Here is a 72,089-nt window from a genome sequence, read left to right on the forward strand (position 1 = left end):
CCTTGGTGGACAAACACGCTGCTGTGTGAGTGACAGCTAGGCTGCAAATGAATGGGAGAAACCTGCATAAAAGGCAAGCTCTTTTGCTTGAAAGGTACAGTCGACCACTGGACGAAGGAATCCGAAGAAGAACTTGGAAGAGACGCTTCCTACAACTCCTGGACCGTTGGCTTGTACGGTGAAGCCCTGCTGCAGTGCTGAAGCTCCGAATTGTCCTCGACTAGAGAAGCCCTGCAAAAGAGGACTTCTCCCCTTGGGTTGGTGGGACCAATCGACCCCAAGACAACCTAATCTGGAAATCCTCTTGGAGCTGGCTGTACTTCCATTGCAGCTGCAAGAACCGATTGCCAGGGAGAGGAACACCAGAATCGAATGAGTCTAAGTTTACCCGAGCTCCAGGGAGATCCTCCGGACTCTCATGAAGCAGGACTGACTAAGCCTGAGCCACCTCAAAAGAGTGCTGGGCCCGAGATGCGAGGAATGTCCATAAAGGTTTCCGAGAACTGTGGTGGTGCTATTCGCGAGAAGCTGAAACCTGCAAAGTGCAGCTGATCTGAAGTTTGCCCATTGCTGCCGCCGACCTTCAATTCGTAGTGCAGTAGTCCCCTGATGTTCTCCCTCTTGTCCCTTCTATTGGTTGCTTTTTGCAGAGTCACTTGCAGCTTTTTTCCCTCACAAGCCTCCCAGCTTCTAGAACTTGTGTAGCTGGGAAACGGTTGTTTACTTTGCATTGGGTGGTTCAAAAGTACTTACCTGCTTAAGAATATGTGTTGACCATTGTTTTATTCCCATAACCATTTTCGTTTGACACCAAACTCAGTATTGCTCTTAATGTACCAGTGATAAATAACTAGGACACTGTGGACATTAATATAAGTCACCTCAGGGTGTAGGAAGTGTCTGTGTGCCATCCCAAATGGGTATCTACTGATTTATTGAAACAGAGCGTTTAATTTTTTAAATTTTTGTGTTACAGATATTGCTCCCACGTTAATAATAAGTGTTTAATCAAGAAACCTTGAGTGTAAGTGTTTATTTGACACGGGTCACTGTGAAACTTTGTTGCAGCCCTGCAGCTCGCATTGATCCCTCTGGAGATATGCCTGGCTGCTCAGTCACTCTACAAACTTGTGAAGTACATGCTTATACCAAAGGTTGGGTTAACAATTGTCAAGAGGACAAGGCTGGTACAGTCTCCCACAGGGTACTGCATACAATATTGCTTCACCCATATCAACTGAGATAGCGATAACTGGACGTGCTGGGCACTAGAAGGTGGGGGAAAAATATTTTTAAAAACAAGTGCAAAGAAAAGTTCTTGAAAGACTAGAGTGGTCTTTCAATGAGAATACCACAAGATTGTACGAAAAGCGTCATCACGTGTACGGAAGGGGCACAAACTCTGGAAGATCACTGTGCATATCAAGTCGTTCATACTATTTGCATGGCAAAGAACCTCGACAAGTTGGCACACAAGATTTACTGGCAAAATGTATTTAAAGCAGATTTTAATTTCATTGCACTCCAACATCTTAGCTCACAATTTCGTTATAAAACATTATAAAAGTGGCAAAATGACAGTGGGAGAAAAACGTGCAGAAATAAAAGGAGGTAGCAATCTCGTTCGAGGAAAGAGCTAAAATAGAGGAAGCTCCCTGAATTTTTAAAGTGACCCTTTTGGAAAGCTCCAGATGTAAAGGCGATGGGAGGACAGAGACAAAGGCATCTTAGAACAGAAAGTGACAATTATCACTGGGGGATAATGACGGCATGGTTACATTTCCAGATTTAGTACTGAAAACTAAAGATTTAGTTAGAGGGAATCACAAGGCTCCTTGTCAAGAGGGTGAGAAGATGGGGTGGTGTCAACAAAACTCCATAAAAATCCAATTCTTTCCACTTAAAACCAGATAACACCCCTCTACCCCAGGTCAAACAGCCGTTTCTTGGGTTGTCAGTTCATTTAGTGGGTCTTTGTTCTCCTAAGATGGAGAACAGTAACGCTCCATTCCCTGCTCCATGCAGCTGCGTACAGATGGGAGGGCATGGTCGCAAACCACAGCAGAAGGGGACAATAGTTCTTGGCAGCATTGAGGTTACTTTTTCCATTGGTTTGTTCCAAGACTTTGGGAATGGCATCCTTTGAAAAGAGCAGGACACGTCCCAGAATTACTCATTTTTCGACTGCACAGCTCAGCCTCCCATTCGGATGCTCTGGATCAGCTGGAATATCGCTGCAGAAGTGAAGGAGTCAAAACATTAGACAGGCAAAAAGGGCAATACAAGATCTACTTGTGTGAGGCAATTTTTATATTCCAAGGCCATTGGAATAACGTAATCAATGTGATCAGGTAAATCAAATCAATGCACTCTGGCTCAGTGGTGGTGGGTTAAATATTTAAGGAGAGATGTCATTATTTTCCCTAAATTGCTATGTTAACATGGGGCATTTTAGAGCATACATGTACAAAATGTGGTAGCAAAGAAAAAAACGATGCCATCTCAACAGTATATACCAGCATTATACTGTAAAACACATGTTCATTCTGCCTGTGCCACATACATGCAGGCATTGTCCTACAAGACAAATGTTAATGGTGCCAGCCTGTGCTTAATAGTATGTATGCAGGAGATTTATAATGCCCAAACCTAACTGTGAAGCAACTGAGCACTGTATAAATGGGGCGTACTCTGGAGTTACAAATCGGGTGCGTGGGTCGCAGGAACTAGGTTGGGCTGGGGCAGGGGGAGGAGCAAGAGGGGCAGAAGCTCCAGAGTGTGAGAAAAGGGTTTAATGGAGCCATCAATGATTAGCAAGGTGTTCTTTGACGAGAAGGGCTCTCAGATACTGGCTGAATTGTAGGATTGATAGTATATGCCGTAGTAAATATCAAGCCTTTCTAGAGCACTTGTCCAGCACATTTTGCCAGTATAAAAGCATGTTTTCATGGTGCCTGCAGTTCCTAGCCACTGCCACTAGCTCTTCAGATAGGAATCAACAGATCTCCCAGAGTCCTGCATCCTAAACATGCCATGACTCTGTGATGGTGTCTCATCCAAGTAGGTTGCTCGGCCAACTTGCTGCAAAGCACACTTTCCTCCATATGGTGCCTTTGGTAATCCAGTCAGTATTCCCAATCAGCCATGCAAGTGTGGGGAAAGTGAACACCCCTAGCCTCCTGGTTAGGGAGAATTCTCAGTTCTGTGCCAATTCCCAGAGATCCCCAGCTCTTTTGCTGGATTTTAGGACTTTACCCTGGATTAAGAGAGCCCTTTTTCCTCACTCATGTGTTTTGACCTGATTTGGTTTACAGGTTCCCTTTGTTTTTGGAGTCTGATAAACTCCATAGGCATCTACTTTTTGTATGGTGACACACAGCACCTTCAGTGCAGTGTCAGAGAAATTCTTTAGATTTCTCATAAGGTATAAATACATTTTCTTGTGTGAACTACTGCTCCCAAGAATAGTAAAGTGAAATTGACTTTACTTACCTTCCGGCACAAACCATTTTATGTGGAGTGCTGGGGGGTTACTTAGTAGACCCTTATCCTACCTACTCATGAAATATTTCTAGGTTACCCTCACTACTTTAAATGGTTGGTGGCAGTGGTTTAATTTTCCTACCATTGTGCTTTTCTACCGCAGGCTGAATCTTCAGTTTGTGAGGCCTTTCTTGGGTTTTACTCTGCGTGCCAAGCCAGGTTTGAGCCATTTGTTCGGTTTGCTTTGGCGGGCTTCAGTACTGAAACCCGCCTCAGCTCCAGTGTGTCTGGAAAGGCAGGAAGTGAGGGAGGTTTTCGACACTCTGGTCCTTAGGAATGCCTGAATGCATCCAGTCCTGATTGGCTGGCTGGCTGTCCTTTCAAGACAGCCACCCTGCTGTTCGGGTGACAGCTAGGCTGTGCATGAATCGGAGAAACCTGCTTAAAAGGCGAGGGTTTTGGGACTGAAGATCGAGTCAACCACTGGGTAGAACAACCTAAGAAACCGTGAACAAAGCTTGCTGCATCCTCCTGGACCTCTGAATTGCCTGGTGAAGCCCTGCTGCTCTGCTGAAACTCCTTTTTCTTACCGACAAGAGAAGCTTTGGAAGGGAAGATTTCTTCACTTGGGTTAGTGGGACAAACTAACCCCGAGACGAACTCCACTGAACACCTTCGCCGACCGGCTGTACTTCTTTGCTGCTGCAGGAACCGAGTGCCAGGGGTTGTGAAATTTGTAGGCTAGTGCAATGTCTGTGATCCGGCCAGAAGCTCAAGGAGTCTCCCAAGGACCCTCCAGAAGCAGGACAACAAGATCTCGAGTCCACACACCAGAGTGCAGGACTCAGGGAGTGAAGGAAGCCCACCAGTATCCAAGTTCCGCGGTGGTGCAGATTACCAAGTGCTGAAACCGCAAAGTGCCGCTGATTTGAAAAGAGCCCGTAGCTGACGCTGACCTCCGAATTGCTGCCGCATGAGCTCTCCAGACGTCCTCCCTTTTGTCCCAATGACGGAGGACCAGGAACCCAGGATCTGCATCGCTGCAACCAGACAGAAGCAAGCGAGACCACTCTTCTAACCAAAGGTACTGTTCCGACTTGGGGTACTTAGTCAGTGTCGTTAGCTTTGCTCTTCTCAGTTGAGACTTGCAGCAGCTACTTTGCTAGAGTTGTTCAGCTCTACCCTTCACAAGTGTAACAGCTTGTGACCCTACAGTGATTTTGCTTCAACAAACTATAGCTTTGTGCAAGACTATGTTATCTAAGAAGTGCATCCGCTCAATAGACTGTGCTCCAATTGACTTTGGCTGTCCTGGCTCCCGGCAGACTCTTCTAGTCCATTTGACTTTGACATTTACTGCCCCTCAGAGATAATAACTTCGTTTTTAACTATTATTGCTGGGAAAGGTTTTTTCTAGACATCATTGCACAGATAGGGATCAACAAACTTCTTGCCCTGTGAGCATATATTTTTTCATACGAAAAGAAAGTCTGATAGTTTTTCAGCCTATTTTATATTAGTGTATTTCAAAACAACCCATACACTAATATAAAAAAGTAGTGAAGCTTAGGAATCAAGGTGCGATATATACACACATCATTGTGATCCTTAAAGAACTATTATAATAATACTCACCCGTGGTGTTCCTACTTGTGTTGTTTTAACATATTGTATATGTCTTATGCACCATGATCATTTTTATGATTGTTTTATGAAATGTATTAATTCATATACAATAACATTTTGTGATATTTAATGCCAATTGATGTGGGAAGAGTGTTTAGATGACACCCAATAGACTATCAGACTTAAGATTTAAGGGCTCACATGCTCCGAGAACCTGTTTCACCTTTTTCCTTCCCTTAAGCTTCCCTTTCTATCAACCTCAGAATCTACAAAGTGTACTAGTGATACATAAATGCCATTGCGGTCCTAGTTAGTGAAGTCACCTCGGGTGTAGGAAGTGTGTAGACCGCATCTCTAACGAGCATCTACTAGCTTTGTATTGATTCTGGAAAAGAATATTTGATTGTTACATACATTGCCCTTTTTAAAGAATGCTTATTTAAAAATTGCTGTTAAATAACTATAACTAAAACCTTGTATAAGTGTTACTTGGCTACTTTTATTTGTGGATTTCATTGCTACAGCTCACATTTACCCCTCTTGAGATAGACCTGGCTGCTCAGTGACACCATCAACTTGTGTAGTAGTCCTATAACAAAGATGGGATACCAAGAGGACAGGTGTTGTGTGGTCTCCCCCAGAGTTACTACATCAATTCTTGTCTAACACTCCCATAGGCCATAAGGCAAGTATGGACCAGGGTACTGCAGGATTGTGGAATACCAATTATGCCACAATGCCAGCCGGCTAAAATGCGCTCAGATTAGCTGCCTGCCGAAAAAGAGGAAGCATTACAATCTTACTGGGCCAGGTCATCGGGCTCTTACATAATGGATTGCTGTGCCTGGCCCATTTAATTTTTTTTATAATTTATACAATTTCTATTGCCAATCAGGGACTGATCGGCCACACCACATGCTGCACGCCTCAAGTAGAAATCCTTGCCATATAGATAAATATATCAAATATGAGATCTTTGTTCAAATAAAGAAAGTAGGTTTATGGAGCAGACAATCCAATCCATTATGAGAGGAGAGATGGCTGGGGACAGGTTTAGCCGTCCCTGGGCCAGGTACACACCAGAGGTCACTAGCCATTTGCTGCGAGGTACAAGCCAAGGTCCACCTGGCAGAGGTTTATTAGGAGTTGCAAAGAGGGCTCCTAACTGAAAACTGCTTTAAGAACCACCACGGTTTTAGTAGAAGACACCACCACAAGCCAAACACTGCCCGTTACAACAGTTCTAAACTTTCACTGCCCATGCTCTCAAATAGACCCACCTGAACCACAAACCACGAAGACGAACAGAGCCACCAGCCAGGGACCAACAGGAGCTTTTTCCTCTGGAAGTGGTTTCTGAAAGAAAAAGGGGATGCACAAATGAGAAAACATGGCTGTTTATACCAACGGTCCCCCAGCTCAGGTACACTCGACACAAAGTCATCAAATACACCCTTGTCCTTTGCAGGTAGAAAGCCAGGTCTGAGTGGGAAGTGTTGCAAGCCTCATAACACTGCCTGTCATTGCTTTCTTATGTGCACATGGATATGCATGGTGATGTCTTTTCAGTTGCCGCCGAACAGGGTTCCTGCCGCAGTAATTTTCTCTCCCTATATCTGGAGCAGTTTTGGGGATTTGCAGGTGAAAGTTATTGGGCTTATTGTGGGATTGTGCAAACAGGCTGTAGATTGCGTTAGGGAAACTGGCTATGTACTTCAGAGTACTGAACTGTGAATATACCTTTTAAAAGGGTGTCTATTGTGAACGTGCAACAGCAAGATGGAATTTTATTTCAAGTATATAAACCGGCAAAAAAGTATAATTGCCCAACAGCCAAGGTTCCAGATTCCAGATAAGGCGAGTACCAGGCCTTTTTACGCATGAAATTCTTGTAAATACGCTAGCTTTATTATTTTCCTGAGTACATTTACACACAGGTTTAGAGCAGAGGGCAGTGCAAAGGTCAGGTTACTTGACAAAAACCAGAAGGCTTCTTGTGATTTTTATCTACATGGATGTAATTGCAAGCCACCTCTGAGACAGAATGTATTTCTCCGAAGCCTTTCAAAAATAATAAACTGCACACTGATAAAACAAATGGTTTCTTTCCATTCAACTTCAGAAGCACACTACATGTTTTCCTAGAATTTTAGGATTGTATAATAACTAAGTTGCAATTGAGAATTATTTTTTTCTTTTTTAAACAAGTTATGCTGTTTTTCCAGTGAAAGCAAACCAGTATTGCACAATTGTATTTTCAGAGTTCTGGTGCTGTGTGCATAATCATGCAGAGGCAGATCACTTTTACAGTTCTAATTTAATTTAAAGTCTAATTATAAAAAACAGTGTAAAATGATGACTGCACAGTCTAGTTTACATTGATTCAACCTTGCAGTCAATGGGGTACATTACTATGAATGGTCAGTGGCAGCAGAGTTTTTGCTCAAGGGTGAGTAATTGTCATCACACTGATCACAGGTATTCTAGCATCTCAAATCTTCAAGACTACAAATAAAACATCCAAAACCTGACTCTCAAGAAAGTGCAAGTGCTGTTCAAAAACAAACAAATGAAAGTTGCACTGGTAGTTGAAATAGAAACGCAGCAAAACCTGTCCCTGTGATAATCCAGATAGGTATTTAACTTTATGTAGCGCTTCATAAATGGTTCGTCATACATCTAGGTACTGTGATCATTATACCTCAGTCGATACTCGGTTAACCAACCTCTGAAGGATGTTAGCCAATAAGATAGCTCATCCGGTTGAGCACTTGTTGCTGCAATCTCTGCGTGATCTGTGGGTTGCGGGTTCGAATTCCGGAAAGTCCAACTCAGCCTTTCATCCTTTCGAGGTTGATGAAGGAGTACCGACTTTGGTGGTAATGGTGATAAATATGTTCTATGGACAGCGCTTTGCCAAAAGAGCTCTATAAATAACCATTTGACTACTAGATTAGATATAGAATATAGCATGGAGCCCTTGCCTCTCTGCACTGTTGCATCATAACATTGGTATACCATTAGGTAATAGCTCCAAGAAATAAGGACTTTCATTAAACATCAAAAGACAATTCTGCTATTGAATCTCAAAACACAATACAAATTCATGTATGCTTTACTATATAATTGGCTAGGTTTTTGTGATTTCAACATTTAAACATATACAGGAGAGATAAAATGGCCAGAAATAATGAAAGGTGCATTCTGTCACAATGCAGAAAGCTGCCGCATAGTAATGATTACCATACAGTTTTCCACACATCGGCTGGATGTTGCATACATTTTACTCTCTTGCGAAGGAGAAAAGCCATTTTTACTCTCTTAAAATCACATTGACTCTCAAAGTTTAAAAATAGAGAGTAAAATACTCCCACCTCAAAATCTTATTTGGAGCACTGCCAACAGCATACTGGGATACTGCAGTGCATCAAACTGGAAAAAGAAAGGGATTCTAACATTTCGACTCCACTGGGCTAGAGAAAACTGGGAGCACATTAGGGCTGCCAAACTCAGAATACTGGGATTGTACAAACTCTTTTTCAAAAAGGGAATATCATACAATGCTCAAACTGAGATTTGACACATTCTGTATATGATGGGATTATGAAAGATTGTATTCTGTAACAGTAAAAAGGGCCCACTGGGACGCTATAAACCATTTCAACACTGGCAATATACTGGAATTCTACAAAGAAGGAACATACCGGGATTGGGCAACTGTGAATATGCTGTAATTGTCAAATAAGTACTGTACCATACATACCAATACATAATGTAAAATAGGTATGTCTGTAATGGCCGTTTGTCATTGCGGTTCTCCATTGCTTTCCATAGGACACCACTACACCTGGTTAATGCAGGTCTCATTCCTCACGTAAAGATCCCCCTTAAATATTTTCTCAATTCAAACAAATACAATGGCATTGTAAAATTGAAAGATTGTATTACTGGGAAAGTGATTTGCAATAGACCATCTGTGATGTAGAGTGCTGGAAGTACACTTGAAATCGTCAAACTGAAGAGTGCTCTGGTGTTGTGCAAAATGAATGACCAGACCTTGAGTTTCCCGGCAGCCCAATCTGGGTGTATATGCAAACTGAATTTTGGATGTGAATACACTGCAATAAAAAAGTTGAGTACGCTGCATTTGTGCAAACGGGGAATATATGCCCAGCGTGATAAACAGAAATCCAGACATGGATGGCCAATGCTTACCTTAAAAAACAACCCCTTCCAGGCTGAATTCCTATTGTGGGCCAACAACACCGAACAACCCGGCTCTCTGCAATGAACCTTAGGGGCTTCACACCCCAGCTGGCCACCTGCTTTAAGTCCCTTGGGTTTGACATAGACACCTCTCCTTCCAACAGCACATAGCAAGGAAGACACAAACGGTTTGTAACTAACCTGCTCTCCTGTGGAAGCCCTTCATCCCTGGAAGCAAGGTCATATCTGCTGTTCAAGTGTTAGTCCTCTCCCACCTGGTAGGGGGGCAATGCCTTTTTGGAAGGACTTCAGGAGAATACCCTGGCACCTCTGAAATGCCTGTTGCATGCTGCAGCATGACTCAAAGGACCCTGCAAATCCACTACATCACCAGACCTCAGCCAACTGCAATGGCTCCTGCTGCAAGCGCATATCTTCAAATCCTGCTGCATCATCTACAAGGCTGCCACACAGGGATCCTAAGCGATCTCACTGAGAAATACGGCATCTACTTAGGAATTTGATGCACTAGAAGTAGGGATATGAGCAGACAAACTCCACTGGTACAGGAAGGAAAGAACCAGAAGACAGGACTTCTCCATCTACACCCAAGACTCGGGAAACTCCTCCCCATCAACATCTCTCGCCCCTCGCTTTTACATTTCAGGAAGGAGCTCAAGACCCTCCTCTTCAAGGAATGGCTCTTTCCCAAGACCTAGGGCCACACACCCGCAACTCCCCATCTTGCACGAGATTGGGTGATCTGGTCTAGGGCTGGGCGATATATTGAGTTTTGGAGATATATTATCCATTTTCAAAATCAATATAGAATGAGACAATATTGTTAACATCGAGATATAAGAAATGCATTACTTACCGTAAGTGATGATTGTATCTGCTTAGATTCACATGCTGGGCATAGTCTGACATCCAGTGGTCACTGCGGAGTATTGCATTTTGTTTTTCGTAGTCGAAAACGGGACGTCGACATAGGCGTGTCTGTAATACTATCCCTATAGTGACGTGCAGTGTACCCAAAATCCCTCATGCGTCGAGGCCCCTCTGTTTGTATTTTTTCTGCCCTGAGGGAGCCTTCTTAGACGCGAGTGAGTACAGAAAAGAGAGAAAGTAATAAGATGTCTATGTTCCTTCCATCCGAGCGGGGAGAAAGGGTGGGCGCATGTGAATCTAAGCCATGGGTCCACAACATACGGCCCGCCATGCTCTTTTGACCAGCCCGCGAGGCACAAAGACTTTCCTAAAGGAGGGCGGCCCGCAAGCAGCATCGGCCGCCCACCATTAGGAAAGTCTTTGTTGTCTTCCGGCCCGGACAAAACACTGGCCGTCATTGGCTCAGCACATCCGCACCACGTCGCTCCTACGAGCCACGTAGTGCATGTGTGCTGCACCAACGGAGGGCCAGCACTACGGCTGGTGTGGCCAGTAAGGCTTGATGCCGGAAAGGCATTTCAGTCCTGCTTGCCACGCCAGCCGTAGTACGATTCCACTTACCTCGCCAGCGTTCCAGCTTACCTGCCTTCCAGCACGTCTCCGGTAAGTGGTCTGTATGTTTGTGTATCGGGTATGTTCTGCTGTATGTTTGTGTTGTGTATGTTGAGATGGGGGATGGGGGTGTGTCGGGCGTATCGGATGTGTATGAATGTTTGTTTTTGAATGTCGTGTTGTGTATTTTGAGATGCATGTATGGGCGCATGCTTCAGTTTGTGTGCTGAGTTGGGGGGTTTGGGTCTGTATGGGTGCATGTTTGAGAGAGTGTGTGCTGAGTTGGGGGGGTTTGGGTCTGTATGGGTGCATGTTTGAGAGTGTGTGTGCGCCGATTTGGGGGGTTCGGGTCTGTATGGGTGCATGGTGTATGCTTGAGAGTGTGCCGAGTTGGAGGTGGGGGTTCGGGTCTGTATGGGTGCATGTTTGAGTGGGTGTGCTGAGGTGGGTAGGTTCGGGTCTGTATGGGTTCAAGGTGTATGCTTGAGAGTGTGTGCCGAGTTGGGGGGTACGGGTCTGTATGGGTCCATGTTTGAGAGTGTGTGTGCTGAGTTGGGGGGGTGGGAGGGTTCGGGTCTGTATGGGTTCATGGTGTATGCTTGAGAGTGTGTGCCGAGTTGGGGGGGGTTCAGGTCTGTATGGGCTCATGGTGTATGCTTGAGAGTGTGCCGAGTTGGGGGGTGGGAGGGTTCGGGTCTGTATGGGTTCATGGTGTAGGCTTGAGAGTGTGCTGAGTTGGGGGGTTCAGGTCTGTATGGGTGCATGGTGTATGCTTGAGAGTGTGTGTGCTGAGTTGGGGGGTTCGGGTGCGCATTAATGTTTGTTTTTGTAATGTTGCGTTGTGTATGTTGAGAAGCATGTATGGGTGGCATGCTTCAGAGTTTGTGTGCCGAGTTGGGGGTTTGGGTCTGTATGGGTGCATGTTTGAGAGTGTGTGTGCCGAGTTGGGGGGTGGGGGAGTTCAGTTCTGTATGGTTGCATGTTTGAGAGTGTGTGCGCCGAGTTGGGGTGTGGGGGGTTCGGGTCTGTATGGGTGCATGGTGTATGCTTGAGAGTGTGCTGAGTTGGGGGGTGGGGGTTCGGGTCTGTATGGGTTCATGGTGTATGCTTGAGAGTGTGTGCTGAGTTGGGGGGTGGGGGGTTCGGGTCTGTATGGGTGCATGGTGTATGCTTGAGAGTGTGTGCCGAGTTGGGGGGTGGGGGGTTCGGGTCTGTATGGGTGCATGGTGTATGCTTGAGAGTGTGTGCCGAGTTGGGGGGTGGGGGGTTCGGGTCTGTATGGGTGCATGGTGTATGCTTGAGAGTGTGTGCTGAATTGGGGGTGGGGGGTTCGGGTCTGTATGGGTGCATGTGTGAGAGTGTGTGTGCCGAGTTGAGGGGTGGGGGTTCGGGTCTGTATGGGTTCATGGTGTATGCTTGAGAGTGTGTGCTGAGTTGGGGGGTGGGGGGTTCGGGTCTGTATGGGTGCATGGTGTATGCTTGAGAGTGTGTGCTGAGTTGGGGGGTGGGGGTTCGGGTCTGTATGGGTGCATGTTTGAGAATGTGCTGAGTTGAGGGGGTGGGGGTTCGGGCCTGTATGGGGGCATGGTGTATGCGCCGAGTTGGGGGGCTCGGGTGTGCATGAATGTTTGTTTTTGTATGTTTGTGTTGTGTATGTTGAGATGCATGTATGGGTGCATGCTTCAGAGTTTGTGTGCCGAGTTGGGGGGTTTGGGTCTGTATGGGTGCATGGTGTATGTTTGAGAGTTGGGTGCATGCTTGAGTGTGTTTGGGGCATAGTGTTTGGTTGGGGGTGAGGGGGCCATGGGGCATAGTGTTTGGTTGGGGGTGAGGGGGCCATGGGGCATAGTGTTTGGTTGGGGGTGAGGGGGCCATGGGGCATAGTGTTTGGTTGGGGGTGAGGAGGCCATGGGGCATAGTGTTTGGTTGGGGGTGAGAAGGCCATGGGGCATAGTGTTTGGTTGGGGGTGAGGGGGCCATGGGGCATTGGTTGGGGGTTGGAGCCATGGGGCATAATGTTGCACTCCAAGAGTGAACTTAATAATAAAGCTAAAACAGGCACAGTTAGGAGATGTACATCCTTTGCTTTTTTGAGGAAACCTGACTCAACGAAGGCCATACTCGTCTTGGGCAACCCAAACAGCAAACTATAGCTGTCCAAAATAACGGAATGTCCAATCAAGGGTCAATAAAATATATATCATTTAAACAGATGATATACAATAACTAAATCGAAATAAATGATAACAATGGAAAATGTGTAGTACAAAATGTAAGTTTAAAATGCAATAAAAATCGTTACCCCTCAAAAACATTTTTTCCAAGTGTTTAATACAAATTGGGGGTTGAAAAAGCCTCCCGACATGTCCCGCCTACCGCCCCGCCCACTTTTAGGCCCACTATAGCCCTCATGTCAGGTACTTTCGGCCCTCTGTCAAAATCAGTTGTGCACCCCTGATCTAAGCAGATACAATCATCAGAAATGCTTTTACAGTAAGTAATGCATGTCTTCTGATGCTTGTTAATCTGCTTAGAATCACATGCTGTGCATGGACTAGCGAGCAGTAGTTGGAGGTGGGTTGTGAGAAGGAACAGTAGAGAAAAGATGTCTTAATACTGCTTGTCCCACCTGGGAATCAGATCTAGAATGGGCATCTAGACAGTAATGTTTTGTAAAGGTGTGTACAGAACTCCAGGTTGCCGCTGTGCAAATGGACTCAAGAGGGACATTTGCAATGAATGCTACGGAAGCCCCAGTGCCTAGAGTAGAATGTGCTCTTGGCTTGAAGGGTAGTTCTCTCTTAGCAAGAGGGAAACAGAGTGGTGCATTGGACAATCCAAAACGATATAGTGGATTTTGAAACTGCATCTCCTTCCCTTCCTGCTGCCACCGAGACAAAGAACTAGTCTTTCTCAGTGGTCTAGTTCTTTCCATACAAAACATGACCGCTCTGCGCACATCAAGTGTATGCAGGCTTTTTTCACCCAAGTTTGATGGGTTTTGAAAGAACGTTGGTAGTTCTATCGACTGGTTGACATGGAATTTAGAAATTAATTTTGGTGCAAACCTAGGATGCGTGCGTAGAACCACCTTATCCTTGTGAACTGTTACAAAGGGGTCTAGTATAGAGAGCGCTTGTAGTTCACTTACTCTCCTAATGGAGGTGATAGCCATTAAGAAAGCAGTTTTAAGAGTGAGGTTCTTAAGTGTTGCTTTGTGCATGGGTTCGAAGGGCGAGCCCATAAGCCTGGTTAGTACCACATTTAGGTCCCATCCGGGAGCTGGGTTAGATATAGGAGGTGGATCCTTTTTACTCCCTCCATGAAGGCTTTTATAACTGGAACTTTCCACCATGACACCTTATGTTGAGACGTGGAGTATGCGGAAAGTGCAGCTAGATGAACTTTTATAGAAGACTAACCCCGAGTTTATTAAGTGAGACAGATAAAGAACAATCTGTGTGGGAGAGCAGTCAACGGGGTTGATGGTCTACGCTCTACACCAGATGACGGACCGTTTCCACTTGCTAGAGTAGCAGTAACGAGTGTTCGGTTTCCTTGCCTCTTTAAGGATGTCCATGCATCTTTGAGGGAGTTGTAAATGTCCGAATTCTATGACCTCAGTAGCCAGGCTGCTAAATTGAGTGTCTGTGGGCATGGGTGCAGCGTTCTGGCCTTGTCCTGTGACAGCATGTTGTACGAGCAAGGTAGTTTCACTGGTGGAGACAGTGACATCTCCATTAGGTGAGCGAACCAGGGTTGCCGGGCCCACATAGGGGCCACTGGTATCATGGCAACTGGTTCCTGGTGAATCTTGTGCACTATCGTGTTGAGAAGGTGAGTCGGGGGGGGGGGGTAGGAGCGTAAACAAATTTCCCTGACCATGTTAACCAGAGACTGTTCCCCTTGGAGCGGTTCTGGGGGTACCTGGAGGCGTAGTCTTGGCATTGGGTGTTCTCCAGAGTTGCGAACAGATCTATTTCTGGGAAGCCCCATTGTGCGAAAACGTCGGAGACAATGTCTTCTCGTAATCGCCATTCATACTCTGCAGGCAGAGGGAAGTCTCTGCTGAGTTCGTCTGCCAGCAGATGGAGTTCCCCAGGTACATGTTGTGATAACAGGAACATGTGTCTGAGAGCCCACTTCCAGATGTTCTGGGACCGCTTGGACAGTCCTGGAGAGTGAGTGCCCCCTTGCTTGTTCAGGTAGTACATGGCTGTGGTGCTGTCTGTGAGGACCAGCACTGTCTCCCCTTGAAGGTGTGCCTGGAAAGCCTTCAGTGCCTTGAAGACCGCCAGTAGTTCCTGCAAATTTATGTGTTTGGACACTACACTCGCAGTACAAACTCTGTGTGCAGTCTGATGGGATAGGTGAGTCCCCCATCCTGTGAGGGATGCGTCTGTGGTTAGAGTGGCTTCCACTGCGGGGGTGGCGAATGGTTTCCCTATTACAAGGTTTTCCTTCGACCACCACCGCAGCGAGAGAACCAAGGCCTGCGAGACCACCACTAGATAGTCCCATTGTCCGCTGGCCTGACACCACTGGCTGATGAGCCACTCTTGCATTGAACGCAATCGCGCGTGAGGTACCAAATATATACATGACGCCATCATTCCTAGCAATCGCATTGCTTTGCGTACCGTCACCTCTCGACCGGCGACATATTGAGGGATCTGAAACAGCATATTTTGGACCCTCTCATTGGAGGGGAAGACGAGGCTGTCCTTTGTTCGAATTAGACCCCTAGGTATTGCTTGACCTGGCTGGAGTCTAGGCTGGACGACTTCTCGTTGATGGAGAAGCCCAGTTGGAAGAAAAGGTCTACAGTCTTTTGGGTATTTGAGAAGCATGTCTCGTAGGAATCCCCTGTTATGAGCCAATCGTCGAGGTAAGGGTATACTGGGATGGACAACCTGCGCAGGTGGGCTGCTGCCAGTACTTTCGTGAATACCCTCGGCGCTGACGCTATGCTGAAGGGTAGCACTTTGAAATGGTAGTGTTTGCCCTCTATCATGAACCCGAGTTATTTTCTGTGCGCTCGCAACATTGAAATATGAAAGTATGCATCTTTCATGTCCAGTGTTGCCATGTAATCCCCCCTGAGATAGCAGGAGAATTAATTCCTGCAAAGTCACCATACGAAATTTGAGGTTTGACAAATTTGTTCACTGGGTGCTGATCTAGTACAGGGCGCATGGTTAAATCCTTTTTGGGTACAAGGAAGTACACTGAATAATACCCTTCGTTACCTGTGATAGAGGCACGCCCTCTATTGCTCCTTTTTCTAGTAGCAGTTCGACTTCTTGAAGAAGGATGGCGAGGTGCTCTAGAGATAGGAGTCTTCTCCTTGGGGGTCTGAACGTAGGGGACAGACTGAATTCTATGCACTAACCGTGGGCTATGGTTGACAATACCCAGCAGTCTGTTATTCCCTCCCATGCTGGTAGAAAAGATGTTAACCGGCCCCCGAAGGGCGATGCATGGGAGAAGACCCGGTGTTGGTAGCCGGGGAACCTCTAGGAGTGGGGCCCCGACCTCTTCCCTTGCCACGACGTTGTCCTCTGAGTGTATTGTCCGCTGGTTCCTTGAGTGGAGGACCAGTGGCCTGCTGTGGAGTACTGTTGTTGCTGGCTTTGTCGTTGGTCACGAAAAAAGCATCTTTTGCCGTAACCTTGCTTATTGGGAGGCCTTGAGATCTGGTCTAGAGTCTTTAGGGTATCGAAATCCTTCTTAGCTGTCTCCAGTGCGTCATCCACCGCCTTACCAAACAGGTTTGAGTCCTCAATTGGTTTGTTGATGAGTGACGCCTGGGTCTCTGGCTTAAAACCCGAGTTCCGGAGCCAGACATGCAGCTTGAGAAGTACCCCCTGTACTACAGACCGGCTAGCCGCCTCCGCAGCATCTAGCGTGTTCTTAATGATGCTCTGGTTAACCAGAGTACCTTCTGTTACAGTGGCTATCAAGCGAGTTCGTAAGGGCTCAGGGACTTCTTCGAGGTCTTGGCGTAACTATCCCCATTGGGCATCAACGTAGCTTGCCAGTAAGTTATTGTTATTTGCAATTCTGGTGGAGAAAGCTGCCGAGGCTGAAATACTCTTTCCCAGGGCGTAAAGCTTCTTTCCCTCCTTGTCTGGGGGTGCTTTGCTAGTGGATATCGGAACTCCTGCCCTTTTCCTTGTGGTGATTACTACCAAGGAATCAGGTATTGAGTGACCCTTAATGTATAATGAGTCCGAGGGTGAGGGACTAAAAATGTTCTCAATTCGCGGGTTGACCCCTCTAACCAACGCAGTTGTTGATAAAGATGGAATAAGTCGTCTCTTAACTGAGGCGAGAAGGGGAATGGCCTGGCTAGTAGGTGGTTTCTCCTTAAGGATTTTCTCCACAAAGTATATTTCTGGAGTTATTTCTCCTGTATCAATTTCAAAACCTGCTGCTGCTTTACGTAGTAGCGCATTGAAAGTGGGTTGGTCGTCTATAGGTGACAGGTTTCTGACTGGTGTGGTTTGCGGAGAGGACAGATCCAGAGCGTCAGGGTCTGTTGACGCTCCTGGAGACTGCCAAGGCTGTGAGCAACCTCCGTCTGGGTCTTCTTCGAAGCCCCCTCCACCCATGTCTGGGTATTCCTCAAAACCTTCTTCAGGGTTTTGTTGATCCTCAATATTTAGGCACTCTTCATGCTCCTGAAAGTGAGAGTCTTCTTCAGTGAGGTCATATGTATTAACCTCCTCTTGAAGTGGGTTAAATAGTCTTGGGTAGTTGGCCCTGGGGTGTTCCTGAAGTAACTCTCTTGATCTCTTGGGTGTTACCTGTTCAGGAGTGGACATAAATCTATCTAGTTTGTTCATACATGATTGGAATCTTTCTAAAGTCCACTGGGGTAAACCAGAACGGTCTGGAGGCATAAAAGGGAAGCTCTTCCGCCTGTAGCCGTCGAGATCTCTCCCATAGCGTGGGGGATATACTCCCTTCGCCCTCCGAGAAACCTTCTTGTGGGCTAGGTCCTTCTTTCGATGGAGTGGGAGGTTGCTGCCTGCCTTCCGTCTGCTTCAGCGTCTCCCTGGCCTTGTGAGCGGGGCTCGGCGGCTCTTTCACCGTCCGACTGAGCGTCAGTGGAGACTATTCGCGCTACGCTCTCGACGACTAAACTCTGTCGAGGCGTCGTCTGGCGTTTTGGTGGTAGCGCACTTATTTGTGGGTGACCCAGTCGCTAGTCGCTTATGCGGTTGCGGGGAGGGTTTGCGACCCTTGCAGTCGGCGGAGGCTGCCGGTAGGCCCGGCGTCTCTATTGGCGCTAGGGCCTTCTTCGACTTAGACGAAGGAGTGCGGTGGGTTGTGTGTTTATGTTTCTTATGTGCGTCAACGTCGCCGGGGTGTACATCCCCATAAGTAGGAGGTAAGCCGAACTTGTCGGGCCGGGGACAGACGCAGAGGAGCGGGAATGCTCCTTAGAGAGGTCAACAACCTCTGATACGGAGGTAGTGTTATCACTGTCCCCCTTGTCACATTCGGTGGCGGGTGAGGAATCAGCTCTAGACATAACGTAGACTGCCCACCTCTTGACCCTGCGGTCCTTTAAAGTCTCTGGGCGAAGAAGTTTACAGGCTGCACAGCCGTGCTCGTTGTGGTCGAGGGGTAAGCAGCGGTTACACTACTTATGCTTATCCTTCCACGTGAATTTGCTGCTACAGCGCAGGCAAAATCTGAAAGGAGTCCTCTCCATAGCGGAGGATACAGTTCTAAGTAATAACGACCCCGAAGGAAAGGGGAGGGGGGTGAAAGAGAAAGGCATTCTTAGAAAGAAAACAGAAGTGTCCCACGACGCCCACTCTCCCTACTGTATAGGCCGGCAAGGCTGGGCCACGTGTTCGACAGCGCCGAAGGATCGCCTCTGTCGAAATCACTGCCGTAGAAGATCTTGATCGGCGGTGAGACAGCTTAGCCGTCGAAGGAGGGTAGGATTTAACGATAACTTTCAAAAAACGACCAAGGGTCGAATAAATGGTATTGGCAATTTGTCTCGAACGAGCTCCGCATTAAGGCGACCAGTGTTCTGGGCGGAAAAAAACAATCTGAGGGACCTCGGCGCGTGAGGGATTTTGGGTACACTGCACGTCACTATAGGGATAGTATTACAGACATGCCTATGTCGAAGTCCCCTTTTCGACTACGAAAAACTAAATGCAATACTCCGCAGTGACCACTGGATGTCAGACTATGCCCAGCATGTGATTCTAAGCAGATTAACAAGCATCAGAACATTTTGATATTTACACAGCTGGGTGTATTCTCAAACAGGAAGAGGAACCCTGTATTTGCACTTTATTTTGATGAAGGTCTTATAAATAAAGGTGTTTGCAACATCTCACATGTAGTTGGCGGCCATTTAACCCACAAACTATAGAAAAATATATACCGCGATTCAGCCAAAAAAAAAGAAAATAGATGACTTTTGGTCCATATCGCCCAGCCCTAATCTGCTCCCCGCCGTTTCCTCCCATGGTTGCCTGTAGATCCCTTCCTACCAAATTGCCCCATTCCCCCCTCCAGTTAGATTCCTGCTCTGTTTCTCTGCTTCCTTCACTGTGTTCTTCCCCCTACTGTCAAACATGGGCGTATGTGGGGATTAAGAAACTGGGGGATGTACTTAGATTTTGCTAATATGTAGGGGTATAATGGTTTGGCAAAACAGGACTATACTATGTTGGGCAAAGTGGGAGAAGGGGGTGGGGGTTGTTCAGCTAAGAATATGCAGTTATTGTCACTAATTCTGTTAACTATGAGCATGTTGGGTGCCAAACTGGGAATACACTGGGATAGTCAAATGGGGCATATGAGATGTTAACACTGTCAATATATGAATAAATTAGATTGTGATGGCTGAGACTACATGGGGAGGTAACTAGAATTGTAGAACAGTAAACTGCACTTGTGTACAGCATAGGGTGAATGCACCAGAATTGTCCAACAATAAATTGCATTTAGGCAAAATAAGAATAGATTGTTTACTGGGACACTGTGCAAAATATGATAATACTGGATTATCAAATCAGGGAAAGATTTGAACTCCCAAACTAAAAACATACCTCAACAATAAAACTAGAATTACATGGCATAGTACAAACTGGGAATATTACGTAAAAAACACAAGGTTTGATTACAGCCGAAAATGTAGGAATTGTGAAAACAATGAGCATACAGGTTCTCAGACTAAGCTGAATGGGACTAAAAAACAAAAAAAAAAAACTAAAAAAAAAAAAACAGGTGACCTAGGTTTGTCAGTCTGGCAATTCAATGGGATTTGACAAAGTATACTGATATTGTTACCCAGAGAGCAAGCTGGAAATAGAATTGGAAGGTTGATGAACATTTGCAGCTGGGAACTATTTATGGCAGGCACACCTTGTCTAGCAATGGTCAGATTTGTGTTGGTTATAGCATAGGGGCAATGACAGGATTTGCGTGGGTTTTAAGGATGGAGCACTCTAGGTGAGTTGGTCTTTGGTCATCCACCAACATGGGCAGAAACCGGTCATTACACTAGTACGAAGTCATTTTTGTTCATTTGTATTTGTATCGAGCACCAAACCCTGAGGTAACTGGGCGCTTGAAAAACTAGGCTTTGTGCTGAGGATTCATCACAAAGACCAGATTTTCACCTCCTTCCCCAATAGGAATGTAGTTACTGCATACATGTATAAATACTAAAACTACATCAGTGCAAAGACCCATTGGATCTGTTCATTGTACTGGATCTATGACGAGGGAAAATCTAGGTACTGCTCAAACACCAACCAAACAGAGAGTGGGTGGAAAGCCTCTCTTTGGAACAGCCTCCCTTCCACTCTCAGACTCGAGCCTGACCACCTCAAGTTCCGAAAACTTCTCGAAACGTTTGCCTCTTTCCCTTCCCTGCTAATCGTCCTACTGCTGCCGAGACTGGCGGCCAGAACCTTCATGAATCTCAGATTCCCTTCCCAGTGGACACCATCAAAACACTGCTCTTGTGCCCCCCCCTTCCTTTCAGCTGTACATCCCACCCTTGGGATTCCTCCGCCCTAGCACTTGCCAGCGGCCTCCTCCCCTGGCTCCTCTTGGCACTTCCCTACCAGGCCCTCACAGCAATTGCCCATATCTTGTCACCCCCAACCCCTGCCTCCTATCTCATGCACTTCTTTTCACTGCACTTGTACGTCAAGGCCTAGTAGGACTACAAATGTATATTACTGTTTTCTGTTGTCATTATTATTTACTCCCCATGTTCCCTCCCTACCTCGCCTTGTGGCGCCTGGAAACATTTTGTTGAATGGGAGCTTCACAAATGTTCAATACTGCAAATCAGCCATGGGACACATTGGGCCACTCCAGGAGCTACAAACAATGTGTCTGCCAAGAAAAGAAGTTCCCATGTTAATAGATTGTAGCGCTCAGTCTCAATATGCCTCTTACTGACCTGCAAGCGGACATCTGCCGCAGCCATCTTGCAAGTCAACAGATACTGCTTGGGAAAGATTCTTTACTGCGGTGCACAGAGTTGACTAGCTTTCCTCTCCACATAATCCGCTGAGAACAAGTTCCTCTTGCAGGTACTGGCCTCAGAAGGCAAACGCTCCTGGCAGGGTTACATTCCAAGTCAGGCAAAGACAAGTTACCTGAACATAATGGGAAAGCAACCACAGTGTGCTAACAGGACATAATTGAAATTGATGGGCTAAGTAAGCACAAGGTAAATTAACAATGATGTGCTAAGTGTGCATACTAGACACAGGTATGATTTCACGGGATCGTAAAGGAAAGAAGCAATGATCTAGGTGAGTATTCTGATCATTTGCAATGATATGTGAACCAAACATAATGTAAACTGGCAATAATAACGCCAGCTTGGTCTGAATATTTAAACATGTGCAAACTGTGAACAAAGAATAACTCGCCAAAATAAGGGATGCCTTATAGAACCATTGCCATGTGATATCTAATCTCTTGAGAAACACGTAGGACATCTATTCACTATAGAGAGGATGCAGTGGTTAGTAGCATTTCCTCTTTCCAACGACGAAAACCTAGTAATAGTTCTCCTTCTGCAAGAGGAACCCACAGTTCATAAACGAAAGCGTCCATCAAGCTTAACTTTCTTTCAATTGCTAGAGTTGGCCGTTTCTAATTCGGCTGAAAATAAATGCTCTTGTTGGAATGTCAACCATCCTTGCTCACAAGATGGAAGGAATACAACAGACCTTCCTATCATGAAATATCACAACTGGCCCATTACCATAGAGGGCAACACTGTGGCAGTAAAGTAGAACAAATGAGCTATACAAGGAAACTGCTTTAGAAAGTCTCACGCAAGTAGCTTTTCTAGCATGTGCCTACAGAGCACTTTATTTTTTACTGCAACTGACTGAACTCTAGCTCTCAAGCTGGCAGGTGAAGCCAGAGGTTTTTTGGATAGTAACCATCCTTAAGTCAAGGGCCGGCGTTTGGCTTTTTGGGTTGCCAGAAGAAATGCACATTTAAAAAGGGTATGCCTGCAAGTTCACATGAACTTGCAAGCTTTATTGTGCATGTAGAGAAGTAAATGTGTGTCGAAGCAGCATAGTGCTGTGCAGAAGGGGGCACTGTCACATCAGTAGCTTGGAAATTATCTTTTTTAATGTATAGAATTCGGTTAAAGGCAAAGCTAGATTACACAGTGTTGGGGAGATTTATCATGGTTATGCTTCATCCCCTCTCCTAGTGAGACCCCAGCACTTTTTTGCTTGACTTCTGGACCCTTTCCTGGAATCCTGAATGAGTGGAGCCTTTTTCCACTCATTAATTCTTATAGGCTCTGTCTTTTGGAACTCTATTCTTTGTATTCTACCTGTCCTATGCAGTTGATTTTCCTCCATAACACAGAGACATCTGTATTTTACTATTGCAGCACGCAGCTACTTATGGGCAGTGTTGCTGGAGACCCTTAGGGTCCTACTTTGAGACGATTTTCTTTATATGATATGGCATTCATAACACGCCTGTACAAAGGTGTTTCTAGGCTAAACAAGACAAAAGGGGGGCGGGGGGAGAGTTGAACAGAGGGTGGACAAAAACTTACTAGGCCTTGTACCATTCAGATCTTGCAAGTGCATGGAAGTGGAGAAGTGCGGAGGGAGGGAGGGGGAGAAGTGCAGGTAGTCAAAAGGTGCAGCCAACGGGTGGCTCATAAGTGCAGAGTGAAGGGACTTTAGGGTTACAGATAAGTGCTGGGGGGCCAAGAGGCAGTGCGAGATGCAACTGGACATGCAGGGACCTGGGCCCAGGTTCAGAGGGTGGCCAGGTGACCAGTGCATGGAGTAGACAGATCATCAACAGGGGAGAGGAAGAGAGAAGGCGGAAGCGAAAGAGGAAGTTCTTGAGTTGCTTTCCGGAACCAGAGGTGGTTCCGCTTCAGTTTGATAGAGGCAGGGAGGCTGTTCCAGAGGGAGGCCCCCGCCGCAAAATAGATATCTGCCCCAAACTCTCCGTTTGGAAAAGCGACTGACCCTCACAGTTGGTGGTGGATGAGTGGAGAGCTCAAGCAGGGAGATGTTTAGGAAGAGTTGGAGGTAGTGCGGTACCATGCCCCAGAAAGCCTTGTGGATGATGCAGGGTATTGAACATGATCGTTGCCGCCACTGTGAGCCAATGAAGAGATTTCAGAGCTTGAGAGATATGCTTCGTGGGCTTGAGGCCAATGACAAGACTCACAGTCCTGTTCTGGATAAGTTGGAATGTAGAGGCAGGAAGATTTTGAAAGGCTGTTGCAATAGTCCAGCCTAGAGAGGACCAGAGCTCTGGAGACTGAGCTTCTGGGGGAAAGCGAGGAAACGAAGAATACCTCAGAGGGGGTGCTGCTGATAGTTTGACTTCGTAGAGACGTCATTGAAGTGAGGCAAGGAGGATGGGGTCGAAGATGAACCCAAGGTTCTTAGCCTCATAGGTAGTAGCAGGGCAAGGGCACAGAGTGGGCGGCCAGACAGAGAGGAAAGGAGGGAGATGGTGTTCCGATGAGCAGGATCTCCAACTTACTGGCAATTAAGGCAGAGATCATTGATGGCACACCACTCCTGAATTGCGGAGTTACAGTCTAGAATGAGAGATGGAGTAGAGGCGGCCGAGGGGAGCCTGAAAGAGAGCTGGTTGTCATCCGCATAACACTGAAAGTTGGAGCAGAGAGCAGCAATGCAGTGGGCAAAAGGTGCCAAGTATTGGTTGAAAAGCCAGGGAGAAAGATTAGACCACAGGGGGGGGAGCAGAGGGAGAGAGAAAGAGAGGACCCCAGAGGGTCGATCAGTGTGAAAGGAGGTTAGCCAGGCCCTGATCAGGGATACCCAGGTTATCACAGAGGTGATTGAGCAGATGGCATGGTTGACTGTATCAAAAGGCAGAAGATTGAGGAGAATGAGGACAGAAGGAAGGTTAGACAGCAGGACTTCACAGATGTTCAGGAGAGCCGTGTCTGTGCTTATGGCCACTCTAAAGCAGACTGGTGGTCAAACAGATTCAGTGTGAAGATTAAGTTGGGAGATGGCCAGCTTTTCCAAGAGTTTTCCCAGGAAAGGAGTGATGGAGATTGGGCGATAGTTAGCCAGAGAGGAAGGATCGGCAAAGAGCTTATTTAGGAGAAGGTGCACAAGGGAGTGCTTAGGGGGAGAAAGAGGTTCCAGGGGCAAAAGAGTGATTGCAGAAATCGGCCAAGGCTGGAGCAAGGGCGTCGATGGGGTCCTTAATGATCCTGGAAGGGAAGAATCCGTTTTGACAAGACTTTCATAGATCGGACTTGTATAGAAACATTGTCGGTGTGAACAAGGTAAGAGAAGGGAGGGGAAGAGGTGGCCACAGGCAAGCTAGGAGTGGAGGAAGAGAGGGTAACAGGATGTCCTGAGTTTAAGTGATCAAATGAGAAGCCAATGCCGTACAGAGGGCCTGGGAGGGAACAGGAGAGATGGAGACTGTAGCAGGAGTGGCCAGCTGCTTGTAGATTTTGAAAAGTTCGGCCGACTTGTTAGATGCCGCAGAGACGCGTGCTTGGATGGGTGCCCTCTTCTTGGTGAGGTCAGTCTGTACTGCCTTTGGAGAAGGAGGCAGGTCAGTTTGTCAGCGGGTGTACCTGCTGCCCTCCACTTCCTCTCAGCCACCCTGCACTAACATGTATACTAGAATAACTACAGTTCTTTTAAGGATCTCTCTCCCAAAAGAGTTATAGTCCGAGAGACTGGCACACCCCACCATAGGTGGAGTGCCAAAGGGATACCTAGTCCCTTCGCTCTGCTCCCATTCTTAGTCAAAGACAATCTCCTAGTTATGGCTGGTGGCAGTGGACGTGTTCTACCAACTATTGTGTAACGTTTCTACTGCAGGCTACGTCCATAGCCACGGTAGTACACAATTTTATTCATGTATTTATAGCAGCGCGCCAAACCCTCTGGTATCAGTGCAAACTCAAGCAAGCATTACACGTTCTTGATGCATAGTCTAGAAAAGGCACGCCTCATAATTGGGGCACTCAAGTACCAACTTGGGGCCTCCCTTCTTTTTTTTACCATTACTAGCGTGGTTGTTCTTTGTTCGCCCTTCTACCATTCAAGGAGGGGAAGGCCTTTGTGTGTGTGTGTGCTTTGCCAGGAACCCTTGGGTGTCCCCGCCTAGGCTCCAGTGGGTCTGGGCAGGCCCCCCAGTTCTTGGTCTGCCAGAGTGCCTAAATAGGACCAGTTCCCCATCGGGGCCCCTTTCTGTAAACTGAGTGAGTGAGTGCTGGAACTGTATAAAAAGGTAAGGTTCCTGGAGTGAAAGTCAAGTCGGCCACTGGAAACTAAAGTAACCAAAGACGACTAGAAATGCCCGCAGACCCTTTGCAACACCGTGAAGCGACACATGGTGTCCTAACCCCATTTTCTGTGCGACAGAGGAACTCCGAAGAGACAACTCCTTCCCTTTGACTGGTGGGAACAACTAATACCAAGACAAACCTGTTTTGTGCTATCTCCCGAGTTATTCCTGCGAGTTTCCAGACCTGTGGAACCCCAATACCAGGAGACCTGCTGCCCATTTCCAATGCATCGTCGTGGAAAGGCCGAATCCATCCAAATCTTTGCTGAGCTCTCAAGGACACTTCAGAGATCTGATCCAACTCGCACAGACCCCTTCAGCGGAACACGGGACTGTAGGAACCAAATAAGATTGATAGGGGGAATTGAATCCTTTGTTGATACTCCATAAAAAGGCACCAAAACCGCAGAATGACCAAAGAAGTTGATGAGAGCTGTGCCAGAAGCCCTCCCTCGAGACTGCTGTGGAGAGAATCCATCCATTGTCCTCCCTTTCGTCAGCAGACCAAGGAATCTGGAGGTCGGGTTTAGAGCTACATCGCGGAGCATCCACCACAAATGTTCTCTTCAAACCTAAGGTATGTCGGGGAAAAAGGTATTGCTTACCCTTCCAGAAAGTCGCTCCAGAGCATTGGAGTGCACGTAGGGGTGTCCAGGACAACCCCCTCTTACATCCAACTTAAGCCACTGCTTCTGTCCCCTTAATAAGTTATGTAACAGGATCTCCAAATTTGGTTAAGCCTTCTTGTATATTTCTTCTTAGTTCACATCTTCCTCTTAAGATAAGCCAAGGTCCTTTAGTACAGACTGAAACTAAGAGTTGGGAGGGGGGGGGGTAAATCTACAACCTACTGGGATAGCTTACTGAAGTCTTACCTCCACGTGGAACTTTAGGAAAACCACACACACACCATTACTTGTCACATGCAATATAATGGATTCATTCTGGATAAAACCTTTGGGCTTAAATAATTTAAAAATAAATAAAAACACAAAATTTCACTACTGAAATAATGAGGAATTTAAAATAAATATACGTTATTGACAAAATCTAGTTAACAACGTTTAGCCCTTGACCCATCTGCAGCAGCATTACATTCCACAAACCTACATGGAAGTAGGACTGTATGGTTGTTCCGAATTAAATGGCAGGTTTGAAGGTGTCCTGCTATACCTTGCCCCTAAAAATATTAGCCTAAAACCCAGAACACCAACGTTAATTAAGAAATTGCAATAAGTGTTGACAGCAAGAGAATACAATGGAAAATTAAGGGCCACCCGATACGGAGTACCAGCTGGAACATCTGGCAACCAAGCAAAGCAATGAACAAGATCACCACCTGGCCGTCCCCACTTAGCCACTTATGGTCCCCTGGTATAAACGATCACATACCCGAAGTAGGAAGATTCCAATCCTGGTACGAGGCGGGACTCGAAAGGGTAGGGCAACTCCAGAAGAAGGACAACTTCATAACTCTTCCAGACCTTCCAATACATCCAGATAAAAGGAGTCCTCACAAAAACTGCATGGAAGGAAAAGCTGCAGAGAGAACTCACCCCATTCGAACAACTCTTGGATTCTAAGTCTGAAATGAAGGGTTTGATATCTGCAATGTACAAAGAACTTATTGAAGCAGGCACGGGGTCCACGGAACATCTCAGAAGCAGATGGGGGAGAGACTTAGGAGAGGAGATGGATCCAGAACAATGGGAAATGATGTGCAAAAACGCATCCAAAACATCCTTATCCAGTCAACATTAATCAGACGCCATTAAACTCCTACATAGATGGCAATACGACCCACTCAAATTGTCCAAGATGTTTCAGACTCTGAGCCCGAGATGTTGTCGAGAATGTGGAGAAACAGCCAACTATTGGCACATGTGGTGGAGCTGCCCACGCATTAAGGTATTCTGGGAGGAAGTCCTGGCATGGATCAAAGACATAGACGGCATACAAAGAGACATTGATGCACGTTTGGTTCTCTTCGGAATGGAAAAAGACAAGGATGAATGGACTAGACTCGGGGGTCTTGCCCCACACCTATTACTAGCAGCCCGGGCACTGCTAGTAACAAAATGGAAATCCAAAAAGTTTCCAAGTAAGAAGGAATGGATCAATTTGTCGACCAACATTTATACAATGGAATTGATCACGGCATCCCTACACAACAAAGCATCGCAATGTGAGATCTTATGGTCAGATTCTCGAGGCAAACACCTCTCAGAGACGACGGACTCCCAACCCGAAGACACTACAGGATCTTAATTGAACCAAGAATCTCAAAAAATACAGGACAGTTATGACCCAAGAATCAAGGAAACCTCACAATAGTGAACCGAACATTGCCCGCTATGAACATGTCAACAGAGAAAATATGCCGCAATGATGTCTGCCCAACCATGGGGAGGGAGGTGGGTGGGTATGGGGTATGTTATACTGACTGTTATTACTAGAGATTGGAAACTAACACAAGGACGATCAATTGTATAATGAGTCTCTAGTTTTGTTCTTTTGATGTAACCATATGCTAACAGAGTTGTAACAAGTGAAATGCTCGAATCTTGTTTTTTTTATTTTGTGTTTCAAAATCAATAAAAAACAAAATTAAAAAAAAAAAATATATGGAATACAACTTCAAATATTTTTAGTGCTGCAAACATTTCTCCAAATGATTAGGTCACTTGCCAATCCCAACGCGTAGCCTTTTTTTAAGTGATTCATCGCCATTTCCAAGTTCTCGTGTGTATACATCTCAAAAGGCCATGAAATTAATATTTCTCTAAACTCCTCAAACTATTTTTATAAATTTAATTTTAGAATTCATGCTTTAGGATTCGGAAAACAGTGCCTTCCTTAGTGTACTTATTTTCAAATAGAAACGTACAGCTATAACCAAGACTACAGTATAAAGAAAGGAGAGTCCAACTTCTGATCAAATTATTTTAATTGGCTTGCCCATACAATATTTAAGAACACATTTCACAGTTCCCCCTAGTCTAACCATCTTAAAAGGTTGATTTGTATTCCATATAGGCTTATAGGAGAAATATTATGAGCATAAACTTGTACCAAAGGTTTCAAAGTGCTGTAATGATTCAACCTTGTAAAAGATTGGCTAACCATTATGCACTATAGAACTATCAACGGTTACACTTCTTGCATTAATCGATTGTAAATCCTAAATAATGTTTTTAATTTACCCCTTCTTATCATACCGAATGTATATGTTTTGCTGAAGGATATTTATACCACGCACCAGCACGCACCCTCACCACCGGAGTGGTCCCCTGGCGCTCTGGCGGATCTGAAAAGCAAGGGGATTGGGTAAGTTCGCAGGACTTAAGGGAAAAGGCTTCAGAGTGCTGTGATGTGTTGTTGGCAGCTTATGTCCGGTTTACACCGTTCGCTGAGCGTGGATGTGATTATTCGGTCGGTTGCCGTCGTGTACTGTTGTGCAAGATTGTGTGGTTTGTTTCGTTGTTGCAGTGTGTTCTTGTGCAGTATAGGTATGGTTGTGTTAAGTTTAGAATTTGAGAGGTGCGAGTAGAGGGATGAGATTATTAGCGGCTCTCCATCCTTCCTCCTATGCTATGGCCCCCTGTGATACGCGGCCTTGCTAGTGTTGCGTACTGGTGCTCTAGGGTGACAGAGGACCTCCCTCGTTTACTCTGTGTAGGTTTGTCTGCAGGGCTAATTAGAGACAGTGCTCTCGATCCCCCTACCCCCCAACCAGTATACTGGATAATTTATTTCTTCACCCGTTTTTCCCTTTGGCCTAAACCGGTGTGCACCTACCACCTTTCCATCTCTCTCTTTAGACCATGTTAAGGCCCTCCATGGGGATCGAGCTCTAAGTCTCTCGAACTCCCTGCACTTTTCGTGGTACTCTTTAGTCCTCCGCCTTGTGCCGTGTGTGTTCATTCCGACCGGTGCAAGTGTTGCTCAGTTTTCATCCGGTTCCGAGTTGAACTGCTAGGTTTTAGGTGTGTTCTGAATTTTAGATGGTTTTTCATGTTTCGAATTGCTCTCGGGAAATAGTACAAAGTTTTTGGTGGTAGGCAAGGAGAATGCTGACCCACCTCGTTTTTTCCTTGTGTACTGTTTTGGTTCCAGACGGATGTTGTTACTGGATCCAAGTGTTTTGGCCGGCTCGTAAACAGCGATTTTCGATTGTAGGAATTCTGCTCCTCGGCCGTGTATTGCTCTGTGTTACGCACACGGTTTTGAAAGTGATTTGACTGGCAGCAGTGTAGCATCTTCAGTGCAGGAGTGATGTGGTCTCTTTGTGATAGATTGAGGAGGAGCCTGGCCGCTGTGTACTGTAGCAATTGCAGTTTCTTCAGCACACAATCCGGAATTCCGAGGTATAAGCATGTTGGCGTTGTCTAACCTGGACATGCGAGAAATGATGACTAGTGTTGTGGGGGTAAAAGATGGTAGGATCTTTTTGATGTGTAGATGGAAGAAGCATTTCTTGATTATTGCGTTTACTTGCGGTTCAAGTGTTCGCTCTTTGTCCATTAGGATTCCACGTTTCACTATTTTTGATGGCGTGGGCGCTGTTCCTAGATTTGCTGTCCATGGGATGCATGGTTTGCTTTCCTGGATATGATCATGATTTATGTCTTGCCCGGGTTGAGTTTGAGGCTGTTTGAGTTCATCCAGTTGTACAGTTCTTTCATACAGTCTACTAGTATTGCGTTCCCCTTTTGTACATCTTCGATTTTGTAGATGATTTGGGCATCATCTGCGTAATAGCAGGTAAGGCCGTGCCTTTTGATGGAGGTTGACTAGTGGGGTCCAGTGGATGTTGAAGAGGAGTTGGGATAGGGAGGATCCTTGCGGTACTCCACAGGGCGTGTCCCGTGGCACTGATTTGAATGGTTTTATCCATTCCGTTTGTGTTCTTTCAGATACAGAATGATTTAATCCAGGTCAGTGCTGCGTCAGTGATCCCCGTTTCATCCAGTCTTCTGATTAGGATGTTGTGGTTGACGGTGTTGAACACTGCGAAGAGGTCAAGTAGTAACAATGCAGAGTTTGTGTTAGAGTCTGCATTGGTAATTAGGTCATCCCCGATAGAAAGAAGTAGCCTGTGTTCCTCTCATGGGTCTGAAGTCGACTTGTGCCTGGTCCAACAGTTAGTGTGTTTCTAGGTGTTCCAGTGTTTGTTCATAGACATAGGTTTCTACCGGAGAGGGAACGTTTGATATCGGTCTGTAGTTAGAGAGGTCTTGCACATCACCTGTAGTATCCTCTAGGAGTGGTTATGCCATTTTTAACAACCGCAGTACTCTCCCTGTTGAGTGCGATTGGTTGAAGAGGTTTCTGTGGCATTCCAGTGGCGTGACTTGTGTGCGTATTGATTTATAGATGCCTGGAGGACAGGGGTCCTTTGGTGATTCTGCTCTATCGCTATGTTTCACCAACTTGATGAATCCCTCTACTGAAATTTGTGTGAAGCTTTGTAGCTTATTCTGTCATTCCAGGGTTGGTGGGGCGTGGTGCACAATCTGGTGGATTGATCTGCTTTGTATGATCCGATGTATGCCAGTGATTTTATTTTTTAAGTGGTCTGCAAGGTTGCATAGTTTTTGTGAAGGTACTGGTGTGTTGTAGCATCCAGGTGCAGAGTGCTCCTCATCTCATTTATGATGTTGAATAGTTCATTTTGGGTGTGATTTATAGAAAAATTCCAAGACACAAACAAATTTCAAACATAAACCAAAACATGTACTGTCAAGTACAAATAAAATGACAAAAAAAATATAATAGACCATTTTCTTGACATTGGGTATAACCAAAACATTTTTTCATTACAATAAACATTCAATGGGATGGCCATTTAGGGAGGGGCGAAGGCTTGGAATGTTGGGGGTTATGAAAGAAAAAAAAAAAAAAAAACAGAGCGAAATGTTTGCAAAAAAATATATTAGTTAGTTACCACTTTCATGTTGTTCATAGAGTGTAAGAAAGTTTTAGGTTTTAAATTTTGCTAAGTGTGAGTATTGATTTACATCTTCTTACCTAATGCTTCCTGTTGAATACTCATATTGCTTTAGCCTGTCTCTATTGTTGATAACGGGTTTGTCATGGGTTAAATCCCTGTAAATCAAAATACACTACATGTAACACCAAGGTTTATACTTTTCATTTGTTTACTCAATAGTGTTTGGAAATTGAATCCAAATGTAGCCGAAATTGATTTAAATGTGCTCATGAGGTTTTCTTTTTTAACTTCAGAAACAAAAGAGGGACTCAAAGTGTTTTTGATGGTTTTCGTACGTCCGTAGATCAACGTAGGATCTGTTCCTATGCATTTTTTTACATTTGGGTCCAATTGTAACAAGTGCCAATTTTTTCGTAACATTTTTCTCAGTATCTTGTTGTTGGCACGGTAATTTGTGATGAAGTTAAATTTTTTCTTCTTCACAGGTAAGCGTGCGAGAGGGTCCCCCGAGGGGGCTGCATTATTTTCAATGTGGACACGTGAGTCCGCATGGAGTTGCGGAAACTAAACAGCAAATTAGATAAAGTGATTTATTATTATTTTTTAAAGTATACCGTGCGACACATAAGGACCTCTTTAAGCAGAATTAACCACAGCGAGCTTCATTTTATTCATATTAGTCAAGAACTCATGAGCACGTTTAAATCAATTTCGGGCTACATTTGGATTCAATTTCCAAACACTATTGAGTAAACAAACGAAAAGTAGAAACCTTGGTGTTACATGTAGTGTATTTTGATTTAGAGGGATTTAACCCATGACAAACCCGTTATCAACAATAGAGACAGGCTAAAGCAATATGAGTATTCAACAGGAAGCATTAGGTAAGAAGATGTAAATCAATACTTAACAAAATTTAAAACCTAAAACTTTCTTACACTCTATGAACAACATGAAAGTGGTAACTAACTAAGATATTTTTTTGCAAACATTTTGCTCTCTGTGTTTATGTTATGTTTTGTGTGTTTTTTTCCATAACCCCCAACATTCCGAGCCTTCGCCCCTCCCTAAATGGCCATCCCATTGAATGTTTATTGTAATGAAAAAATGTTTTGGTTATACCCAATATCAAAAAATGGTCTATTATATTTGTCATTTTATTTGTACTTGACCGTACATGTTTTGGTTTATGTTTGAAATTTATGTAATCATAAAGGGCAACATAAAGAGTACAATTAAGTTGTTCAAATAAAAGATATCCATCTTTCACAAAATCAAGAGAAGGAGAGTCTGGTGGATTTTTTCTTCTCAAAGCATAAGGGCGCATGAGAGAAACAGTAACCAAAAATGTGCTTTTGTGTCTTAATCAAAACGGAGTTGAGGAACCGGAACTCCGTGGTTACAATCACATGCGACCACAAAAAAGCAAAAAGTCCTAACAAAACAGTGTAGTATCTGGAAATTGTCAGGGCGCTGAGGTTGTTCAAAGGGAAGCCCAAACAAATAAGGTTCCTCGAAAAGTATTTTCTATCCACATACTGCATTCGCTTTGCAAATATTACTGTCGTTATTTCATTTATATATGATTTGTGTAGAAGCGTGTACCAAAGAAAAGTTTACTAAGGACAAAAATTCTGCTAACGGCAATCATTTGTTGCAATGCTTTTGTTAGTGCCTTTTTCTTATGTTACTATTAACAATTTCTATGCCTTTTATATTGCACAATAATGGTGTCGAGTCTCAGAGCTCGTAATTTGTTAGTGCAAGGACCCACATGCAATGTTAAAAGAGCTACTACTTTTGCTTTCTTTTGAAGAAATTAAGAAATGTTCCAGATACCAGTCAGGCTAGGTTACCCAATTCACGGGGGGGGGGGGGGGGGGGTGCTGAACGGCAGATTTCCTTGCACAGACAATTCGTTGTTTTTTTCTATATTTTTAGCAGGGCACCAAATATGCATTAGCAGTGGATTATTTTTTGCAGCAAAAAGGAAGCCTCCTTTAGATCGTTTAAGTCCTTTTTGGGATTTCTTCTAATTGTTGCAAAACCATTTACATAATCACAGACCCACAATTCTTGTAATAAAATAACATTGCATGATTTGAAACGGTTCCATACTTAGGATTTAAATACATGTTTCATATGCAGAGAAATCCATTCAATTATTTTGAATTGATATTGAGGGGCATTGGGAATAGGGTTGTGTTTTCTAGAGATCGCTGGGTAGCCATGATCAGTCTTGCGGCCGGAGGCTAGAACCTGCATCTTGCTTTGGTGGTAAACTAACCACTAGCCCTATGTTTTGACTTGAAAAATATATTTTTATATTTAAACTAGCATTACTGTCCTGTCCCCGCCTAGAAAATTCTATATTTCTATAGTGTAAATGAAACAGGAAAACTGAGAATGAGATTGTGATGCACACCATTGGCACCATGTGATGATTCAACTTCTCTGAAGAACGGGTACGATGGAGGGCATTGTGAGGAGTGTCACAATGTTCTATAAGATGTTTATATATTGCTAAAGCCACCAGAAAGCAACTTCAAATCTCTGCACACAAACAAAATAGAGAAAAGAGGGGACTAGTGAACATGATACTATGTTGTGCTAGTTGCTTGAACAGCTCTAAAGTGGCTTGAGCTAAAGAGGAGCAGTTGCTAATTAAAGGAATAGTGCGCACAAAAATGTTTTGTCCCGATCGTTCGGGCAAGTCGTTATAAGCATAGTGATCGATCGTAAAAATGTTTCTGATGCATTTTACCTTAGTTTTCCTCACTTTTACACATGCGAAAATGTCTTGTGTGCCGCCATCTTGTGCTAATCTTATCCGTGGATCGATCGCCCTAAATTCAAGTGCGCTCGCGGCAATAAATCAAAACACCCGCCCCCGAAGCTGACATCACTGGCCACTTCCTGGGCAGAGGCCAAAGGAGCACCTTTGGAGGATATATGTAGGGCATCTATATGGGCTTCCTCCAATACCATTTCTCGCAATTATAGCTGTCTATTCCGGGGCATGCAGACCAGGGGTTCCCCTCAGCAGCCCTCCTCAGAGTTACTTTGCCTAATACTGTAAATAAAACTCACTTGTTCTGCAGCATAGATAAGTGCCCTTTGTCGTTCTTTAGGGCACATTATTTAATTTTTTTTAAAATTTATTTCTAAAGTACGGAACAAAAAAGCCCCGAGACATGGCAGGGCTGAAACTGACAAACATTAAATCAGAAGAGGGATAAACAGTCAGGCACATCAGGAAGAGCTCAAAGAGGAACTTTTCAGTTTATGTTTAAAGCTAGGAAGACTAGGACACAACCTTAGGCCAGGAGGAAGGGCATTTCAAAGTCGTGGTGTAGAGGTTGGGAAGCATCATTCTTTTACCTGTGAACGTTTTGCCTTGGGGATTTGTAGTAGACCTGTGTTGTGGGATCTGTGGCTGCATCTGTCCAGTAGTCATTTGAGCTGTGCTGCTAGATAAGACAGGCTATTTCCATGAAGGTATGAATGTGCAATGCATAGGGTACGAAACATGACCCTTTTTGTTATAGGCAACTAATGTAGTGATTTTCGTGCTGCTGACAGTTTTCCGCAGACCTACCACAACCCTCACTGTGTTGTTCTGAATAACTTGTTGCCGGTTAATTCTCCTTTACCAACGCCTAGCAGGATACTGGCACAATAGTCCAGGCGGCTACCCATGATAGCCTTACACAAAGTGATTTGATTTGTGCCAGGAGCTTGATCCTAATAGCTAATGTGAGCCTACATTGAGAGCTCTTGATCAAGAGTAACTCCCAGAGTCTTCACTTTCTTGAGGGTGGGGAGAAGGCAGTCTGAAATTTGAAAGGAAGAGTAGGCTTGATGTAGGTTTCGCAGTTTAGAGGCAGTGCCCAAAATTATGATCTCTGTTTTGGAGTTGTTTAGGGCTAGGCCATTAAGCAACATCGACAGATTAATTTGGTTGTAGGTTGCGTTGATGGCCCTGGTGGCTTCATGTGATCACCCGAGAGTGGGAAGAGACACCAAGTCTCAGGAGGATAGCTCAGCGGCAAAGTGCTTGCCTTGGAAGCAAGACAACACGGAACCACAGAGGTTCGATCCCCGGGTCCACGCTTAGAAACCTCTGGGTATTAAGCGTGTTATAAATAACCTATCATAAAAAAACAAAAAAAATAACCCATCATCGAGTATCGCCTGCATACCAAGTACCTTCTGCATCTAATTGATCAAAGAATGTGAGCATAAAGATATTAAAGAGGGTAGGGGACAAGACACGATCCTTGTGGTACTCCACAGTTTAGAGCATATCCTTCTGACATGGCACACTCATGGAAAAATTGGCAGTCCGGTCTGACAAGAAAGGAAAGAAAGAACCCAGCTGACTGCTTCCTTGGAGAACGAGGCACGCTCTAATAGTCTACTGGCTAAAATGGAATGATCTACCAAGTTAAAAGAGGCCGTAACATCCAAGAGCATCAGTGTTAGGAAAGATTTCGTAATTGTAGGGAATTTTCCTTCCATGTGGCAACCCCTAAACTTTTTGCTATTGTTTTTAACCTTGTTGTTGACTTTGCCAGAGAAGTACAGCCTTCTGCCGCACTTCTCTGGGCTTTCGCTCCTTTCTTACGGGGAAACTGACATGCCCTTAAGACAGTCAGTACCGGGGAACGTGGTTTACCGTAGTTTCTTTTATCGTGTCGCAGCTTTAGTGCAACACGACACAAGAGGGCACTGTAAGCTAAGTTACAGCTCTCTTGGGTCTCTAGCCTTCTACAGGCCCTAGATACTCTTATAGGATGGTATTTGATCGGTGCAAGTCATTCAGGGACTGGACTGGTGGCAGCGATCGTTTTGTTTATTTTGAGCTCCTTTTGGCGTTCTGAGCACGTTTTTGCACTGAACCCAAAATGGTGGCCTGGCTCCCAAAATGGCCAGGCCGCGAGGCTCCTTTGTCCTGTCCACTGTCCGTCTTGCTCCCTTCACCTTCCCCAGGTCCGGCGACCCGGGGCCTTCCTTATTTGGGCATGTACTTTCCCGCGAAACGTGGTTGCTTTCGCGGGCTTCTACATGTCGTTTGTGTGCCTCCAGGGTGTGGGCTGGGATGTCTGGTCCCAATACACATCCTGGGTGCCAGAGAGTCTAGGGTGGTGTGAATGCCTGGGACCACCGTGGTCCGTGATTGGTCCACGTATGGTATGTGTTTTGATGAGCGGATCTCCCATTGGCTCCCCTCCGTTTTGGCGCGAAGGGAACCGTGGATAAGAGGGGGCTGGAAACACCACTACCATGTCGATCTCCTGAGTTCTCACGAACGAAGGAATACAGGAGCCAAGTATCCTGCAACTACGAGGCTGGACCGAGGAATCGCTGGTGACCCGCTGAAGGAATCCTCCTTTGCACTGCTGTCGTCCGGAGAGCCCCTGTCCTCCTTTGATCGAACCAGAAGGCCTGTACTGGTGCTTCGACCTTTGGAATAGCAGGAACAGCTATTCCCGGCATCTTCAACCATCTCCTGCCAAGTAAGCCTTCGGAAGCGTCTCTGGGCCATCCAGTTGACTGACCAGCTTACAAAGGAGTTTGGCTCTGCAACCGCCGCCAGGTTGTGTTGTATTGCGAGTCCTTGTCCCTCTCCCACGCTTCGTACGCTTGGCGTCCCCAGGTCTGAAGGGAGGAGGGTTCATTTGGCTCGAATACACACGGCCGCTCCGTTGTCCTGTGCGGCAACAAAACTGTGCCGGTTTCGTCGATTGGGACGTCTTTTTGCTCTACACGACTACAAAGCGTTCCCTGCTCTTCTGAACCTGCCAGCTGCTGAAACTATCGTGGAGAAGCCTGGGTCTGCTTGCTTCGGGGACCGGTGAGTAGTATATCTAGGATCTGGTCGCCCTCCTGCAGTATCCCATTGCTTTTCCCTGCTGTGTAAAAACAGCACCCTTTTGCCGCGCTCGCGCTCTGCTTCTGCCCGCTGTGGAGGCTGCGCTTGAGCTGCGGAACCTGTTCTTCTTCTGCTGTGCACTAACGTGAACTGCCTGACTTCCTCCAAAGAGCTTCCCCTTGTGTCCGTCGGCACCGGCGTGGCAGGTACTTTGAGCGCAAGGCTCCACTCTTCGTAGGGCTCGGACTTCCATCTAGTTAGGTGCCTATGAAGGCGAACTGAGTCGAAAGCATTATCGCACTGCCTGTTTTCCTTCCCTGGCAGGTGGACTACATATTTCGTGCTTTAAACGCTTGCGACTGTGTATTTGTATATATATTGTGTTGATATGGTATGTGTTGGTTTAATATTGTGATATTGTGATTTTCTCGCTACGGTCGTTGTTTTAAAGGCCTTAAAATAAATGTGTTTATATTTTTGATATAACACCTGTTTGGAGTAGTTTGTAAGCGCTCTTGCTTTGTGTGCTCACTGCGGGCTTTCAGTCACCCTCACCCCTCTTGAGACCTAGTCTTGACCGCCGCGATCGCTACCTTGATTGGTCTGGCTTGTCCAGAGGTTACCCTGTTCCAAGTAATTAGGTTGGCCTTCTGAACTTCTGCGCCACCAGGACAGAGTTCAGAAATCCGTCTTAACAATCAGCAATGAAGCTTTGCCCCATATCCATATATTGAAGAATGTTAGTCTTAAGATCTAGCAAGGTAAATTCTGTGCTATGTGCACCCTGAACATGATTCCTTAAGGCCTAGTAAATTATATGTACTCAAGAATACCTGGATTTGACCCTGTGAAATCTTGCCCAAAAACTTTAGGAGAAAGGGGGAGGTTGTAATCGGGCGTTAAGTTACCTGCCATACAAGGATCCAATGAAGAGGGGTGATCCATGCGTGTTTGACATCTGTTGGAACTGACTTCTCTAAAAGAAGTATTTATGAACTTTGTAATAAAAGGGGCAAGAAACGGCACAAGATTTGACTATTTTGGCAGGGCAGATATCCTCCTCGCAACTAGTGGGTTTATTCTGATTAATATGTTAAGGAAACCTGCTTTAGTCACCTCTACAAATTTAAAGAACTTAGACGAATATGGCCTGGATTGAGGTTATTTCCTAATGTAATGAACTGGGACAAGGGAGATAGGGACATGGAGGTAATACATGGATAATTAACTGGTTATCTTCCTTAGGCCTTGTCCTTCTCTTCCACACCCAAGTCCGGAATTCTCACTGTCCTCCATGGGGCGGAATTCTCACTGTCCTCCATGGGGACCGTCTGTCTGCCTGCGCTTCTTGGGTATGGACAGGACGAGTGAAGGTAGGGTACTCTCTTTATATGGGGGGGGGGGCTGACTATAGGGGACTGAGGTGAAAACCGACTCATTCATATGCAATGGGTTGTGACGAGGAAGAGCATATCACCGGTAAGTAATTCCTGCTTTCTATAGATGTGTGTGTGCCAAAAGGCTGCAGTGAAGTCGAATCCTAAATCGGGTTGTGGCTGCACTCTTACTACGGACAGGTGAGATGATTTGTCCGTATGACACCAAATGGCCTTGGATGCCAGCAGTACACGTCCCACCGGCGACATGTGCAACGAATCGCCCGCAAACTCAACAGACGATCCACGCTGAATTTTGACAGTTCTCTATAATGAAAAGGACAGGTGAGACTGTGCTATCGGTGGAAGAAAGGGGCAAATTAAGAATTCTGCCCGACGGACGGTCTAGAGACAGGACCCCTGCCCTTCATTTGAAAAATGCCTCCGACTGTTGGAGATTGGATGGGAAGAGTTCGCAGCATTATCTGCCAAATGGAACGTGCCATGTCCTAATAGTGAGAACAATATTTCCCCAACAAGATACCCCTGTATACTGGTCCCATCTAAGCGGTCTACACCCCCCCCCCTTGCCTCCGTCGCGCTGCAGTCTCGCTGCTTTAGCAGTTAAATGTGCTGCCAATTCTGTCCAGCGACTCCTCACTGTACCGCTGTCAGTCGGCGGAGAGGATCTGGGGGGCAGCAGAGCTACAAAGTTTCGAGGGCGCCTTTAAGGTAAACAACCTCCCTCCTCCAGTCACCATCAGGGACGTGGCTCTCTGGTTTCCCCCCTCCCGTGCGCCTCAAACCCCGAGACACCAACCCGTTCACAATGTCCCCCCCCCCCATATACTCTCCGCTTCTACACTGATCCCGGCAAGCACCCACAGATGTACCCCTCCGGATACCCCATGGTCCCTGCGCCCTACAATTATCTACATATAATCTCCCCCCCACCCCCCGGCTCTCACCGCTTGCGGTCTGGTGGCAGCCCCCCGCTGGGTGATGCTCTTGCTGTGCTTCTCGTTGGCCACCTTCATTCGCTGGACGCCGGACATGGTGACAACCCTGCTCCCTCCTGGGCCCTCCTGCCTCTGCTTTCGGACCCTGACAACGCCTCCTCCCACTCGTTCTGGCTGCGAACCTGGCACCAGGGTCCCGTGCAGCCCGATCGAAAGGCGAACGCCGACACCATCTTGGAAAGGAGCTTGCAATGTGTATGTACGCGGGAGTCAGAAGATAACTGCGTGTAGCCTCAAGTACTAAGAATATACACTTAATAGGGCAATTATTTCTATGAAGATATTATTCATTTAATATAAAATTGTGTATATTTAATTTCACCAATAAAATATAAAAACGAGAAACATTGATCTTGAAAATGTAATGTTTAAATACCTTCTATATGACGACATGTGTTTATTGAGCGCAAATTATCACAAAGCTTTATTATTTTTACAGCGGCTTGGAAGTACATCTGAAAATATTTCATTCTGTAATGGCGACCGTTTTCGTATGATAGCGTCCCGTCATCTTTCAGGTTCTCTGGCTTCCACTGACGTGAAACACGCATGAAGTCGCTGACGGCGTTGCCTAAGAGCGTGTCACCCAATTCCCAATCATTAAAACAGATGTTTTCCTTTGAGTGAGCGGTTGGATTCGATTCAAGCCTGTTAGTTATTTATACATCAGGAGTACTATTAAAACAATTTAAAATGTTGTACTTATACACTTCGGAATACAACACCATTATCAATGACAAGGACACAATTATTGTATTTTATGGACGTTACCAAACTAAATGTAAGTTATTTGTAAATATAAATAAATATAACGAATTATATATTTAATATCTTATCAAAAGCATTATTGCGACAGTTTAGGGTCATATCAAATCTTCATGACAACGTGGCCGTCAATTTGTTCAGCGGCAAAGTCCGTTTTCCGTCTCCATTTTGAATCGCTCTGACACGTCCTTACGCATGCGTACTTGCCACCATCTTCATAACCCTTTAGGACACGTCAGCACGCAAGGAACTGCAGCGCACCATCCACTTGGCTACATCCCCGTGGTCTCTCAAAAACACGTGACAGAGGATGTGTTGCCAGAGTAGAACCAGATGTTTATGCAACGTGACGTCTACGGCAACGGCAACACTGACAACGCGTAGCTCTCAACAGTTTTTGTCACCAAGGAGGGTGAAAACACCCGTTTTTTTGGGGGGTGGGGGTACTGAAAGCCCATTGAAGTCAATGGGTGTATAGAGGGCTTGGTAAGTGAGACGGTTGATTATAAGGAGGGTGACGTTTTTGTTACAAATTAATCTCGTATTTTATTTATGAACAGAAACCTACTGTCTCACATGAGGCTAAATAAACCCAACATAGAAAGTGGAAGCTTATCAGTCTTGACTTGGTAGACTTGAGTATATGTGACAGTTCCCTACATTTCCCCTTGGCTTTCTTCTGTACCCACAGCCTGCTGTGCTGGCTCATTTCCTGATGCTGCGCCTGTATGAGGTATTGGGGCAGAAGGATAGCCCAGGGGCAACGCATTCGTCTTGGAAGCAAGACAACGCAGCGCAACACAGGGTTGAATCCCGATCCGTGCTACTTATAATTAATTTTGCACCAGAGTTTCGCAGCTCCAAGACGGGTGAAACAAAGGAGCGGGCGGTGTGCAGGTGCTTTTAGCCGGTGATTTGAGAGCTATGCAACGTTTATGCGATAATGGGGTTTTCTTTTTGTAAAGAATGCACTTTAGGTTTAATAGGGGGTTAGCACCTGGGCACTAGAAACCAGAATATGTTTTGTGGCCTTGCCACAAGAGCAGCCCCAGCGCCTTTCATGCTGTTTGCTCATCAGTGTTAAGGGCTCTGGGAAGGCTGGGCCCAACTGTAGTGCACACAAAACAATAACGCACACCAGAGACAGTGATCGCTCGTTGCTTTTATTAGCATCTCTCACGTGATCACAGCTGCCCCTGTGGGTGACGTGCTGTGATCACTACAGAATCAACACGTGACTGCATGCACCCTTGTGGCGACGTGCTTCAGTCACAACAACCAAGGGTAAGAACAGGAAAACGCAACCAACTTTTCATCAAACAACAAGACAACTACAAAGTCAGTTTTCGGTGCTAGCCTTGACCCCTCGCACTCCTGTGTTGGCGGACGCAGACTTTCTTTGCCGCTTTCTTCAGCCTTTTTTGTTCTGCCGCTCCAACATCGATTATCAGCGGTCTTTGCACCTGCTCCGTCAGAAAGAACACCTCTTCGTCATCATACTCTACTAAGGCCACAACCTCTGACTCGTTCCTGCACTCCTTTCCTGGCCAGCTGGCATCCTCCAGGATGACTGCCATGCGGACAGCTACTTCATTCTGCCTGTTTGTCCATGGCTCGTTTGCATTGGCCACATAATTGATGTCCATGGGGCCATGCAGAAATTGGCATAGTGTCCTGCCTTGTGGCATATCCCACACTGCTGTCCTATCCCCAGACACGGACCTGCATGCTGCATCCTCTCTCCACAGAACTCACACATTCTATGGGATGCCTCTTCCTTGTCCCTCCTCATCATGGGGCCACTCCTGGCCTCTTTTGCCAGAGCAATCTTGCTCTGGGGTCGGAGCGCTCTTGCTTTGGGGTCGGAGCGCATGCACCTCCTCATTTGCATCCCTTTCATGGCCACCTCCTTCTGGGTTGATCGTGCCTCTGTAAGCTTGTGGGCTCTCCCTAGTTCTAGGATCCTCAGGTGGAGGATTCCTGGTTCTTTTAGGATCTAGGTGCGCAGATTGTTGGAACAGCATTGTTGAATTACTTGACCTCGCGACTCCCCTTCTTCTTAGACAAACATGAACATCATTGCTAGCTGGTACAGCCTGGTGTAGAATGCATCAATGGGTTCATCGGGCCTCTGAGCGGCCTGCCAGAGTTTAAATCTTTTGTAATCAATGTTAATAGATAGTGAAAAATAGTTGGACAGTGCCCTTTCGGCATCTCAGTATGATACATCCCCTGGTGGCAGCACCCTGTGTAACTTGTGAACATCACTTCCTGCATAAAACAGCAGGAGTGTTTTCTTTTTGGTGTCGTCTGCCACTTCAAAAAACACATCCAGCCTTTCCAGCCAGTGTGCCCAACTCTTGCCTAGGGTTGCTGGGTTCCCTTTTATGTTGAACTCGGACCCCAGGTGACTGGAAGTACTTCCCTTCTGGCTGCGCTGCGTTGCTCAGCCCAGGCCTGGCTGCCTGATAGTGGTGTGGGGTGCATTTAAAGGCCCAAACAGAAATCCCTTTCACCTGAAAAGCAGCATTTAAACTCTGCCACCAAAAACGGCCTTCTATGCTTTTATTTCACATGAGTGGCAAGCATTTGAACATTGCAAGTGTTGGGGAGAATTCTCATTTTATGGCTAATTTCCCTTACCTATAGAGTCCCCCAGCAACTTTGCTGGATTTGAAGGGTTTGTTTCTTTTTTTCCTGCTAAGAGTGAGACTCCATAGGAACCATCTTTATTCACATGTTACACAGCAGCCTCAGTGCAGTGACACAGGGGTGTCGTAGCGACCCCCAAACATAGACTTCATACCCTGGGACTGACTACTGTCTCCCAGGGCATGTAAAGTCCCCATTGACTTTACTAGTCATTTTCTGTGAACTAAATCAGTACCACCCATCTTACTATGGAAGCAAATATTTTCCTATGGGATTTTCCCATTGTTCGAGGCTACCACTTTTTCCGACAGCCTCTAACATACCGCCAGTGTATTTTAATATGAACTTTACTCCAGTAGGTTTTATTTGCCAGAACTTTAATGTAACTTCTTTCTCGTGTCTTTCTCTAAACTCCTAACCCAGGTCGGGGATCCTTTGTTCGTCCTTTTGGCGGGCTTCTGTCAAGAAGCCCTCCTTTCGGTGCCACTGAGTCTGGGGGGGGTCCATTGTGTGGGAGGGGGAGTAGGACCCCTGGATAGGGTTGCCTCAGCAACCCATGTTGCACTCTATCCTGATAGGCTGGAGGGTCTCCCACCAAGATGACCACTCCACTGTGTGAGTGACAGCTAGGCTGTATGAATGGGGATCTTTTTACATAAAAGCAGGGTCCTGAGGACTGGAAGAGCAAGATGTCGCCACTGGAACTTAGAAGCCGAAGAGGAGAGAAGCCAAAGACATCTGCAATGACTGAACCACCGGTGAAGCCCTGCTTCAGCGTCTCATCACTTTTTCTCCACACGACGAGAGGAGATCTTCATCTGAAAGAGCCTTCTTCCCTTGAATTTGTGGGGCCAACCAGTTTGCCAATCGCCTTCCTGGACCTGCCCTGGTCGAATCGCCAGTACCCTGTACTTGGAGACCGGATAGCCAGGCACCCGTCCACCCGGAACGCGATTTAAAGGAGCGTACCTTTTATTCGACGGGCAGCACCGCGGCTGGTTTCATCCGTGGGTAGTGCAGTAACTCGAACCTTCCTCCACGACGAGAGCCTCTCTTCCTCTGCTGGATCCTCCGAACTGCAGGAACTACCAGGGACAACCGCCACCGCAGGAGCAACTTCTTCATTTTAAAGGTACATTGTTCCGCCAGGCCGCCCTTTCTTCGCGGTAGTTCTAAAGGTGTTTTAAATCCTTTACCTACCTGTTGGGTTGGCTGCTCATCTCTCTTAACATTGTCTTTCACCTTCTGCATCCACCTTTTCGAAATCATTAACCAAAGACCTGACTGCAGCGACAAGAACATTTTGCTCCTGGGCCCTTGCCCTGTACCACTGTCTCTGGCACAGGCCTATTGACTCTGGTTACATTTGTTAGAACTGCCTTCTTTAGATTGCTTCTCAATTAGAACTGTGTTGGTGCACCTACTTCTTATAACTACCCTTTTCTTCCCCTTTCTAAAACTTGTGAAATGCCATTTTGCTCAGTTTTCATTTAAGTATTTCCTATACTGATGCACTGTCTTGCTTAAACTGGTCCACAAGCTTATGGGAAGTGTTGCTAGGGTGTGTAAGAAGATATTTCTGTATAACTTGTGCTTTCCCTCCTTTGTGAGAAATTGCCAGAGTATCCCTTGTGCGTGGTTTTCACTGTGCCGTTTTGCTCAGTTTTCACTCTGGTTCACTTGGTCTACAATTTAACTAGGGAGTGTGTATATATTTCATTGACTTATTTTAACTTGCTTGATGACTGTGATAGATGTGTTTAACTAGAAGTGTATAAAATAAATATATATCTACTTTTTAATACAAAGCTTTGGTTAGTGTTTCCTTGTGCCATAGTACTGTAGGCCTATTGTGTAAACCCTGAATACTGCTTATCTCCCTCTTGAGATAAGTCTGACTGCTCAGCCACAGCTAACAACTAAATCTTTGTGGTACAGACTGATACCAAAGGGGATTTATTGCTCTCACCTGTAGTCCTAATCTTCTGTAGTGCTCCCTAAGGGAACTGCACAGGATTCTGCCTAACAGCAAGCAAAAACGGCCCTGCTTTGCTTTCCCTGTCACATGAGTGGCAAGCATTGCACACTATAAGCAAAACGGCCCTGCTTTGATTTTATTTCACCCTAATGACAAGAAGTTATACACTGCATCCAAAAAAAGGCCTTGATTTACTTTTATTCACATGAGAGGCAAGAATTTCAACACTACAATCAGCAACGGCTTTTGCTTTCCCTTTCACTTGAACAGCAGCGCTTTAAACACTGCAAATGAAAAATGACTTGGCTTTTCTTTTGTTCACATCAAATTAAAGAACCATGTGGGAGGGGGGCCTACCCTTCATTACTAATGGACCAACAGCAAATGCAGACTTGCTCAAAAAGGATAAATCAAAGAATTCTGTGACCTGCAAGACAGGATTTTAAACATTAGAAGCAAAAAGCCTGCACATGTGTGAAAAGAAAAACGGCTTTAAAAATCCACAATGGGAAGATAGCACTGCCAATGCAGAAAATGTCAGGGAAACATAATGGGGGGTAGGGGTGTTGGCCCAAGTAAATGTACATTATGTTCCAACCCACAATACTCCAGTCACCTTTGAAAAGACACTTACTACAGGAAAAAACAGTTTGTGCTGAGGCAGGAAACTTCACAATTAAAATCCTTGCTTCCAACTGGAGGTCGCACCTACCAATGAACCATCCCGCAATAAAATGTGATGCTGCTGAGGGCGTCATAATTCCCTGCCCAACATGAAGGCAGGAGGCCAGAGATTTCAAAGAAGGCAAAGTGTGGCTAAAGCTTGACCTGGAGGTGTGAGCCCTTCCTGCACCCACCTCAAAGAGCAAACTGCAAAGTTCAAAGGGACTAATACAAATCTCTGGTCACCAGCTGAGCCCAGAGGAAGACAAGTGGCTGTGGGGGATGAAGCGGCCCTCCCACAGGTGGGGACTGACACTCCCAATTGACATTAAAAGACTGATTTAATTTCAGGCATTTTTCCAGCACACCGAATGAGAATTAATTTAATTTTATGCTACTTTTTCATGTAATTTCGAGGTGGGTTTAAAGGTACTAATTGCCTTTTCCTAGGACTTTGGGGACTGAAAGGGCCCGTTAGACTAGTTTTCTGGCTGATCTAAAAATGGGCCAAATATGACAGTTGGTGAAAAGATGGAAAATTAAATTGGGAACATGCTTGATCATTTGCAGAGTCATAACTATTGTACATTTTATGAAACTGAAAAAAATGTGCCAAAGGGCCATGCTACCTCGTAGGGAGTTGGCGATCGGCTTACCTAATTCCCTATGACCAACTAAAACCGCATATCTAGTTCATAAGGCAGGGGCTAGTTTAATTATGAAGTTATGAGACATAACTAGTTTTTGCCAAAAAGTGGTAATGAGAACAAAGAATTGTAATAAATGCAAAGAGACAGATGGTGCTCTCTTCCCTTGAACCAATCATGCCAGGGGGCGGAGAGAGGAATGGTAAACTGTCCTTTCCGAGCGGCAGGGATAATTACAAGGTACTCCCCCTAGATTGTAAAGTTAGTCATGTCATTTGTGCTACATAAGGGGGTCAGTATTAGGAGACAGAAACAAAAAATCCAGGGAGACGGGAGAAGGAGGATGGAGAGAAGGAGGCTGAACCTTACCATCTTTGAGAGTGCAATGACCATACTCCTTGCCCTAGCTGTCCAGAGTGTCCTGAGATCCAGCTGGCTCTCCTCAATCCCAAACAAAGGTTTGCTTTATAAACAGCATATAACCACATTCCTAAATTGCATAAGCCCTTCTTTTTGTAGCATTGCATCCAATATTTCTCCCATGGAAAACCCCATCAAAAACCCAATTGGAAACCCTCCAAATTGCCAGTGTAATTCAGTCACCTTCCATAGAAGAATCTATTATTAGCCTGTGTATGTTAGCAGATCTCCTTTAAAAAACCTCTCAGTTGTCTGTGTAAATCCTTAGTATTTTTAGTATTTTTCTTAAGTAAATCAATGAATTTCCACATTGAAATTCACGGTTCAAGATTGTTGAAATTCAAAATCAACCATTTTGTCCCTGGTGTTGTATTTAATTATTCTAGTCATTAACGTGTTGCCTCAAAATAATTAGTCTCTTTGTAACTGAAAACCGAATTTGTCCTTGTATTGTGTGCATTACCAAACAAATTCCTATTTGCATCTGTCCTATTAAACCCCAAACTGTTATTCCATTGTGATGGTGCATTTTGGTACATTGAGGGTGAGGCCGGCTGTATGTAGAATGTTGCACACCTGCCTTAAAGCGCCATCGTGCTGTTCCTTGGTGATGCCAAACACTAAAATGTCATTGCTATAGTTGAAGGCATTTGTGACGGGTGCAATCAATCAGCGTATTGTTTCCTGAAATATCTCAGCCGCTGATGATATCCCAAAATTGAGCCGATTGTAGCGGAACAATCCTTCATGTGTTGTGAAGGAGGTTATGGGTGTCCATGTCATTGGATTGAAAGCAGCATTATTTCGGCTGCGGCGCCGCCTTCATTTTGCTTACTATAGCAGTGAATGAATGATTTTCAGTGCTATGGTAAGCAAAATGAACGCGGCACCGCCGCCGTAATAATAGCGCTTTCAATCCAATTATATGGATTGAAAGCGCTATAATTCCGCCGGTCGGGGGCCGCATTGAGGGAACAGCGGCCTCATATAGTGGTGATGCGGGGAGTGGGCACGAACATTTCATGCCATTTCTGGGTCTCGCCCACTTCTCCACCCGATTGGCTACTGGCGGTAGCCAATTGGGTGGAGAATATGACGGGACCCGGAAAGAATCTCAACATTCCTGAGATTCAACTGGCTTTTCTGGAGACCCGGAGAAATGCTTAAAATTCTGGAGTCTCCGGAAAAATTCCGTAGGTTAGTCAGGTATGCTCAGCATGTCTACCAGGTGGGTCGACATTCAAATTTTCGACAGCCCTAATGAACCCTGGATGGGTTGAGCATGTCGCCATGTTTCTGTTCAGGTCGGTTCTCCCGCTATCCCTCTCTGGATACGGGCGTGGGTTGGGTGTTCTCGGCGGGTCATATCTCCTGTTGGGGTTTGGCTGTGGAGGTGACTTGTATGCAGGCAGCAGTGGTGTTTTTTCACGGCACATGATTTGGAAATGTTTCTCCTGGCCGCACCTCATGCACATTTGCCCAATGGTTGGGCACTGTCCCTTGTTGGGAAATTCAAAGCCGCACCTATAACATTGTCTCTCTGCTGGGGGCCGACGGTTGGTGTTCCATGTTTGTTGACAAGGCATTGCGCCAGGATATCTGGTCTGCCCCTGTGGGGTGGTAACTATGGCATCCACAGTGTCTGTTTTCTTTCGGATTTTCTATGTTGGCTGCTTGCACCTCGACTCTTTCATACATCCTTGCAAGGTCTGCTATTTCCTGTTGCCGGAGCGGTTTCTTTAGCAGGTGTTTGCTGAACTGCGATGATATGCTACCTTCTATTACTCTCAGCCTGATGGCCTCGTCGTCGTTAAAGTTTGCGAAGTCGCAGTATATTATTTGCCTCTGGAGTCGAAGTATGAATTGTCCAATCATCTCGTGAGGCACTTGCATGCACTGGATGAAAGTGTATCTTTCGTAGTCCCTGATGGGAAGGACTACCAACTTTCCATTGATTGCAGCTGTTAGAAGTTGATATGTCGATTTTTCCTGGGGCGGGATCATTTTTATGATCCCTTTCATCTCCTTCCCTACAAGGTTTGTAAACATTTTTTTTTGTTGGGCGCATCTTGGTTCCATACCGTTCTCATGAAGTTCGAATTCTGACATCCATTCCTGCCATCTGTGGCTCTGGTCCTCTTGTGGTTCTAGCGTGAATGGGATTGAGTGTCGTAGAAACGTCATCGGGATTGTGGGGTTGACCGTTGCGGCGACTTGTGTACCCGCATCTACTGGTGCACCTTGCTGGGGTTCTCGATGGACCGTCTTCCTCGGCCTGCTGCCCGCTCTGCTACGCGGTTACCGCCAACCTTCCTTGCATACTACTTCTCAATCTGTCGCCAGCTTCCCGCTTTCCTCTTGCTGTGCGATCCACCTCCGCCGTCGACGCTTGTCGTCACCTCATGCTGGCTGCCTCCTTCAGCCTCCTCACGCCTTCAAGTGGTCCTCCTTGCTGCTGCGCCTCTCCGCACCATGAGCTGGGCACAGTGGGTTGTGGCGCCTCATCGCCAGCTGTTGCACCTGTTAAGATGGATTTCTGAACTCTGACCTGGAGGGGCAGAGGTTCAGAAGGCCAACCTAGTTTCTTGGAACAGGGTAACCTCTGGACAAGCCAGACCAATCAGGGTAGCTATAGCAGGCTGTCAAGGCTAAGTCTCAAGAGGGCTGAGGGTGACTGAAAGACCTCAATGAGCACACAAAGCAAGGACACTTACAAATTACTCTAGACAGGTGTTATATTAAAAATATAGACACATTTATTACAAGGGCTTTGTAATATAGACCATAGCAAAGAATCACAATAATACTGAAGTAAACCAACACATCACAATCAACACGATATGTATACAAGACCAGAGGGGTCTAACAGATTAAGAAGCACGAAATATGTAGACCACCTAGATGGGGAGGAAAACAGGCAGTGCAAGTAATTTTTAGACCCAGTTCCTCATCAAGAATACACCTAATTAGGACGCAGTCCAAGCCCTACGAAGAGAGGAGCCTTATGCTCAATAGTACATGAACACACTTGTGCCACTGAACAAAATAGGGTCTCTTCAAGGGTCACTAGCAGCTCACGAAGGTGGATGCGGTCGATGAAGAACAAGTCCACACTATTCAAGCAGGACCTTCACTTGTGGGCAGAGGCAGGTTGAGAGTGCGGGATAGAGTCGCTATTTCGCAACAGTGGTAGAAAAGAAATGGGCTCCTGTGCTAGGGGCGACCGGTTGGGGTATGGACTACTCACCGGTCCCCGACGCAGGCAGACCCAGACTTCGCCAGTTCAGTCCACTTCGCTGGCAGGTTCGAATGCGACAATCAGGACGTCTCGACACCGTGTAGTTTCCTCGGTAGCAGGCTTCATGGTCAAGAGGGTCACAAGTGCAGCGAACTTGCACAGGTCGTTGCCACCTCAGGGCAACACGATAACTGCGTTTACTCCGGTCCGGGCGCACTCGTCTCAATTCAGACCTGGTGTCACCTTGTGGGAATAAGAGATCGCACTCACTGTTCTTAAGTAGAAAACAAACTTTTATTTTAAACGCAGAATCTTAAATTAGCCATTCCCATAAACCATAAAAAGGATATGTGTAGCCGTTGTTTCTTTCTGGTTGGTTAGCACTTTCCCAGTTGCTTAAACGTCACTGTCCAACTGACGAGTCTTGTATAAATGCACAGTCTTGGCCAGAGTCATAACAAAGCAGAGGTAAAGGGATTCCCTTTTAATAGACAAAGATAGCAACTCAGGTTAAAAGCAAAAGAACAGATCTTTAGAAGATCCAATAGCGTATTGCAATCCGGTGAACAGAGAGCCTTTCTCATCTCCTGATACTTGACAAACGACCAGTGTCCATTCATATTTCTGGATCTCCTCCTTTGTTCTCCTCCGCATTACCCAGCGCTCCTTTTCGTTCCCCTATCCATGCAGCTGTTCTCTTCGTAGTTTAACGTGTCACACGAACAGCTGTTGTGGGTGCTTGTCAGCGTAAGGCCCGATGTCCGCTCTTCAAGCGGCCCCTTCTCCTCCTCGCTCCGGTGCCTGGTTCCTCCCCTCTTCTCTTTCAGGGAATCGGATTCGCTTATTAAGGCCAGCCTCCCAACGCTGGAGGCGCGTCGTGCCGCTTCACTTCTACTCACTCAGCTTGACGATAACGACACCCAATGTCGGGGAAGGTTGCCGGGCCCCTCCACACTCAGTCATTGGGCTTGCGTCCTGCCGCTTCGCTTCTTATCAGTCAGCTCGGCAAAAATCAGACGCAGCCTCGGTAAAGGCTGTCGGGCCCCTCTACCATTGGTCGTTGGGCTCGTGCTGAGTTTTCCGGCCGCTCAGCAGACTACACTCTTCTCCTGGTCAAAACAAATCTTCACTCAGCAGTCAGCATGTTAAACAAACTTCTCAACTAGCGCAACGGCGCCCATTAACATCAAAACGATTCAACTACTTCAGTTCAGTAGGCCCACTCGTAACGGCCAGCTTCCACCTCACTCAGCTGGGCAGCTTCCTGGCAACGAACAAAAACAATAGAGCATTCCATCCAGGTTAGAAGAAGGTACCTGAGTGCGGGTGACATAAGACAACAGGAAATGTCTCCATGGAAACTACCACCCCCCCTCTCTTTAATCAGCCTTTCTTATTCTCTGCTCTCAATTCATCACATCCTGGGAATGCCAAGTGTACGAAATTCGGTGTGAGGATGCCGTGGACACAGACCAAGCAGTATACCAAGTTTCGAGGGCTTCCTCGAAACCGCAGCAATGACAGAGCAAATGTCCTACATAAGCTTGTCAGCCCACTGGTTGCCCCAGGGACACTTCCGAAGAGGCTTACTTGCAGGGTTTGATGTAGGTGCCGAGAATAGTTGGTCCCACTATTCCAATGGGTCGAAGCGCCTTTGCAGACCTTCTAGGACGATCAGATGCAGAGGGGTCTCGCAGGACGACAGCGGCTCAGGGTGCCAAACCTTCCAGCGGGTCACCAGCGGTTCCTCGACTCGGCTTCTTGTTGCAGAATACTTGGCTCCTTATCCTTTGTTCGTGTGAACTCAGGAGATCGACATGGTAGTGGTGTTTTTGGCCTCCTCTTATCCAAAGTTCCCTTTGCGCTAAAACGGAGAGGACCCAATGGGAGATCTGCTCACAAACACTCACTCCATACGTGGACCAATCACGGACCACAGTGGTCCCAGGCATTCAGGACACTCCAGACTCTCTGGCACCCAGGATGTGTATTGTGAAGAGACATCCCAGCCCACATCCTGGAGGCACACATACAAGGCATACAGAAGCCTGCGAAAGCTTTGGGTTTCGCGGGAAAGTGCATGACCAAATAAGGACTGACCCGGGTCGGCTCGACCTGGGGAAGGTGAAGGGGCAAGATGGCCAAAGGACAGGACAAAGAACCGCGTGACATGGCCATTTTGGAGCCAGGCCACCTATTTGTGCCAAACGCAGTAAGCATGGATAACATGGCAAAAAAGGGTTCAAAACATAAGATAAACGACAGCGGCCACCAGTCCTGTCCGTGACACACCTGCACAGTTCGGAATAAGTCCAGCAAGAGTTTCTAGGGCCTTTGGAATGACTAGAGACCCAAGGGTGTGGTAAAGTAAGTTACATTGCACTCTTGTTACATGTTGCACAAAAGTTGCAACATGAGGAAAGGACTAAGGGAAACGAAGTCTCCCAGTACTGACTCTCTTAAGGGCATGTCAGTTTCCCCATAAGAAGTGAGTGAAAGCCCAGAGGAGTGCGGCTGAGGGCTGCGCTTCTCTGGCAAAGGTTAGATCAGGGTGTAAAACAGAAGCAAAAAGTTTGGGGGTTGACACATGGAGGGAAAATTACATTCAAATATGAAATCTTTCCTAACAGCACCTGATTCACGTGTGCTTGTAATAATACACAGGACAACAGGATTTTACGTCTTTCATCTTTATTCTCCAAACTCTATCCAAGGGTCTCCCCTTTGTCCTGTCGGGGGGGGGGAATTTTGCCGGGGTCGGCCGGGCCGTCCGTAGACCTCCGGGCAGGGAGGCCCCAACTCCTCCCGTATATCCCAAAAGAGATAGAGTATGAGACACACGCAAGAAGCAAGGTGACTCTGCTGTTTATTAGACAAAACGGCAGGGATGGGTCAAGGATCGTACGCGTCCGTCCTGACACACACACAATCGTGGGGCTCGCAGGCCCTTTTTACCTTAGTATGACGCGCTACTTGCGTCATCTTACAAAGTTTAGCAAAAAACCTATTTCCACTCTGGAATGGTTACTCGAGTGGTAGGGTTAGTATAGCATACATATAGAGAACGGTATTAGTGGTTGAGGGTTAGTCAGGTGATATACTTGGGCTGTCCCTTCAATGTGATACATGAAAATTGTTACATGAAGACCTCTGAGGATTGGTCAATGTTAATGGCGTCAGTGATAAGAGCCCCATGTTCTGATTGGTCCGCTCGCGAGCCTCCCAGTCTGGGACTATCGCTGTTCTCAGCTCGCGGTGCACCTGTCATTTGCAACAATGTTTTTACTATGGGTAGGTGTAAACAATGTGAGGATTTATTCATATGTTGGGAGGTCGACTACTCCCACTGCTGCAGATGTCCAATAAGTCTTTTAATTGTATCTGCCTGTGTCTTGAAACGTGGGATTCAGGCGTCTCATTCCTCCTGGGCTTGGCATCCTGTCAGGTTTGGCTTTGTCACGTGAGGTGGGACCGTGTTTGAGGCAGAATTCAGCACAATTAATATTGTTTTTTCCACTGTGTGTCTGGTTTATCTTGCAGGTGCGACCTTGGCGTCGGCTTGCAGCGTGCGAGATTGCAACATCGTGCCCTTGGCGGTGTGCTTTCGCCGGGCTCATTCTGCAGGGTCAGCAACCGAGCTCTCGCTCATTCAATGTTCATGGAAACTTTTGCTTGCGGCCTACTTGGGCCTGGTGCATAGGTGGAACCGTTTGATGCAGAGCGCTTTAGGTTACAGCATCATATTGCTCTATCCTCAGTATCGTGTCTCCGTTATATTCTACATTATGGTACATGGTTCTTGGAAGAGGCGTGAGCAAGCCTTTTTAGATAAGTTAATTATGCGTCTTGCGTTTCTGCATTTTGAGAGCCTATGTGGAAAATAATAAAGATGCACGTCCGTGGGTATGTCTGTCGCCTATGTCATAGCACTGAGTATGTTCTTCGTGTGGATTGGTGTGGGAGTGTCCGGTGTGCATGTGTGCACAGGTGTGCTGACCGTTGGCTAGGTCGTCATGGCATCTCTAACGACGTGTAGGTTTAGTCGAGTTGATCCATGCCGCAGGTGTCGGCATGGGCAGGGCGGGCTGCTGGGCAGGTAGGTGGGCACATCCGTATGTTCCTGTAACAGGGTATTTGGTCGTCTGGTAGATAGGCAAACTCCTCTCGTGGCGGGTGTCTAGGCCGTGATCCTCTAGGCCAAGCGCGAGAGGGGAAGGGTGGGAGTCTGTTCTTCCATTCTCCCACTTCAGTCCCCCCTCTGGTCGACTTGTCGACCACAAACATATCCTTTTCTTTATCTCCTCTCACTCTCCATATTTTAGTTATTCCTCCCAAAGGTCCATAGTGGTTAACATGGTCTTCAAATGACCAATACATATATGCACAGGTTCCTCCAGGAGTGCAGTATACCAATTTCCCTATGTAGTTCCTTGGGTTTCTTGGGTTTTCGAGCTTCACAGATGGTGGGTCCAGGTGGTTGGTGATGACCTGGTTGCGCAACTTCTCTCTCTCTTTTATGATTGTGCCTGTGTGTTGGCCGTCGTCTGTTGGCATCAAGAGGTGCACACCAACCATTTCGATCATCTCTACTGTGGTGCGTGCCTTCCGGGCCTTCCAAAATCTTATTATGATCAGTGTAGCTTCAGCCAAAATAGTACATCCAACTATAATTTTCAGTCCATCTGACAGCCAAGATGGCATCCATGACCATAATATTGAAAACCAGCTCTCATCCTTTTTCACACCTTTACTTTCATCCATCATTTTTGAGTGCATCTGGGCCAATTGTAAAACTGCTTCTGTCAGTGTACCATTGTCAGCATCGTTGGCAGGGATGATTGTGCAGCATGATTGTCCTATCTTAGCGCAAACTCCTCCTTCCATTGCTGTGAGGAGGTCCAGTACATATCTGTTCTGTAGTGCTACCATCCTCACAGCTCGCAGTTCCTCTTTTATTGCGTTGAATCCATTTACGGTAGAATTAATAGTCATCATTAGTTCCCATCGAGTTATCTGGAGCCATTTTGCGTTTGGTAAGCCTGTAGTCCTGGATGTATTATTGAGGAGAAGAACATTGCTGCTCTGCTGAATAGTCTGTGCTCTGGTGGAATTGAAGTGAGTGCTGTTTCCGACCTTCCCCATAGGTAATTTCCTGTCAGAGGTTCTCCTTGTCTTTTCTTTCTATTCAGGACAGTATTATTGCCGTCGGTTTTGCTCTCTGGCTCCTTCTGAGGTTGTACAGATCTCTTCTTCCTTTTGTTCCCTTCATCCATTTTGGGGAAGTTCGCCATATTGACATGTTTCTGGGGTACCACTAGTGATGGCACATTAACGTGCACTATTGTGCATATACCATTCCACAGAGGGGGCAGTGTGTGGTATGCTTTTTCTTCACAGTCCCAGTAATGGTCCATTACTACTGCTGTTCCTGCTCCCCCCTCAGGTAACTTCATCACGCTTTCACAGTTGGTGTTGTATCCTACGTCCACCTCCCCCTTATGTTGGTAGCATACCTTAGGCGCAGTTAGCGGCAGTATTGTTATTGGGTCTTCATCCTTCTCCATCCACGTGAGCATGGGTACGTACTTGACCCAAGTCATCCAACATCTATGGTTGTGTCCATCAATAGTTGAAATATTTTCTCTTGTTACCATGTTGCTACCAACCACTCCTATGTCCCATTTGTTGTTCATGTACACCTTCCCTGTTATTATCACCAGTGGTCTTTCCCAACATCCGTTCTTACCAGGGACTTCAGTGGCGTACCAATCACATGGTAGGTACTGTAGTGTTACTTTCTTTGTTTCTCTTTTTTCAGGGCCACTTGTTATGTATCTGAATCCTACAGCATGTAAACTGCACTTGTGGTAACTCAAATAAGTCTTGAGGAAGTTGTTTTCATATGGATATGTATCTCGTGTTTTCCACACCAGTTGCACCACTGTCCCTTGAAATCTTCCTTTCGTCTGGAACACTGCCAGGTATATTATACATTGTGCTATTTTTTCATCTATCTCCGTGGCAACAAATGTTCGAGAAGCGCTCATGGCGTATGGGATTAATGAGCAAACGTAGCAGCTGTCTTCTGTTGTCTGCTTACCTATGTGGGTCATGTGTTGGTACCATATATTGTTTAAGATGTGTGCTGAATCTTGTATGTAATCATCAATACCTTTATTATCTGAGTATGTGCTGCGTTTAACTCTATTTTCCTTGTGTGAGATTTTACTAGTACCACCTGACGTAACACCTGTTGCAGCTGGGGGTGGGGGTGTATTAGGTTTGGGTACAGCAATAATATTGATAGCATAGCTGTACTGCCATACAGAGGCAGCCAAGAATCCGGTGGTCATTAAAATACCCATCAATTTTATTACAAATGCTAATTTCACCGGCATTTTGCTCTTACCTTGCTGCAGTCCGGCAGCTTATTCTTGCGACGTTACAGTTGCCCGCCTGAAAATTCTTAATATGCTTGTTATTAATGTTGTTTTTAAGCTCTCCCTATCAAGTAGTCATTCAGTGCCCAGGCGAAGAGCTGTTCCCACGCCAATCTAAGCGATCTATCTTTTAGGGCAGGCAAGTATGGTTGGAGGCGGGGCATTGAGTATTCTATGGCCAAGAGGAATGCTGTGTAGTAGACACGTACCCTCCTTCTTTTCAGGTACGTTGGCCTTTTTATTTCATATACAAATTGGTGTGACAATTCTTCTAGGTAATTATCGTCTGAGGGTACCATCTACTCCTGGGCAGTGAATTGGTTAGTTATCTACTTTCTTAATAGTACAATAATACGCTGTACCTGCATGTGCGAGAGAAAAGAAAGAGAACATTCAGGTGTTTACATGTGTATATGTGCAAGACAATGCCCCTCAGTTCAGTTATTACTACAATGGGTAGGGGGTCAATAGGCAGACGGTTTAGGGCTCAACTGGCGGAAGTCTCTTTACTCTTTAATCGTGTAACCATGGGGTGGGCGATATGGGGATCACCCCTTTCTTTTCTAGTAGTTGTCTCTGGGGACTCTGAGGGATGGCAAGGTATGGGGACACTTAGGCCGTTAGTTGTAGTAGGAGTCTCTTCCTCCGTTGGTGACGCTGTTGTTGTTCTTCCAGTGGCCCTGTCGGTGGCGCTGGGGCGGGTCTGGAGTTTGTAGATCTTTACGTCGTGTAAATGGTTCCAAGCACGTTTGTCCTGTAGCTTTACTGCTCTCGTTGATACCTCCTCTACCAGATGGGGGCCAGTGAAGCGTGGGCTGTTCCACTTTCTGTTGAAATTGCGAAGTAGTACGTGGTCACCTTTAGCAACTTTGCACAGTCTTTCCTTTTCCAATTCTTTATCCGCGTCTTTTTGTTGATCGCTGTTAGACCCGCCCCGTGTGCGCTCGAGCTGTTGAGACACAAACACTACACTAGTAATCAAAGAAGACACATATTGATACATTTCGTCACCAAGGACATTTGCAGTACTCTCGTGATCGGTAAATACTCTTGATGTTGGCGTTAGGGGTAGGCGCATTTGACATCCGGTAACCACCTCGTGAGGGGTGAGGTGGTGGTCGGAACCTGGTCTATTCCTTAGCTCAAATAGGGCTAGTGGAAGGCAATACAACCAACTCTTCTTTGTTGTTTGCTGTATTTTTGCAATTGCCTCCTTTAATAGGCCATTCAGGCGTTCACATATACCGTTGGCCTGTGGGTGGTATGCACATGCAAATTTATGCTTGATGTTCAGTAAGGATGTGATGTGCTGGAACATTTCGTTTGCGAAATGTGGGCCATTATCTGACCGCAGTACCTCGCACACTCCCCACCTGGGGAAGACCTCCCTCACTAGGAATTTAGCTGCTCTGAATGCATCTGGGTGTGAACAGGGCCCTGCTTCAATCCACCTCGAGAATGGGCATACTACTACAATCATATACCTATTTCCTTGACATACGTTGATCATATCAACATAGTCAATATGGAGATGTCGGAAGGGTCCCTCTGGCCGGGGTATAGTACCTCTTATCACCTTCAGAGTGTGACCGGCCGTAAACTGTTGACATGTGAGACAATTGCTGATAAAATTTGACACATGAGAATTTAACTCAGGGCAGAACCAGTCTTCCCTAATTCGTGCTGCAATTACTTCCTTGCCTGTGTGGGCTGGGTGGTGTAGTTGGCTCAGGGCGGTGTTCAATAGTGGCAGTGGTATTACAATCTTTCCAGTGTCACCCTGGCGCCATACTGCGTCAGTTGGTGACATTGTGCATCCTCTTTTTACCCATAATTCTTTTTCTGCCATTGGTGCAGCCGCTTGTAGCTCCATTATCTGTGTGGCTGGGAGATGGGTGTACCCTTCTCTTATCAACATCTCCTTAGCCATTCCCCTCCCTCTCCCTCTCTCTGACTCTGGGGGGTTCCATATCTCACCAAAATATGCAGCATACTTCGCATGTGCGTCTGCTGCTGCATTCCCTTTTGAAATGTAGTCTTCACCATTGGTGTGTGCGGTGCATTTGACCAAAGCTAATTCTTGGGGGTCATTTATTGCTTCAATTAGTTCAGCCAATAGGAGGGCATGTTGCACTGGAGTGCCATCAGCTCTCCTAAACCCTCTTCTTCTCCATTTCGACAGCCCTGAGTGGACAGTGGACGTAACATATGCGCTGTCGGAATATATGGTCACTTGTTTGTCAAAGCTTTCCTTCAACGCCAAGATCAGTGCAATTAGTTCTGCTGCTTGAGCGGAATAATGCTGTGGTAGTTGTACACATTTCATTGCCACACACCGGTACCTCCATCATTTTTACCACTGCTGCCCCAGTCCTCCTTATACCATCCCTTTGATCGATAGTGGATGACCCATCAATGAACAGGAGCTCACCTCCCTCTAGTGCGTTCTCTTCAATCTTTCTAGTACATGAGTACATTTCAGTGATTTGCGTACAATCGTGTGCATAATCTCCTTCCTCAAGTACTTCTGCTAGGAACCTTGCAGGGTTGACCGTGCTACATCTAACAATTGATAGTTCAGCTCTGGATAAGATGATCTCATAACCTGATGCCCTTTGCGTGGTTAGGGTGGACTTAGGTTTATTCAATATTGCAAATAGTGCATGTTCCACAAACAGTGTAGTCGGGCACCCCATGGTGATTGCTGATGCTTTCTCTACCGCAAAAGCAGCTGCGGCGAGACCTTGTTCGCAAGGGAAATGACCTAACATCACAGGGTCTAAGTGGCCGCTGTAAAATGCTACTGGTTTGTAGCCCATGCTTGTTTTTTGAGCCAACACTGCTTTCATTACTGCTGAGTCGCAATGTGAAAATATAAAGAATTGTCACTCATAGTCTGGGGTCGCCAGTACCGGAGCAGTTGATATCGCATCTTTCAGTTCATCAAAAGCCTCTTTCATTTCCATTGTCCACCCCAACTTTTTCTCCCCTTTATTAGCTTCCTTTAACGCCTCAAGCAGGGGTCCTATGTATGAGCTATAATCAAATACCCATGCTCTACAGTAGTTGCACAGACCCAGGAACCGCTGCAGTTCCCTCACTGTTTGTGGTACTGGCGTTTTTGAAATTGCCTGTGCTCTTTGTGGTGCAATCTTTCTTCCATGTTGGGATATGAGCTGACCAATGTAAAGTACCTGTTCTTGACAGTACTGTAACTTTTCCATGTCTACCTTGTAACCTTTTTCAGCCAGTATGGTCAGCATCTTTAATGAGTCCTCTCTGCATGTTCTTTCGTTTGTACTGCAAATTATTATGTCGTCGACATACTGCAACACTGTGCTTTCCACTTCAATGTTACCCAAGTCCATCTGTATTACTCTGTTGAATATTGAGGGTGATTCGCAGTACCCTTGTGGCAATCTGGTGTGTTTCCACTTTGTGTTTCTGTAAGTAAAGCTTGTCAAATCTTGTGAGTCTGGGTGCAATGGTATTGAGAAAAAAGCATTTTTAAGGTCGATCACTGTAAATCGTGATGCTCCTGCTGGAATGCCACACAATATTGTGGCTGGGTTTGCGGCTATAGGGTATTCTGCTTCTACTATGTTGTTCAAGGGCCTGAGATCCTGTATGAAGCGCCAAGACCCCCCTCTAGCCTTGCGCACTTGGTATACAGCCGTGTTACATGGTGATTCTGAGGGGACCAATATGCCATTATTTATAAGGGCCATTATGGTTTCATATATGCCCTCATCTGCCTCTTTTGATAGTGGGTACTGTTTCACTCTGGGGAGTATTGCACCTTTCTTCAATTTTATCCTAACTCCCCCTATACTTTTTATGCACCCCACGTCATAGGGGCCGGTAGTCCATAATGATGTGGGTACTTTTGTCATATCCTCCTCAAAGAAGGGAACTGGGGTGGATATGGGTGTCTCAAGTGCCATTGCAATTTTCTGTGCCACTTGTTTGTACGCCACTTTTAGCCATATTTCCACACTCATCATAAACACCATTTCACCTTCCTCCTTTTCTTCTGAGAACAGCTCCTCATCTGACACCTGGGTGAGTCTACATCCTTCTGCTAGTACTATCACTGCCCTCCATGCTCTTCCTTCTCTGTCTTGGGCATGTACCGCAATGTAATCAGCTGTTGCTATAATGCTCTCAATGTCCACTGGAACCACCTTTCCTTCTGGTTCATTGACTGGTGTTTCTGGTCTGAACAAATAGGCGGCTGGCCTCCTCCAGATCTTTCCCTCTATCCCTGGCATCCATGCAAATGCCATGTCTGTCCCGTACTGGAATAGTTCACCATCTACTGGCTCAACCCTAACCGCTGTCTGTCCGCAGTATGCTTGCATAATCTGTCGTGCTGTGAGCATGTTAATTCCTGGAGTAGAGCAAATTATGCCGTCCTCCGTAAAGGAGATCGTCATATTCAACCTGTTCATGATGTCTCTCCCCAGTATATTTACTGGTGAGGCACTATAATATAAAAGTGGGACTGACATGTCATAATCTCCTATAGATAAGGGAATGTTATCAGTAAAGGGAACCAACCCTCTAGCCCCAGAGAATCCTTGGGTGTTCATGGCTTCGCCCGACATCTTAAATTTACCTTCCCTTATGCAAGACCGGGTCGCCCCGGTGTCAACAAGGAATGATAATTTTTTGTCACCTATCGTTACCTCTATGCGTGGTTCCTCCACACTATTAGGTGTTACTGACAGGATGGGACACACCAAGGCCGTCTGTGGGCTGTCCTATTGAGGGTACAATGATTGACAATTTCCTGTGTAAGGGTTGTGTCCCAGGACCGTCACCCTACCCAGCTGTGTTTGTTGTGCTTGGGGTTGTTGTGTTATCGCTACCTGTTGTTGTGGCAGTGAATATGTCTGTGGCTGTTGTTGTGTTATTAGTTGTTGCTGTTCATTTCTCTGTTGCAACGTCTGCTGTTGCTGTATGCCCTGCTGTTCCTGTGTGGGCCTTGGTTGTCCCTGTTCGCTCCATGACGGTGTTCCTGGTCTTACTCTACACGTGCATGACATGTGCCCTACTAATCCACAACTCCAACACACCGGTGGTTCCCTACTCTGCCATGGAAAGCTTCCTGTGTTGTCCTGGTATACTGGTTGTCCGGTGGGGTAGGAATTTCTAAGTCCTCCCATCTGCTGTTGTGTGTTATATCCGTATCCTCTCCCTCTCATAATTCCTCCTCTTCCCCTGTTGTAATTATAATACCCAGCTCCTGGCATTGAGTATCCTCCTCCCATGTTGGTCGTGTATGGTTGGAGTGGCAGCACCTGTTGTGGTATAGTCTGTGAGGGTGGTATTTGGGAGGGATCTTGTGCAGCCACTACTTGTGTGGGGCTTTGGGTCATTGTTGTAGGTGTAGTTATTAGTGCCCCTTCCATTGTGTATTTAGTAAGTTTTTTCTGTACTAGTTTAGCCTCTTCCGTTTTCCTGTCCTCTTCCTTTTGTTTCATTTTTCCTTGCCATGTCCTGCAATGATGCACTATTGTCAGTTGTATTTCTGGCCATGCTTTTGCTTCCATTCCCACTACTTTCTTCAGTTGTTTCTGAACTCCTTCTGGGAGCCCTTGTACTAGTAGATGATAAAATATTGCTGGTGTTTTGTCCCATTGTTCTCTAGTTTCCATGCGCCACTTCTCTTGGATTTCCTGGATATAATGAACAGGATCTTCGTTCTCACGCATCTTGCGTGAGGTAATTGCTCCTATGTCTGATGTGTCTGGGTACTGTACCCTCAGTGCCTGCCATAGTGCATGTCTGCAGTTTGCGAATGGTGCCCCATCGTGCGATGTGTTTGCTATTGTTACCCCAGGGAATCCCGCTCTCTTCCAAATGTCATCCGCTGCATCCCCTAATATCAATATTAGAAGGCCCTTTACATCTCCCACTGCCAGTTTCTGTCCTGCGGTGTGTTTTTCCATTTCATATATCCATTTACCCGCACCTCCACTTAATGATGGGAGCCTGCACTTTATATTATCCTTGTCTGCATGCTTCCAGGGGACGTATTGTGGTCTAACCCCTCCCCTCTCCAGAAGTGGCATTAAGTTGTGTCTCGATTTATCCCTTGGGTTCCATAAAATCGAGTCCTCACACCCCTCCTCTTCTTCCCCCTCTCCTACATCGTCAATTTCGTCCGTATTTCCCCTGCTCGTAACTCTTTCTTCTCCATCTTTTCCCCTTATTCCATCATTTCCTGTATTTAATGTGGGCGTGTGTATTCGTCCTTCCTGCCTGCGTCTAGGGAGGTCTCTAAGCCGACCTGCATAGGGTGTCAATTCGTTTGTGAAGGGCGCAAGTTTGATTGTACGTGATGAGCGTGAGGTGGTTGAGCATGTAGGGTGGGATGGGAGAGGGTGTGATGGTGACGATGTGTCTTCATGTGTCTGTCTTTCCGCTATCCCTTGCTCTTCCTCCTCACTTCTCTCCAGTTCATCCTTTCTCCTACAGATCCATGGTGAGTCTGTATTGGTCTGGTTGGTATAAAGTTTATCTAGACTTTCCCTTTCACTGTTTCTTCCTTCCTTCTCCATTTCTTCTTCTTCCTCACTACAAAAGTCATTCACAAACGGCAGCCCCCACTCTGTCTTTTTCCCCTTGATTGTTACTGTTTTTAAGTCTATTAGGTCCGGTTCTCCCTTTTCTCCTTTACCAACCGCTCCCCTTTGCGCTGATGTTGTTGCTACTTCTGCGTCTCTATACACATACCCCCTTACTTCACTCTCCCTTCTCCTATCTTCTCTTTCCCCTTCATTTCTCTCCTCCATCTCTCTACCAATTTCCTCCCTTTTCCTTTTTAATTCCTCCATTACTTCACTACTCACCTTTTCCAATATCCTTTCATCCTCTTTCTTCCTTTCCCATCTCACCCTCTCCCTTTCTAATATGCTCTCTATCACCCTCCCTTCTTCGTATTTCTTAGTCGTTTCTGATAGTAATCTCTTCTTCCACATTGCCATTTCCTTTTCTTTCTCTTCTTCTTCCCTTTTCCTCTCTCGTAGCACTGCTCTTGATACCCTTTCTGCTGCTGCTTTTACCCTTTTAGCTTCTCTCCTTTGCTCCTCTGTTCGTTCCCTTATTTTTTCCAATTTGTTCTTACCTTCTTTCCTTCCCCTCGCTCTCTCTCTTTCCTCCCTCTCGAGCTGTTTGATCAGTTCATTCTGCTCATCCCTTAACTCTGCTAGTCGTTCCTCCAAAATTTCTTCCTTTTGTCGTAACAGCTCTTCCCCTCTCATTCCACTCTCCCTGGTATTATCCTCCTCTATTTTCCTTACTATCTCCTTCTCTTCTCCTGTTAATGAACCTCGTAATTTTAATAGTATCTGCGCAGCTACCCACTCATCATGTCCTATTTCCACAGTTTGCTCTTCTCCAGTCCTCCCCTCCCCTGCTGGCATCTTCCTATGAGCCACATATGGTGGCGGGCTGTATGCCGGGTTCGAGTACCCCTCAGCCGCCCTTAACTGTCCTCTTTCTATTTCTCCTAATTCTCTTAAAGGGTACAATCCCCCTCCCTCTGTTTTCACTACCTTTGGTAGGGGTATATCGTTGCTCTGTTCCTTTTTTATTTCATTTTCTTTTGAGTTATTATTCTTTTCTCCTCCCTTTCGTCCGTTCCCCGTGTTCCTTGGGTCTTCACTCCCCTTTTTCCCATTCTCTCCTTCCTCCTTAATCTCTTTTTCTTCCGGTATTTCCCCCACAGTGAACATTCCATTTGGTCCTGGTCGGGTCCCTTGGAACATCCTCCATAAGTTAAACACCTCCACGTGGTTTGTCAACTTCTTCCCTTTGTATGTATTATGCAGATGGTTTAATAGTGAATGTTGGGTATATGGATCGAAGCTACCATTAGGCGGCCATGGTGTTATCATTTTGTTTTCCGTCCCCTGTGTCCATTCTATGCTATACTTGATCAGTTTCTCCCTATGGGGTGACAGTGTGGTACATATGTGTTGTAGTGGGGTAGTGAGGGTGTTCCCCCACCCTCCCGATCCTGTCCCGTGTGACATAGTAGCGCTCCACTTGTTATCCTTCCCCTATTTGGTAGCTATTATCTTGCTAACACTTACAATACACAGCCTTATACCTTTACCTGGCCCCGTAAATTTGGGGACTTGCGATAGTCCGCCAAGGAAAATTATTAAAATATAGTATTTACATTTGTATATTTTCTTCTCTCTTTCTTCCTTTACACAACACCCTTACGGCCCCCTGCGGCCGAGGCGCACGTAGCCCCCTGCGGCTGCGTACCCCTTGTGACGTTCTTATACAGTCGCCCTATTTTCATTTGCTCCTCCTCCTTCTTCTACACTCGCCGTGGCCGGCGTTCTCCGTGCGCAGCCACGTCCCCCGTTTCGCCTTTCCCCGATCAACTCATTACCTTTTATCTCCGTTTCCACTCCCTTACCACAGTTCTCTTCCCCACCAATCTCAGAAAGAAAGATGCCTTGTACTCGGGATATCCTATGAAAGCCCTACTGGTGACGTCACCGATCTTTTCGAGCTACTGGTAAGTTCTTCATATATTCTTTAAGTCCAAAATACACTTGTAATCTACCCCCGTTAACCTCACAGCTGTCTTCCTATCACTCCTGGAACAAGGTAATCAATAATATAATCGGACTGCGCACGCTGCGTCGCCTCGCGTGTGATACGCCCCTCGACAGGAGGGCTTAACAAGCCAATTAACTTCCGTATTGGGCAACTAACTAGCTACCGCCTACAGGGAAACGTCATCTACCTATCGAGTTTCTTGCTCGAACAATAGGGATCCTCATCTACTCATTGATCAATAAATGGCAAATCGTAGGAAACCACACACACACCCTTACACGTAGTCGCGACCTAGGCCAATCAGTGTCTACGAGCGGCCGCACGTGATGTTTTCGTGCTCCACCCCCCTCTCTCGCGCAATGGAGCCGACTGCTCTCGCACTCGTTCGGCTACCATTCATTTCATTGCCAACACTAAATTGTCAAACCTTCGCCGCGCACCTGTGTAACACCTCCCACCTCCCGTTTTTAATTCCTCCCCCCCTCACAATTTCACATTGTTTGTTGTGCGTGGCATGCTCACCAAGTTCTCTTGATGCGGGGCCGCTCGACTGCGTGCACCCCTCCAAGCGGCTCGCCACCTCCCCTCGTCTGGACCAAGTCTGGACACTCGCCAACCGCGGGCGGGATACTTCTCAACCGGCTCCCGAAGGCCAATATCCGGATTGCGCTGTCCGGTCTTCTCGCAGTTCCGCGATGGTCCTGTAGTCCTCAGAAGGGGGCAACGGCAGAGGGGGCTGCGCCGCCGGGCCTCCTCACAACGGGAGTACCTGGAAAAATAAAAATAAAAAAGCAGATCTTAAACAGATCTCAGCAGTGCCTCCAACTTGTCGGGGGGGGGGAATTCTGCCGGGGTCGGCCGGGCCGTCCGTAGACCTCCGGGCAGGGAGGCCCCAACTCCTCCCGTATATCCCAAAAGAGATAGAGTATGAGACACACGCAAGAAGCAAGGTGACTCTGCTGTTTATTAGACAAAACGGCAGGGATGGGTCAAGGATCGTACGCGTCCGTCCTGACACACACACAATCGTGGGGCTCGCAGGCCCTTTTTACCTTAGTATGACGCGCTACTTGCGTCATCTTACAAAGTACAGCAAAAAACCTATTTCCACTCTGGATTGGTTACTCGAGTGGTAGGGTTAGTATAGCATACATATAGAGAACGGTATTAGTGGTTGAGGGTTAGTCAGGTGATATACTTGGGCTGTCCCTTCAATTTGATACATGAAAATTGTTACATGAAGACCTCTGAGGATTGGTCAATGTTAATGGCATCAGTGATAAGAGCCCCATGTTCTAATTGGTCCGCTCGCGAGCCTCCCAGTCTAGGACTATCGCTGTTCCCAGCTCGCGGTGCACCTGTCATTTGCAACAATGTTTTTACTATGGGTAGGTGTAAACAATGTGAGGATTTATTCATATGTTGGGAGGTCGACTACTCCCACTGCTGCAGATGTCCAATAAGTCTTTTAATTGTATCTGCCTGTGTCTTGAAACGTGGGATTCAGGCGTCTCCTTCCTCCTGGGCTTGGCATCCTGTCAGGTTTGGCTTTGTCACGTGAGGTGGGACCGTGTTTGAGGCAGAATTCAGCACAATTAATATTGTTTTTTCCACTGTGTGCCTGGTTTATCTTGCAGGTGCGACCTTGGCGTCGGCTTGCAGCGTGCGAGATTGCAACATCGTGCCCTTGGCGGTGTGCTTTCGCCGGGCTCATTCTGCAGGGTCAGCAACCGAGCTCTCGCTCATTCAATGTTCATGGAAACTTTTGCTTGCGGCCTACTTGGGCCTGGTGCATAGGTGGAATCGTTTGATGCAGAGCGCTTTAGGTTACAGCATCATATTGCTCTATCCTCAGTATCGTGTCTCCGTTATATTCTTCATTATGGTACATGGTTCTTAGAAGAGGCGTGAGCAAGCCTTTTTAGATAAGTTCATTATGCGTCTTGCGTTTCTGCATTTTGAGAGCCTATGTGGAAAATAATAAAGATGCACGTCCGTGGGTATGTCTGTCGCCTATGTCATAGCACTGAGTATGTTCTTCGTGTGGATTGGTGTGGGAGTGTCCGGTGTGCATGTGTGCACAGGTGTGCTGACCGTTGGCTAGGTCGTCATGGCATCTCTAACGACGTGTAGGTTTAGTCGAGTTGATCCATGCCGCAGGTGTCGGCATGGGCAGGGCGGGCTGCTGGGCAGGTAGGTGGGCACATCCGTATGTTCCTGTACCAGGGTATTTGGTCGTCTGGTAGATAGGCAAACTCCTCTCGTGGCGGGTGTCTAGGCCGTGATCCTCTAGGCCAAGCGCGAGAGGGGAAGGGCGCAGTCTGTTCTTCCATTCTCCCACTTCAGTCCCCTCCCCTACCGTCCCCAGGCTCCCCTCTTCCGTTTGCAGTCCCTCCCTCTTAAAGGGGCTGCGTCCTTTTCGTATGCAACATATCCTTTCAGGGTTCCTATTGCATGTCTAAACACTTTGGAGCTTATTTTGTAAAAAAAACGTAATTGCCAGGAAGGACCCCAATTTTCCTCATTTGCAATGTAGAGTGCAAATGCGGAGTGTAATGAGATGGCAGAGGCCTCTTTACACCCCTCCATTTGTACTTTACAGTGCAAAAAGAGTGAACGCTGACTGCCACTTATGCAGACACCTTTTCCTATGAAATCTGCCTGTTTTTGCCAAGTTGTTTTAGAAGGTGGAGAACAAACAGGAGGCGGAAACATAAATCCAGTTCTGCCCCCGCCTTCAAAATGAATGAAAATCCCGCCCAAGCGTGAATGGAGGTGGTAAGACAGACGTTACACCATTACACCTGTCTTTAGCCCATCCACTTTTGCCCCAGATGACTCGAAAATGAGCCAGTTTGTGTTGCTTGTTGAGCATTTCTTCAAGATTAACCGTTTGACAGACATCACATGTTCTGTGGTGCTGGGGTCCAGCTTTGTCTAATTTTCCTTAATGTGCCACCAGACTGAGTCTCTGGCCAGTATGTTACCTGTCCAGCGTGGGCTGGGCTTGATGCATGTTTGTGTGAGGGGTTTCTGGGCTTCTCATATTTCTTTGTTGGTGTCTTCTTTCTGTGAGTGTGGTGAGCTCTGGGTCTGCATCTGAAATCACCTCGAGATCTTTCCTGTCCATTTCTATGGCGTGCATGGTTTTCTTGCATCGTTTGGTGGCTCACATGACATTTATGACCCGTCCATTTTGTTGAATTGTGCTTTGTCACTGCTCGCTGCTTCTACCCTCTTCACGGTTCTCAGTCTCCACACTTTCATTCTCTGCTGCCTGTGATGTGTGTATTGATTTCACAGCCTCAGCAGCAACCCTTCTCGTACCTTCTGTCTGTACTGTGTTCTTGCTCGCTTTCTGTGCATCTTTCTCTTGATGTATCCTTACTTGGTTAACTTTCAGGAAGGCTGCTTCTCGCAAGCCCTCTGTGCTCTTTTTCTGCTGTGCAATGCACTTCGCCTGGGCTCTGTTAGATTGCTGTTACCTACCTCCAGTGTGGGACAATAGATTTCTCTCCCGCAGCACCCACTGCCAAGAGCTCTCCGCATGGTGTCTGCTTGCATTCTACACTGACAGTCTATACTTTAGAATGTTGCCTTTTAGGTCGAATAGTTCAGATTTTCCACACATTCGTTACAGAAAGTCATATTTCTATTAAAGACACGGAGGCCAAGGATTAAGCTTCTCAATCTTTACCCAAACTCGAGCAGCATAAATCAAACCAAACTTTACATCATCATCAAAAAATAAACACATCCAAACTACATTTCTCACAATGTCTTTTGTGTGTGAAAGTTTCATACTTTTGCTGTCCATGAAATAACAAGTCACGTGATTCCTTCCACCAATCCTCAAACACCATGTCCATTGTCCTCTTTAACACTCTCAAGTCCTTCCTCTTTCTTTGTCTGTCCAACTTTAAAACAACCTTGCGTCCCAACTGGTTAACGCTTAAACTCTGACTTTTATTCCTCATGCTTCCAATGAACCATGACCTCATGAACCATTTAGTTTGTTCTCCACCGTAGAACCTGAAACACAAACCATATTTCAGTCTAATGTCCCCAGGGTGGGTATTCGACATGAAAACTTTCCGATATATCTTTTGACAACAATGTAATTTTTTAAATAACATTTTGATCACACAATGCAGTACATTCACATTTACAAAATCGATTATTGGGTTGGATAATCCTTCGCCTCTGTGTCTTTAATAGAATTATGACTTTCTGTAACAATTGTGTGGAAAATATGAATTCTATGTCAAGATACGGAGGCTCGTATTATTGTTGTTTTAAAGCTTACTTACCACCAACGTAGCAATTTTTTCCACTGGCTTAAAAAAAATAATCTTAAATGTCATTTCATTCGACCAGTCCGCTGCCTGCATGATGTCCTCTAGTCTGGCTCCTGATAGGAATGCCTCTGTGTGTCTACTCCAGCCTGTGTCATCACCTATCTAATCCATCTTGCTGGCGTGGCCATTGCCACTGCCCCAAATGGTTTCATTATGGCTATGAGCAACTGATTTACCCCTGGGGGGTCTCCTTTCCCTAGCCATGGGCTCATATTCTGTGATGCATCTCACTGGACATAGTTTCAGGGAATGGCTGGTATGAAATTTATCTCAACCACGTCTTAGTTCTCTTCACTATATCAAATATTATGCCTTGAGGAGATAATTATTTCATATTAATCTCTAAAGCTTTTACATCTAAGACCCTCTAGCATGACAATACACATAATGGCATAGTCAACCTGGCTGATAAAGCCTTCCTAGATAGTTCATCATTGTCTGGCCATGATAAGGACATCTTTAAGACTTTGTCTACACCCCATACCTGATCGTATTTATGTTTCGGAGATCTAATTATTCTAACAACTTTTAACAGTTTGCAAACTAAAGGATGTTCACCCACGGTTAACCCTTCAATTCTTGGGTGTCCCGCCGAAATAGCTGATTGGGCTGTATTAATCGTCCTATACGTCTTACCCTGGGATGCTAACTGAGCCAAATAATGCACTACATCTGTTCTAAAGGGATGTACGTCCCTTGCCACACACCAACTGTGCCGACCTGACCAGGCTGTTCTATATGCCTTCTTCGTCACAGGTGCCCAGCCTCGTCGATAATCTGTTCAGCTTCTTCCGATAAGCCTGCCTAGACCAAGCTCTCCTGAAATTGCCCATGCAACATAGCTGAGGCTGCCTGACTTCACTAGAAGGTGACCTTCCCCTGTGGGATCTCTCACTAGGAGATATAATCTCGGGAATGCTATCAGATTGTCGTAGGCCATCTCTAGCAGGTCCGGGAACCATGCTTGAACCTCCAATCTGGCGTAATCAGTATCATGGATACTGTGGGATGTTTCAACCCACTAGTGCAGGCCCTGCAACATTACTGTGCATTGCTTGCATCAGGAACATCAGAATGGCCGCCAGAAAGCATGCTGCTCGCTAGAAATCACCCAAAAGTGCGCTGTAAAAATCTGAAAAATATGCCACCATCCACTTTTGCCTATCTCAGTGGTAACACAGGAGACCACTGCCAAAACCCATCATTTGGCTGCCCACAGAGCAAGGCTGATTGCAAAAGAAACACAGAGCTGTGTGAAAATCCGTTTTTCTTGGTTGTCAAATTTGCAAAAATCATGGCTCACAAACCACCCAAAAGATCCAACCTCCTTGTTTGGTGTTAAACATCATTCTACTTCAAGAATCCACATAAATACAATATCCACAGAAGTACACTTATCAGAAGAAAATCCACATTGAAGATTGCTTGCTTGGAAAATTATGAAAGACTTGCTATCAGAAGCCTCAGAGGTGGATACAATTCTATATTTTAGAAGGGCTTGAATTAAGAAATTGGTTGATGCATTTGTTAAAAATGTAATTTATATTTTAGGACAAGACAATTTCAGACATTGGGCCTCATTATAACCCAGCCGGTACAGGGTTAACGGTGGCGGTAAAGGTGCCAGTCAACCCCGTACCGCCTGATTATGAGATCCCCTGGTAGGACCCGGTCTGCATGTCGGGTTTCGGCCCGTTGTTTTCTCCCTCTCCCATTCCCATTCCCAGCCCTATGGGGGCTGAAATGGGAATGGGAAGGTCCGGGCCTGGGTTCCTAGAAGGAGGAATTACCGGGCCCTCTGAACTCAGAATGGCCCGCTAATTCCTCATTCTGGGAACCCGGACCCGGATGCAATTTCGGCGGCAGCCATGTCGCCAATAGCGGTATGGCTACCGCCGAGATCGTAATGAGGCCCATTGTGTTTAAAAGTTAAACTTAGCCACACTGAGCTTCAAAGACATTCCACACCATCTCCCAAACAAAGTAATCTTGTCCCCTGCTCTCTGCTAAGAAACTGGCAGGCTAGTGTGAAAGGAACTGGGAGGGGCACTCTGGCATGTTGCTCTGAGTGTAGACAAAGGACTCCCTTGAGCTGAATGAAAATGCTAATTCGGGAGTGGCTGACATCAACTGCCCTGGCAGGAAGAAGCCATGTGACTCTCTGACTCAGCCGAGCCTTGGAGGTGGGCCAGACTGAAAATGTGGATTTGAAACTACAGTAACTGTATGTTTTGGAAAAAGACTTATAAAATATTGAGCCAAACTGACGAAAATATGAACCTTAGAGATTATTAAAATGAAAAATTTGCTCACAGTTGAAAACTAATCTGGAATCTTTGCGATGTTCTGAGACTGAACCACAAAATGTTTAATATTGTAGCTATTGTGATTATGCTAGGAACATGAAAAATTACATGAATTTGCCCAGAGGGTATGTGCATGTATGTGTAAAGAATT

The 72,089-nt window shown here is 46.1% G+C and overlaps 1 long non-coding RNA gene across 1 annotated transcript; it reads right to left on the reverse strand.

Moving 5' to 3' along the window:
- Window positions 1–1,491: 1,491 nt before the first annotated feature.
- Window positions 1,492–40,106, reverse strand: LOC138566687 (uncharacterized). The gene is made up of 3 exons (XR_011301993.1): window positions 39,835–40,106; window positions 6,390–6,465; window positions 1,492–2,234 (listed from the first exon to the last, which is right to left on the reverse strand). It is a non-coding gene; the product is annotated as an uncharacterized lncRNA (long non-coding RNA).
- Between the last annotated feature and the right edge of the window lie 31,983 nt (window positions 40,107–72,089).

This window comes from Ambystoma mexicanum, chromosome 1p (assembly GCF_040938575.1).
Source record: "Ambystoma mexicanum isolate Mex_15411 chromosome 1p, UKY_AmexF1_1, whole genome shotgun sequence".
Taxonomy (NCBI): Eukaryota; Metazoa; Chordata; class Amphibia; order Caudata; family Ambystomatidae; genus Ambystoma; species Ambystoma mexicanum.